The 70070-nt window shown below is 53.2% G+C and overlaps 1 protein-coding gene across 1 annotated transcript; it reads left to right on the top strand.

Moving 5' to 3' along the window:
- The first annotated feature begins 27290 nt into the window (after positions 1-27290).
- On the top strand, positions 27291-45380 carry VEGFA (vascular endothelial growth factor A). The gene is made up of 10 exons (XM_053668296.1): positions 27291-27339; positions 27423-27500; positions 30396-31033; positions 34082-34130; positions 37196-37392; positions 38121-38197; positions 38528-38557; positions 40363-40434; positions 41531-41662; positions 43461-45380. The coding sequence occupies exons 1-10, from the start codon at positions 27291-27293 to the stop codon at positions 43480-43482; spliced, it is 1344 nt and encodes a 447-aa protein (XP_053524271.1). The 3' UTR covers positions 43483-45380.
- The last annotated feature ends 24690 nt before the right edge of the window (positions 45381-70070 follow it).

The following is a 70070-nucleotide window of genomic DNA, read 5'->3' as shown; positions in this document are numbered from 1 at the left end:
TATTTCATCAAAAGCGAGACACACAATTCAATTACGAACCACCAAGAAGAAAGAACACTGCTAATTAAACTATGACACAGTGCCTTCTTGTTAGTGATTACAAGGCACACTCTGATTTCAGAGATGTTCAAATGTGAAAAATGTGTGTCAGGGAACCAAGATAAAGTTAAAAACATTTCTCTTGGACACATTTTTTTCCCTGCATCTAATAGTGTTTACTTAGAAGGGGTGTTCTGAGATTTACAAGATTAGACACGCCACGTAATCAGCACAGCGACTGGCAAATAGTAAACAATCACTAAATGTTAGCTATTATTGCCATTGCTATTACATGTACATGAGTTTAATGTGCACAGAAAAGTGCTTCTCACTAAGTTTGTATTGTCCTGGAGGCCAAGGTCTCTGAGAACACAAGTGGCCAGAGGCAGAGGAGCCAGGAGAGCTGAGGAGGCAGCTGGGAGGGCACTGTCATGGGTGAAATCTGCAGGGTACCCACAGTCCCCAGAGGGCCCTTGGAAGGGGACAGACCCTAAAGACTGTGGGTACCACTCTCATGAAAGCGCTGTTCCCGATTCATAACCCCTATCACGCGATCAATCAATATTCAATCAGCTAATTTGCTAAGACAGGTATCCAGCACTTGTGCCTTGGCAGTCACCGGGCTGAGTCTCCTCCTCCAGCCTTCCCCACCGCCCACCCCGTTAGGAGCATCCAGGCTTCAGCTACTTGAGTTGGCACATCAGAGGTGGATTGGCCCTGACCTCTCTTCAGGGGCTTTTTGCCCTGGACCGGCTGGAGAGGTATCAGCTCCTCCCCCTTTCTCTTCATCCTCCATCTCACCCACAACAGGGGAAGAGGTCTTCATTTCCTAGATGCTCCTAGGCCTTCGTAGCGGCTGTTCTCTCTACCAGGACACCCTCAGCCCTATACTGTGCAAGCCTTCACTGCTTCCCCTTTGTTACAAAGAGGTTTCAAGCCCCTTCTCCAGGACGCCTTCTCCGAGATGCCTGTCCCCGCCCCTCCCACGCCCCCAGCTCCCGTGCTCTGTTTCTTGGTGCACTCCAGACATAGTCTGTGCCCTGCGAACTAGGCCTGGGCTTCTCTCTTGTCTCTGTCCCAGCTCAGGGGGCCAGATGCCAGCTGTGCAAGAGTAAGTCACCCGGGAAGTGTATCTCTAGGATACTACTGCCCCTGAGTTTTAATTCTGAGTTTTTACAACTCATATGGTGTGCTCATGGGAACCAGGCACTGGGGTGGCCCTGTCCTCACAGTCCCCTCCCAGCCTAAAGAGTGACAGAATCTTCCCCTGCCACACCACATCCCTTGTGCCTCAAATCCTTGAATCCCACTCCCCTCTGGTGAGGACAGACCCCTGCGCCCCATCAGAGGGGGGTATACCCCTTGAGTGAGGGAGGCTGTGCGGATGCTCTTTGGGAGACCCTTATTCCCCCTCAGAGAACTGGCTAAACTCCGTCCCCAACCCTCACCTACCCCAGCAGGCCCTCAGTTGTTTATTGTTCACGGGCAGACCTCAGGGGCCCAGGCCTTTCCCACACCCAGGACTGAGCTGTCCCGTCCCCAGCTTTCCAAGAACAGGCTCCATCCAGTGCACAGTGCACACAGTTGTGAAACGATCCTGCTGGGCTCTCCAAGAGATGAGGCCATTTGTGGACTGAGTGGGCTGCTGCTGGCTGCCAAGGGTCAAGCTGGGGACATACATGCGTCAGGAGCCAGGGCTCAGGCCGCAGCTTCAGGGAGGGCCCATCTCTCGCCTCCACAGCCTCTAGGAGCGGGGAGCACCTGGGCAGTGGGGAGCCAAGCCCCTTCAGGCTGCCCTCCTGTTTTCCTTCCCAGCAGGGCTTGCTCAGAAGAGAAGACACAGGGAAGAAAATAGCCCTCGCAAGCTGGGAGACAAGGCTGCCCTACACTCTGTGGGCCCAGTGCAGAATGAACATGCAGGTCCTTTGTTTGACGGCAGAGCATTCAGCCAGGCACAGGGGCCGTCACACACCCTCTGGAGGTGCCCCAGGCGTCCTATGGTCAAACGCCGCACACTCCACATTGTACCTGAGAGCGGCAGGACCTCGGCCACTATTAACCCTGGAACAGAGCCTGTCCTGCACTCATTCCCAGCCCCACTGCCCTAGGAAAGCCTTTTTTCTCTCCTGTGCCTTCCCACCCACTTTGTCCTCCCTGCACGCTCCTGAGCCTCCAGAAAGGTTTTCTGTTTCCCAAGCGCTCCTCTTCCAGGAAGCCTTCCTTTCCGGTTTAGTTAGACCAGTTTAACTGGCTGATTATTCTTGGGCTTCTTATCCCTTCCAGGCTCAGTCACATTGCTTTGCCCTTGAACTTCTGAGTCTTTGTTTATTTTTACACCAGTATATGTTCGTGAGAGGGAAGAGCCTCCTGACTTTGCCCACCAGTTTTCTAGGGTCTCTCTTGTCAGACTAGGTGCTTCCTGAGGACAGGGCAAACTGGGGGCTTCCTGGGGGAGAAGATCTTTCCCGGGACCTCTCTGTAGGCTTGCCTCTGCGCACTGGGGGCTCCCCCGACAACACTGCACCAAAGGGGTGGCTCTGCCCCTGTGTGGTACCTGATTGGCTCTGTGCGTTGAGGGGGGGGTGCCTGCTCCTGGTTTCCGACCACCTTTGCCCTCCTTTCCTGACCACTACCCGCAGATCCGGGGAGTGGTTGCGGGAGACGGAGCCCGAGTGAGGGAGGGGCGGCAGGAGGCACTGTGGCCCCCCACCCCTCCTCCCAGCAGTGCCCCAAAGGAAAGTGGGCTGCATGACCTCCTTCCTGTATGGCCTCCCCTCAGGGTGCGAGGGAGGAGGGCTGGTCTTGGGCTAGGGTCAGGGTGGGGAGAGCTGCCACTTAGCTGAGGTTGGTCACTCAGAGGCAGGGTTTGTGGCATTTGGGCCGGCAGGGGAGAAGGGAGGGAATGTGAGGAATATCCTGACTCAGCAGTCACCCCCCTCCTCGGCCCCCACCCTCAGCTTGAGAGGCGCTGGAGGAGGACTGATTGCTGAGAAGATACAGATGGTGGAGGCCCGTCTATCCCTCCCTCTTCCTCCCTCTCCCTCCATTCTGAGCACCCCTGCCCTCCCCCCCCCACGCTGTGTTTGGGGAGGAGGTTGAGGTAGATGGAAGTCAGAGACACCGGAGCCCCCCCCCCAAAGATACTGGGGAGGCAATAAAGGAAGCTAAGGGAGGAGGACAGGGCGGTGGGTGCTTTTGACATTGTCATAGCTAAGAATATCAGTGACGTGCAAAGGAATGTCCCAAACATGAAGAGGATTACTCCTTTGTGGGGACAAGCTGGGGGACAGTATGAGGAGAGAACTTGGCTAGAGACTAGTGCGGGGGAGGGGAGGGGTATTAAGTGAACAGCGGCCTGAACCCCCCAGCCCAGCCAAGTGTGAAGCAGATGGAAGCCAGCTTTAGCGGAATCTAGAGCTCTGGTACACAGCTTGATTATAAGCTTCATTGAGGTAGGGACCATCTCATAACATCTCTTAATTATCTGACAGCCCCTCCACAGGGCTGGGCTCATGGAAGACATCCTGCCCAAGCTTGATTTTGAGTAGGCTTAAATTATTTTTAAAGCATGCTCGCAGTATCAGTTACCCCAAATTAAACTCACACCCATTACTCCTGGCTATTTACATTTGTCCTTGTACCTGCCACCTCTTTATAGGTGTACACTTCCGTAAGGCGGACTTACGTAACCCGCGTGAGTCAAGGTTTTCCCGCAGCCTTGGGGAGAGGGTGTAAGCAGGTGTTCGCCTGGCAAGGAGAGCGGGCGGCACCCTCATAGGAAGGTTCCCCTCCTCTCTCCGAGTTTGCCCTGCCGCCCAGCAGACACCTGCTTCGTTTATCTCCAGATGTGAAACGATTCTGACTTCTGTAAAAATGGATTTATGTAAGAGTTGCCAGAACATAATACTCGCCTGATTTGGGAAACAGTCGTGTATGGCAGCGGTTGGTTGTCTTCATGCACAGATACCCATCCATTTTGAGCTGGAGAACCTTATTTTAACATTAAAAACTTCAAAGCCTCACAGAGTTCCAGAAGATGGTTGTTCTGTGATAGGTGTCCATCATCTGAGAAAACCTATGAAGGCAACAGCTACGGTGAAGTTAGGGGCACAGCTGCTCCTCTGGGTCTGTGGGTTCCTGGCGGGATCCGCCCACCTGCGGACGGAAAACTTTCACAAAAGAGTTGCGTTGCTGTTGAAACGCACTCTGTATTAGGCCTCTGCTGGTTGCGTCTGTACTGAGCATGTGCGGGCTTCTTTTGCCATTATTCCCTAAACGATACAATGTAATAACTATTTACGTAACATTTCACACAGTATTGAGTATTATAAGTAATGTAGCCATGATTTGAAGGAGACAGGGAGCTCTGCATGGGTCATGGGCGGAGTCTACGCTGTGTTACATAAGGGAGTCGAGCATCTGTGGGTTGTGGTCCTGGAACCAATCCCCCTGCAGATACCGAGGGGCCATAATTTGAAGTGAAATCAATTACCATTAATCTCCATAGTATCTAAATAAGTTTGAAAGAATAATAGCAAATGTATTCAGGAATAATATTCTCTGGACTATGTGAGCAAAGATTCCAAGGCGGTGTTATTTAAAGTGGAAGAGCTAGGTTTCCTTGGGAGAAGTCATCCATAATCTGGGTACATGGTGCCACCATTTAACTGTACCGTGTAGAACCATGGGGGGCGGGATGCATGTGGCAAACGGGAAGGGGAGGCATCAGAACACAGTATTTTGCTTGTGAAAATTCAGTGGTCCTTGGGGGAAGAGGGGGGAGGGAGGGGGCGGAGAGGAGCTTCCCTGATGGGCTCCAATCGGTAGGTGCTGGGAAGCTGGGTCTGAGAGCAATTAAGTCAGTGTTAGGCCTTGAATTCTGGGTGGGGATGAGGAGAGGGGGCGGGCAGGGGCCAGGTCACCCAGACTCCTGTGGGCGGTGCTGAGCCGAGGCTCCTCATCCTAGAGAAGGGACGCCTTCCCTGTGCTAACGGAGATCCTTCTAGCTGTGGGGTTGACCCGTCCCTTTTTTGTCCCTCTTGATTGTACATGACTGCTCGCTGTACAAGGCAGCTGAGTGTTTATCTTCAATCTACAGTTCCAGAGACCCTATTTCCCAGACTCTACATCTTGGCCTGAGTTCTGACAAGTCCCAGAAGAGCTGTGGGGACTATGAAGCAGGATATATAAAATAATTAGGGCTGTCCAGAAAACCAGAGCAGGAGCAGAGAAGCTGGGGCCCCCTCTCCCCGCCCCTCCCTGCTACAGCTCCCTGCCTGCCCCTTTAAGGGGTTGGGGGCAGTCGGCCCAGGCACTCGGTGTGTTCACAGCATCCCTCTGGGTGCTTCTCCAAGAGCAACGTGCTGAGGGAGCACTTGTGAGCCAGGGGGGCAGGGGTGGGGGTAGGGGTCAGAGTGGTTTTTAATTTCTCATTAGCGATGACAGCTGTAGAACTCAAGCAATTAAGGAGGAAGACTCCCCCAGGATGCCAGAGGGCCAGTCCCCCCACCCAGCTGCGCAATCTTCCTCCCTTCCTCCTGTTCCATCGCCACCCCCCACTGTCCCCTATACCCCTGTGTGTGTGTACACAAAGGGTGCACATACACACATGTGGGGGCTTCCCCTCTCTGGGCCCAGGAAGTTGTGGGCTGCAATTACAGGAAGAAAGGGTTGCAAAGGGGTCCCCTCCTCTGGGCTTCAGTAGGGAGAACAGGACGGACAGAAAAGGGAGAGGCTGCTGAATCCAGAAGATGCCTTCTTCCTCATCTGCTCCTGGGAGTGGGCTGGACTTATGCAAAAGGGGTCCACTCTCTTTGCAGTTGGTGTTGAGGATGAGGGCATAAAAGTGACCAAGGCCATAAAAGATTTCTCTGTGCTTCTAGACTAAGTGGTCCCCTGCAATCAGCCTGACCTTCAGGGGTGCAGGAGAAGGGCTTCAGAAGAGGAGAATGGGGGGAAGCCTTTCTTTGATTTTGTTCAGATCTCCACATTTCACATCTAACAAATTTCCTCTCCATCCTCTCACTGGGGACTCCTTCCAGCGGTGCACTCTGAACCTTGCACACTTTGTGGATTCTCGTCCTGTCCCCAGCTGTGGGGGGAGGGTACATGTGTTTGATGCCATTCTTTTATTAGCATTAGTCCTGCCGCACCACCCCCGTTTTTGGATACAGGAGCAAAGCTTTATATCCCCACTCAAACATCTCACTCCACCCACCAATTGATACTTGAAACCCCACCATTAACTTTCGCTTCTTTAAGGCTGTCTGCTTATTAGATTGCAAATACCCCTGGGAAGGGAACCCCTTTATCACGAACAAACGTTCTAACGGCTGATATTGATAAAGCAGTAACTGGGGTAGGGGCATGCTGACCAGGATTCCCAGTATGGGCAGGGGTTGAGGCAGCAGGTTGACGGAGAAGGGTAGATTCGCTCCACAGCTTTCCCCTGCTTTTCATTAAGTCTTTAGAGTGTGGGAGAATGACAGCCCAGGCTGATCTTCTCTGACCTGCATGGAAAGAGGCCTCCAAATTCTCATGGTCATGACCATTATCATTAATAGCCTTATACAGACATGGGACACCAACAATGCTGCAAAGATGTTCAACACATGACCCTTGCTCTCAAGATGCTTACCGACTGGTTTGGGGCCCCGGGCTCACCTCAGTGAGCAGTGAAGGGCCTCCGAGGTTTTAGAGGAAGGGTTTCTGTGTGCCAGTTGCTGTCTTAGGGATTAGTCAGGTGGTGGTGACCAAAGAAGGTCTGGGGCGGGGAGAGGGAGAGACGGTGAAGCTTTTTGTGAGCACTTGCCATCATGCAGGTGAGAGCTAAAGAGGCTTCAGGCAGCCTGATAGTGGCGGGAACGGAGAGGCTGGGATTGACGGGGAGGCATTTTGGAAAATCCATCCTTTAGGGCTCCAACTAGGGGGAGGATGGAAGAGGGAGGAACCGAGTGTGTGTCTAAGGTTCAGAGCTTGCACTTGGGCACGCCGGTGTTATTGGCAGTGGGGGGGAAAGCCTGGGAGCGGTGTTTGGATGAAAGGCGAATCCTGTCCTCATGTTGCATTTAAAGAGAGGCCATTCCTCCCAGAAGAGGGCAAGCCTTGCAGGCAAGCCACGCACACACAGTGCAACTTTTTCTTAAAGAACGTAAGCAGGCATCAGCAGTCCTTCAAAGTGGTCAGTACAGGAGGCTGGAAAGTTTTCCCAAACAGCTTGCCTTTGATCTAAACATCTCACCCATTCGTGGAACAGTTCCTGGGTGTCCACTCGTCTTACGTAAGGACACGTGAACTGTGGGTTTATGCCTTCCAGGAGCTTATTATCTAATCGGGGTGACATTAAAGTAAGGCTCCTAAAAAAGCTTATATAAATCTATGACTTCTCATCACACTGGGTATAGTGGTTGTCTATTGCTATATAATAAATTACCACAAACTTAGCACCTCAAAAATATTTTTTATTAGCCCACCGTTCTGTGGGTCAGAAGTGCGGCACGGCGTGGCCAGGTTCTCTGCTCAGAGGGTCAGAGGTCTGAGATCCAGGTGTTGGCGGGACCGAGTTTTTGTCTGGAGGCTCTGGAGGAAAAACCCACTTCCAAGCTCATTCTTATTGTTGGCAGAACTCAGCTCTTTGTGACCGTAGCACCGAGCTGCTGTTTCCTTGCTGGCCGCCGGCCAGGGCTGCTCGCAGACTCTGAAGGCCACCTGTGCTGCTCGCCACGGGGCCCCTCCGTGGTGAAGGCAGCAGCGGCCCGTCAACGCCTCCTCATGCTTTAAATCTCTAACTTCCCCTTCTTTGACCAGCCAAAGGAAACTCTTTGCTTTTTCTCTTTTTCAATATTGTTTTACTGTGGTAAAATGCACGTAACATAAAATTTACCATCCGAACCATTTTGAGTGTACAGTTCGGCTGTATTAAATACACTCAGAACATCGTACAGCCACCCACCTCCAGAACTCTCTCCACCCTGTACAACTGGAGCGCAGCGCCCGCTGAACACTGGCTCCATTCTTTCCCGCTCCCAGCCCCGGCACCCACCATGACACTCCGTCTGTGACTTTGACTACGCTAAGTGCTTTATGTAAGCGGAGTTGTGCAGCATTCCTCTTTTTGTATTGGTTTATTTTACTTAGTATAACATCCTCAAGGTTCATCCACATTGTAACATATTGCAGAATTTCCTTCCACTTTAAGCCTGAATGATATTCCTTTGTATGACTATACCACAGTTTGCTTATCCATTCATTGTCAATGGACACTTGAGTTGCTTCCTTAATTTAATTTAATTTTTATTTTAGATTCTAGAGAGAAAGGAAGGGGTGGTGTGGGGAGAGAGATATCAGCTGCCTCCTCTGTATTTCCCAACAGAGAACATTGGCATGTGCTCCACAACCTGGGCATATGCCCTGACTGGGAATCGAACCTGTGACCTTTTGGTTTACGGAATGATGCTCCAGCCAAATGAGCCACACTGGTCAGGGATGCTTCCATATTTTAGCTACTGTGAATAATGCTTCAATGAATACAATTTGTACAAATATCTCTTCAAGACCCTGCTTTCAATTCTTTCAGGTAAATGTCCAGAGGTAAAATTATTGGATCATATGATAATTCTATTTTTAAGGTTTTGAGGAACCTACATACTGTAAAGTGACTGTACCATTGGACATTTCCAGCAAGAGTGCACAAGGGTTCCAATTTCTCCCCATCCTTGTCAACACTTGTTATTTTCTGTTGTTTTTAATAGCAGTCATTCTACTGGATGTGAGGTGGCATCTCATCTTGGTTTTGAGTTGCATCTGCCTAATGATTAGCGATGCTGAGCACCTTTTCACGTGCTTGTTGGCCATTGTGTGTCTTCTTTGAAGAAATATTTCTTCAATTCTTTTGAATTGGTTGTTTTTTGTTGCTGAGAAAACTCTCTACTTTTAAAGGGTGCATGTGATTAGGTCAAGCCCATTGGGACGATCTCTCATTTCCACAGCCCACGGTGCCGTAGAACGTAACCTGATCACAGTGGGAGCTGTCGTGTTCACAGTCCCGGGATTACAAGAGTCACACCTAATCTGAGGGGGATACATTCTAAGACCCCCAGAGGATGCCTGAAATTGCAGATAGGACCGAATTCTATAAATTATGTGAATGTGGATCTCTCTGTCTCTGATAACTGAGACACTAAGTGACTAACGGGAGGGTAGTGTACACAGGGCAGATACTCTCAACAAAGGGCGATTCACGTTCCTGGTGGGGTGGAGCTGGATGGTGCAAGATTTCATCACACTCCTCAGCACAGCATGCACTTTAAAACTTATGAATTTTTTATTTCTGGAATTTTCCACTTAATATCTTAGGACCATAGTGAACTGCAGGTAACTGAAACCATGGAAAGCAAAATCACAGATAAGGGAGTACGACTGTATACAGAATGTGTATGGAGAGGCGGAGGAGGGAAGCAGGGATCCTTGGAGGCCATCTTGGAATTCTCCCCACCATATTCAATTAAATGTGAAGTTTCTACAACAGCCTATCAAATTTTACATGTTCTGACCCCTAGCGACCTCTCTCCCCAGCCATTTAAACATTCTTGCCTTTCCTCCGAAAGACAATCATATCCCAGCTCCAGGAACGTGGTGTTTGCTCCTCTCTCAGCCCAGAGCACCCTTCTCCAGACATGTGCACGGCCTTCCTTCCTTATTTCCTCCAGGTCTCTGTTCAGAGAGAGCCCTTTGCTGACCCCAACTACAATAGAAATAGTCCCACCCAGCCTGCTCAGTCTCTATCTCCCCCACCTTGCTTTGTTTTTCTTCATAGTGTTTATTGCCACCTGACGTATTATATATATATATCTGTCTATTTATTTATTGCCCGTGTTCTGCAACTAGAAGTAAGCAAAGTGAAGACATTAACTTTGTTTACCTACTCTTCTATTTCCAGTGCCTACAATAGTGCCTAATGCATAGTAGGTGCTCAATAAATATTTGATGAATGAATTATTGGATGTGTTTTCATACCTACTGGGAACTTCTGAAGTAGAAAGGTTATTCTAGAGCACAAAATAATTGAAAAATTGTTCCTGTACTACTTTTGTCTTATAGACTAAATTTTAATGAATTAAAAAACCTTTAACCATAGCAAATTAAACACAAAGTAAGCAGAAGAAAGGAACTAATAAATATCATAGAAATTAATAAAATAGAAAACAGAACAACATTAGAGAAGATCAATAAAACCAAAAGCTGTTTTTTCAAGATCAGTACAATTGATCTACCTCTAGCCAGACTAACAGGAAAAAAAGAGAGGACACAAATTACCAATATCAAGAATGGAATATCAATTATATTTCTATGCATTAGTAATGAATAACTGGAAATTGAAATTTAAAGATGCTACTTAAAGTGATTATATAGATATTAAATGGATAATAAGAGAACATTATGAACATTTTTACTGTAATAATTTTCATAACTTAGATGAAATAAACAAATTTCTTAAAGATGCAAGCTACAGAAGTTTACTCAAGCAGAAACAGGTAATCTGAGTAGACCTATATCTATTTTAAACGGTTTTTAAACAACTTTAAACAGTTGAATTTATAGTTAAAAGAGTTTCCACAAAGAAAACTCCGGGCCTAGATAACTTTACTGATAAAATTTGCCAAACATTTATGGAAGAAATAATACTAATTCTACACAAACTTTTCTAGAATGTTATAGGGGAGGGAATACTTCTCAACATGTTCTATGAGGCCTGATACCAAAACCAGACCAAAATATTACAAGAAAACTCTAGACCAATATCTGTCATGAGCACTGATGCAAAAATTTTTAAGTTTTCATAAGTTGAATCTAATCTATATCTCTATCTCCATTTCTATTTATATGATAATGCATCATGATTCAAGTGGGATTTAGCCTAGGAATGCAAAGTTGGTAACATTAAAAAATCTATGAACATAGTTCATATTACCAAATTAGAAGATAAAATTATCTTGAGAGATGAACAAAAAAGCATTCGACAAAATCCAATATCCATTTTAGATAAAAGAATTTCAGCAAACCAGGAATAGAAAGAAGCTTCTACAACCTGATAATGAACCTCCATGTAAAGCATGTGATGGTGGAAGACTGAATGTTTTTCCTTTAAAATCAAGACTAAGACAATGATGTTCATTCTTACTGTTTCTATCCAGCACTGTACTAGAGGTTCTAACCAGTGTAATGAGGCAAGAAAAATAAATACAAGATATTAAATGGGAAAGGAAGAAGTAAAATTGTCATTATTTGATGACTACATGATGATTCATATAGAAAATGTGATGGAATATACTAGAACTAATAAATGGATTTAGTAAGGTTGCAAGATATAAGATAGATATACAAATATCAATTATATTTGTATGTATTAGTAAAGAATAACTGGAAATTGAAATTTAAAGATGTCACTTAAAAGTGATTATCCGTTGCACTGGGCTATGAGTCTTCAGTTCTAGGAAGTTTTCTTAGGTTATGTCATTGATGATGTCCCTCCTTTAGTTTCTCTGTTTCTCCTATTATTTGGATGTTTTCACATTATTTGAATATTATTGCCTAAACTAATTTTCTAATTTTATGGTATAGTCATTCATATTTTTCCATCTTCTTGTTAACTTCCTTCTACTTTATGGACATTTCCTCAGCTTTATCTTCCAAACTTCTATTGATTTATTTTTATTTATGCTAGTACATGTTTGATTTTCAAAACCTCTCTCTTGTTCCCTTTTTAGAAAATACTATTCTGTTTATGTTCTGTTTTTATAATATTTTTCCTTATCGTTCGCAGCGTATAATAATAATGTGTCGTTATTTTTAAGCTTTCTTCTTGCTACACAGTCTTGGCTTCCTCCAAGTCCATGTCTTTTGTGTTAGAAGCTTTCTCAAGATACCTTATAATCCTTAGTTGTTGCTTATTATGAAGTGTGGAGATCTCAAAAGCTGGTTGGAAGCTCTGAGTGTGTGTGCATGTACGTGTGAGCATGTGTGGTTTGTCATCTATGAGCCTCAAAGGAGGGCGATCTGGTGGGATATTTCTCTGTGAAGTCTCTGGTGTTAGTATCTTTGGGTCTTCCTTTCAGGTTGGTTAGATTCCACGAAGATGCCTCCTCCAGTTTCAAGCCTGGAAAACAAAAACCAGCATTCTGGGATTTCGGTAGGTAAGAGGACCCAGGTTTTAGCATCCCCCACGTGGGATGCTAAACATTTTCAGTAGGATACTCCCAACTTCAGTGTCCTGGGGTTCCTCTGTCAGAGACTCTGTTACCCACTGACCAAGGAATAAGCCTCTAGTCTTTCACCTGGCTGCGTTGGGTAGGGGAAGAGTCCAAGGATTTGACTCCTTTTTAAAACCGCGTTCTACTAGTCTTTGCTTGCTCAGTCTCGCTCAGCCTCACTTCCAGAGGTGACTAGTGTCATTAACTCCTGAGCCTATCTAGGATTCTGGGGTGCGGATTAGATGGTTATGGCTTTCCCCATCTCCAGCTCCATGTTCTTTAGTGCTCTTCCACCTGCTTTCTAGCTCCCAATAGTGCGCTGATGTTATCTCCTCTCCTATTCTTCCTGCCTCTGTGGCTGTATAGCTTGAGAAGTCAAAATGAGAGAAAAACTTAGATAGCCTTTAACTTTGCTTTAGCGGAGTCTCAGGAAAGAGCAAAAGTGGATGCAGGTGTTCAGGCTGCCATTTTGTCCTGGGAGTCACTTAGCCCATTATAAGAAGCTTTTATTATGATTAATTCCCTGTATCATGTAAGTTCTGCTCAGGAGCTAACTTGTACATTCCATGAGACAGGAATTGTGGCCATCTGGTTTACTGTGGTATTTCATTCCCCAGCACAGGGTTTGGGAACAGCGCATGATGTGGGGCAAATCATATGTGTTGCAGAAGAAAGTGTCAATAAGTATTTACTAAATTTATGAATCAACAAATGAGCTGCCTTTAGAGCTTTTATTACATTAAAATTTTTCCTCAAGGCATACAGATGACCAAGTAGACATATGAAAAAGTGCTCAATGTCACTAATCACCAGAGAATCACAAATCAAAACCACAATGAGATTTCATCTCACACCTGTCAATGGCCATCATCAGTAAATCAATAAACACAAGTGTTGTCAAGGATGTGGAGAAAAGGGAACCTTTGTGAACTGTTGGTGGGAATGCAGATTGGTGCAACCACTATGGTAAACAGTATGAAGGTTCCTTGAGCAATGAAAAATAAAACTATCTTATGACCTAGCAATCCCATGTCTGACTATTTATTCAAAGAAATCCAAAACACTAATTTGAAGAGATGTATGCCTCCCTGTGCTCATTATTTATAGTAGCAAAGGCATAGAAGCAACTTAACTGTCCATTGATAAATAATTGGAGAAAGAAGATATGGTAAATATATCCATGGAATGAGATGGCAGAGTTTCAACAGTGTGGATGGACTGTGCTAAGTGAAATAAATCAGACAGAGAAAGACAAATACCATATGATTTCACTTATGTGTGGAATCTAAAAAACAAAATACAAACAAAAAAGAAACAAACTCATACACAGAGAACAAGCTGATGGTTGGCAGATGGGGATGGGGTGGGGGACTGGGTGAAAAAGGTGAAGGTTAAGAAGTACAAATTGGCAGTTACAGCCTAGTCATGGGGATGTGAAGTGCAGCGTGGGGAATGTGGTCAATAATAACATAACAGCTACTATGGTGCCAGGTGGGCACTGGACTTCGTAAATGACATAAATATAAATAAATCTATTTTTATATTTGTATAAATATATTTTTATATTTACATAAATAAATATATTTATTAATTAAATGTAAATAAATTAACTGTATCAATAAATATAGCCCAACTGCTATGCTGTACACATGAAACAATATAATACTGAACAGTAACTGTAATGAAAAAAGGTTTTTTAAAGAAAAAAAATTTCCTCAATGATGTCAAGACTTCATCCTTGGAAACTGAATAGTATGTGGAAAGAGCCAAAAGTTGTTTAATGCCAAGACATGTGACCCAGAGGAGTGAATGAACTGAGCAGGTAACAACAACACTTTTTTTTTTGGTCCAAATAAGGCGTGGCATCATATTATGAGACTGATTTCCTTGTTTGGTGCATGACAAAGTCTGATATCAATTCACAAAAAGAAGTAAAGTACAAAATGGCTTTGAGCAAACTTGGTTTTGTTAGTCTAGGTGTGTAGGGCCCAGTTTTTGGATTATAAGATTTTGCAGGTACTTTGGAAGCGAATAGCACGTGATGTGGGGCAAATCCTATGTGTTGCAGAAGCCATTGTCTTCCCAATCAGAACAAATAAAGTTGAACTGGATGAACTCCCACTACCTTTCAGCCATGAAGTTTGATGAGTCTAAGTCTTGGTGGAGTGTGAGGTGTGACTGCAGGGGCAAGAGCATGCGGAAGGAGATTCTAGGGGGCCTGCGTCCAAGTAGGCAGGTGGGAAGGGCTGCTGGAAAGAGCAGCTTCCTTACAGCCGGATGGACGGGTTCAGGTGTCTGGGCACCTCTCCCTGGCTGGAAGTGACAACACGAACAGCCACAAACATTTATTATGCACTCACTCCACACCGGCACCATGCTTTGCACACATTTCCTCATTAGGTCCTTGCAATAGCCTTGTGGAGTCAGTAGTGTTATTATCCCCATTTTCCAGGTAAGAAAACTGAGTCGTAGGGAGAGGAATGTAGTGTAGATATTCAAAGTCAGTTTAGTCACAGAATGACAATAGGAAGGGCAGAAGGGAATACATCCCCAATGGCCAGATTTCATTATAACAGCTGAGGATTGTTGATGGTATATGTGAAAATCAGTCAGCGAGTGGTTTTCTCATGGTTACTCCATGTACTACGTACTTATGTACTATTTGCTGACTGACCCAAGTTGTCCATTTCATTATTAAAAAGTTGCTGAATTGAACTTCCAACTAAGATGGAGGTGTAGGTGGAAATATTGCACCTCCTCGCATAATCAAATTTAAGGACAACAAAGATTTAGAAACAAAAACACAACCAAAACAGAAAATTGAACTGTACGGAAGTCCAACAACAGCAAACCATTTATCCAGACTGGTAAGAGGGGAGGAGTCCATGGCTGGTGGGGAGGGGTTGAGGCAGGGAAAAGCAGTGGCTGCCAGACCAACCCAGGCGCGCAGGTGGCAACGGGCAGACCCAGTGAGGGTGCAAGGCAGCTGGCTGACTGAGGCCACACATTCATGAGCAGATAAACCAGGTTAAAAAACAGACAGTGAGACAGACCACTCAGGCTAGGGCCCCAGCAACAGGAATTAAAGCCTAAAAGCACCAATTGGAAAAACGTGCCGGGGTTGAGGTGCTGGGAGAGGCTCCCCACAGGGTCCTAGAACGTACACAAGACACAAGCCCACCCATCTGGGAACCAGCACCAGAAGGGCCCAGTTTGCTTGTGGGAAGTGGCAGAGGGGACTGAAATCCGAGAGAGCTCAGAACAAGCACCATTGCTTCCTCTCTGACCCCGCCCCGAGTCACAACCCAGTGACTGGGTTGACTTGCGCCGGTGAACACCTAAGCTTTTGCCCCTCATATGTAACAGGCGTAACCTGACCAAAACATTATGGCTCAAGCAGAAGAACAAATCAAAGCCCCAGAGCCAATACTTTTAAGCAACCAAGAGATAACCAACCTGTCAGATGCATAGTTCAAAACACTGGTGATCAGGATGCTCACAGAACTGGTTGATTTTGGTTGCAAATTAGATGAAAAAAATAAAGGCTGTCCTAAATGAAATGAAGCAAAATGCCCAGGGAACCAATAGTGATGGAAAGGAAATTGGGACTCAAATCAATGGAGTGGACCAGAAGGAAGAAAGAAACATCGAACCAAAAAAGAATGAAGAAATAAGAATTCAAAAAAATGAGGAGAGGCTTAGGAACCTCCAGGACATCTTTAAATGTTCCAACATCTGAATTATAGGGGCACCAGAGGGGAAGAGGAAGAGCAACAAGTGGAAATTTTATTTGAACAAATAATAAAGGAGAACTTCCCCATTCTGGCAAAGACAATAGACTTCCAGGAAGTTCAGGAAGCTCAGAGAGTCCCAAAGAAGGTGGATCCAAAGAGGAACACACCAAGGCACATCATAATTACATTAGTCAAGATTAAAATGAAGGAGAGAATTCTAGAAGCAGCAAGAGATAAGGGGACTGTCACCTGCAAAGGAGTTCCCATCAGACTGTCAGCTGATTTCTCAAAAGAGACCTTACAGGCAAGAAGGGGCTGGAAAGAAGTATTCCAAGTCATGAAAACCAAAGACCTACATCCAAGATTGCTCTATCCAGCAAAGCTTTCATTTAGAATGGAAGGGCAGATAAAGTGCTTCTCAGATAAGGTCAAGTTCAAGGAGTTCATCATTACCAAGCCCTTATTATATGAAGTGTTAAAGGGACTTATCTAAGAAAAAGAAGATAAAAAATATGAACAGTGAAAGAACAACAAACTCACAGTTATTAACAACCACACCTAAAACAAAAGCAAACCAAGAGGACAGCTATATCAGGAATGGAACCATAGAAATGAAGATCACATGGAGGGTTAGCAACAGGGGAGTGGGAGGAGGAGAGAGGGGGAGAAGGTACAGAGAATAAGTAGCATAGATGGTGGGGAGAAAATAGACAGGGGGAGGGTAAGAATAGTATGGGAAATGTAGGAGCTATAGATCTTATGACTCATGGACATGAACTAAAGGGGGACATGAATGTGGGTGGGAGAGGGTGGGCAGGGTGGAGGGGAATGAAGGGGGGAAATGGGACAACTGCAATGGCATAATCAATAAAATATATATATTTTAAAAGTTGCTGAATTGTTGATCAACAAAGGGAGAGAAAATAAATTTCTCTTATAGACAGTTAAAATAGAGCTAGGACCGACCAGAGCATTCTGGTGATTGAGTGATCAAGGCAAGCAATGTTTTGATTCGCACCAGGGATGAGTATTTTTTCAACCTCATTCACTAAAAGTCACTCTAAAACCCAAGTAAGGGAAGACCACCCACGTGCCTCTTTCTGCAGTGACAGGCACTCTGGCTGCTCTCTGAGCAGGGTGTGATGGGACTCAGCCTCTAATGGACTCTCTGATTTGAAACCCTGAAAGTATTTAACTAAAGTTTTGGTATCACTCTGCTTTATTGTTACTTCCTTCTTTGAGTACAGAAAGGAAATTCTGGGTTTTGGCTTATTCTTTTACTCAAACCAGAGCCCGGGATTTGGAGCCAGCCAGCCAGCCAGCCAGTTTAAATCCCAGCTCTGTTTTTCATTTGCTGCATAACCTTGGGCAAGTTAAAGGCTCCAAGCTGTAGTTTTACAATTATAATGTACGTCACAGGGTTACTGTGGGGATTAATTCAATAATGTTAGTGACACTGTAGGGGTGCCATCCAAGGCAGAATCTACCATTAGTGTCATCGTTTTTCACAAAGAGGACTATATTACTCCTAAGGCTGGGGTGGGGGGCAATGCAAGCCACTGAAAAACACAGTCTCTACTTTGTAAGTGTGCTTGGAGATCTCTCTCCCTCTTTCTCTCTCACACGTGCACACACACACACACACACACACACACACACACACACAGAGTTAAATGCATTGAATAGCAGCAATTCGAGGCTGGCATTAGAGGCAGAGACAAATGCTGTAACAGCTTTGAGGAGACTACTGAGCCCATGAAGTGGGCTCATGAAGTGGCCCATGAAGTCTTCTCGTTTTAAGGATTTGCACCTTCATGGCTGTTGGGGCCTAGACCAGGATAAAGAAATAAGCGATGTGAGTGATTGGGGCTGTCAGAAGACCTGTCTGGCTGGAGTGGGATGCGTGTGTAGGGAGGCAGTGGGCAATAAGGCTTCAGGGTGAGCTGGGGGCACACACAGTGATATTATTAACAATGGAAGCAGCAGTCGCTATTTATTTAGCTTTCCCTGTGTGCAGGCCAGGTGTTATATTAATTGTACTCTCTCCATATATTATCTCATTTAATCCTCATGACAACACTGCAGTGTAGGTCTTATTATTACAGGTTTTCAAGGGTACTGAGACTCAGAGAGGTTGGGTAACCTGCCCAAGGACACAGAGCTAGAAATGGACAGATCCACAATCTGGATGCACAAGTGTACAAACGGACACGGCTGCAGACAGATGCACAGGGGCCCGAGCACAGGCGAGCCCTCTAGCTGAGTTAGGGGCTACTTCTCTCCTTCGAGGGACCCAGTGTGAAAAAGTTAGCCCTCTGCTCATCTATCCCACTTCTTCAGAAAATATTTCTGTGGCTTTGGTCCTCATGATAGGCAAGCCAGAGGGCAGGAGACTGGGACTAAGATGAAGGGAGCGAGGTGACAGGGTGCAGGATTTAAGGAGGCACTCACTGTTAGGGCCCACCCTGATAGTGAAGGTGCGCTTGGGAGTAAGTACCTCCTTAAATTCTGTGCCCTGGCCACTTCATTTGCCTCATCCTAGTTGTGACCCTGCATGGGAGTGGGGGGTCCTGCAGCTTCACTGTGAGGGGCAAGAAGCTTTTCTTATTCCAAAGTCTGGCAGAAATTCCCTGGGCTGGGCCACTGCTCTCCTTTTTGTCCCCAATTTAACTAGGTGGGCAGGGGAGCAGGCAGGATTCAGTCTCAGGTAATCTTTCCACTATTCACCCTCCCTTCTTCTCCCTGCGTCCTCCAAGCCACCCCCTCAGGTCTGACCTACACTCTGTGTGCCTTGAGGGTTGAGTCTGGCTTACCAGCCTCCAGCACGGTGCCCCTCCTCCAGGGGAAAGGGGTGGGGGCAGCTGGTCGGTCCCAGGGGCCTGCCCTGAGAGCCACCTGGTTATGCCCCAGGGGCTGGGAGGTTTAGGCACTGCTCTCCTTCGCCCTCTAGAGGCTTGGGGTGGCACTGGGTGAGGCGCCCAGGAGGGGTCCTGATTGAGGTGGGGGCCCTGGGCTTCCAAGAACGTGTCGAAGTTGTCTACAGCCAGACCACAGACTCATCTGGAGTCTGCTGATGGAAAGTGCCTAGCAAGTGGTGCTGCCAGCTCAGGCAGAAGGGTGTTCAAGGTCCCCTACCTCTGTCTGAGTGGGTGTGGAGGGTTCTCCCTCCTGTGGGCCAGAGAAGGAGCTCCCCAGCCTGTGCCCTGCCAGAGCAACTGGACAGTCCCTCTCTATTCTCATCTTCCCCTTGGGCGGCTGCAGGGAGGCTGGAGGTTGCCCCTGCCTGGCCTGGGGCATGTGGGGACACCTACAATCTACCTTTTCACAGCCAGGCATCTCCAGAGGGGCGTTAGGTCAGAAGGGGAGGATGGTGAGGAGTGTGTCCCAGGTGGCTTTGTGAGGACAGAGCCCGGCACACAGCAGGAGAAGTCTCCAGCCCCTAGTCAGGTAGGATGGACAGAGAAGGGGGAGGACGAGGATGCGGAGAGAGCCCGGGAGGATGGACAGAGGTGCGGAATCACTGAATAAACCTTTCTAGGCTGGAAGATTGGGTGCTGGGGACCTGGGCTCCTACAGGAGACAGGGTGGCCCACCCAGCTTCCTTGTAATACGTACATCATTTGCATGGCAGCATATCTGCTTACCTGGCCCCTTCAAGGTTCCCTGGCCTTGCCTCAAATTGTTCATTATTTGGCTGTGGCATTTGGGGGCGCTCGTTGCTCATTCTTCTACTTACTTGGTCCTCACTGCGGCAAAAATGAAGGTGGATAATGGGGGAAAGGGACTTCCTTCCTGAGTGGATTTTCAGTCTTGGTTCCCCTAGGAGACCAGAGATTCTTGGGTTTTGGACAGTGGAGGAGGAGGGACTTTGGAACGAGTTACGGATTTGCCCCACCTGCTCACGTGCCAGGCCAGGAGTAGAGCAAGGACCGGCTCTCTCCTAGAGCCTTACCAGCTGCCTCCACGTGAGGGATGGTGGGAGAACACCCAGGGGAAAAGCAGGACCAGCCTGAGTGGCCTGGCAGTCCTGGCGGAAGGAAGGCCCCTGGTCCTCACACCCTGCCTTGTGGCTATCCCAGCCTTACCCTCACAGTGCCCAGTGGGTGTCATTTCTACTTCTCAGACAGTGGCTCTGGGCTCCCCTGCCCAAGCCGCTGTCACGGCGGAGGTGTAGGTTCTGCCCCAGTGCGGTCCTGCTAAGCCTGGAGGCTCGGAGTGTCTGCGACAGGGAGCCCAGGGCTGAGGTGCCCTCTCACCCCCTCCCACCGGGGAACTTTCCCTCCATTTCCCACAAACACTTGCTTCGCCACTTGACAGCCTTCTCATTCCATTCCCCCGCTGCCCTGTTCTCAGCCCCACCACACCCCGGACAAATATCTTCCCGCACTTCAGCTCCCAGATCAGAGGCACACGTACCCCACCCACCTCTGCTCCCGAGGGGGGGCCTGGGAGCTGACACCCTTTTTGCTCTTTCCTCCTTTCTCTCTCCTTCCTCTCCCTTTCTCTCCTACTCCCTGACATTTCATCCGGGCCAGGAACGGGCCTGGAAGTCTCTAGATAAACATCCTGCTGCTATCATCCCATAAATCCCCCAAAGATGATGAGTTTGGTAGGCCTCTGCTTATCTAACTTAAATCCTTGCTATAGCCCCAGCTGTTCTGGTTGATGGCAACAGGGAAACTCAGGTTGTTTACCAGACAATGGACGGAAGAGTATGCTCTTCTCCCCCTCCCCACCCACCTGCACTCCAGCAATCTTTAAGCACCTAAAAGGGGCCCCAAGCGGGGCTCTCCGGTCCTCCCTCCATCTCTTTCGGTCAGCCAGGCCATGGGTCAGAGTGTCTACCACTCGCATCCTTACAGCTTCCTCCCACCCCCTGCAGCCATGGACTGGGAGCCTTAACAGGGTTTTAGAAACCAGTGTACCCTTTCACTCTATGGAGGGGACAGTCAGGCCAGAGATGGGCAGAGTCTTGTTCCAGGTCACACAGCAAGACAGCGACAGTTCTGGGCTTTGGACTTAAGTGTCCTGACTTCCTGCCATGGCCCTGCATGCAGACATCTGAGGAGCTGCTCAGGAAGCAGCAGCATTTCATGCCAAGGCTTTAGAGACTTTAAAGCCTTGTGTGAGGGGCTTTCGGGGTGACTCCTCTGGCAGTATTGGGGGGTGCTCATGAGATGTCCAGGCTCTCAACAGCCCTGGTCAGCTTGCCTGAATCAGCGTGAGTTCTGGGAACACACGCCTCTCCTCTGTGGGGCCCCATCTGTGGTGGTGGTGGTGGTGGTGGTGGTGGTGGTGTGTGTGTGTGTTTGTGTATTAGTTCCTGGGGCCTTCAGCCTGCTGGAGACCGGAGGGGTGCTGGAGAGGAGATTGGTGCCTGAGTGGTGGGGAGAGGAGCAGCCGCCCAGGTCAACGGCGAATCTGGGGAAGGCAGACTCCTGGGCCCGCCTCCGTCCACTTTAGGGCCTCAGCTCAGGCAGGGATTTGGGGGCAAGGGTTGATGCCCCTCACTGCACTCATTGCCCGCTCTGGAGTTGCCCCCCCAACTCCCCTAGCACCTAGATGGATAGAAGTGTGTCCCATCTCCTGAGAAATCTCTTTTCTGCAGTTCTCCTTTAGTCTCTGGAAGGCCAGTGGGAATTGGGGGGATGTGAAGACGATCTTTTCCCCTAGCTTGTCCCCCACTTCCCAGCCTGGCCCCCAACAGTGAGCGGGAGTGGAGAGCAGTCACCTCCCGGGGGCTCTGAGAAGCTCAGGCTTCTGACAGGCACAGAGGAACACACAGTCAACGGGACTGGGGGGAGTTCTCCTGGGACAGTGGGGGCCGGCGGAGATCAGGGAGAGAGAAGGAAGAAAGGAGGGGTGGACATATCCAAGGAGAGAGAGAGGAGTGAAAGGGAAATGCGGTGGTTACTGATAACTGCCTGTGGTCTGGGCAGCTGGGGGTGGAATTCCAGCCCAGGGCTGGGCTTGGCCACCCCCATCACTTTTTCACCAGTGGCTGGCACCTGTGAGGTCCCGCTGTGGTGGGTGTGGGCCACACTTTGTATGGAGAGTCGGGGGAGTCCTGGCCTCGTCTTCTCAGGAGCAGAGGAGATATGAAGCCATGTAGATCAGGGCCCCAGGTAGGCCGCATTCCCAGCTGGGGACTGCACATTCCAGTCTCAGTCGAGAGTGGACTGGGGCAGGGCAGACATTGAGCTGGTGCAGCCTGGCACGGTCACCTGATTGGTAAATAGCTGCTGTTCCAGCTCCTGAGTCCCCTGTATGCCTCTCAGACCACCCCTCTCCCTGGCTGGGTCCCCAGGACCTTCCCGCAACCCAGAAATGGAGGGCAGCGCAGCACAGGCCCCTGGCTGTATGTGAACCGTGCCAGGGCCTCAGTGGGTGTTAAATACTATTTTAGCTGTCACCCTCAGCTGGTGGGGGTGAGGGGCAGGTGTCTCAGAGCTGGAGCTGCCCAGGGACAGGTCTTGGGACTTGGGGAAGCGGGCAGCAGGCACAGCAGCCTGCAGCGCGCCCTGCCTTACCTTTCCTGATGCTTCCAGCTGTGTTCCGGAGGGAGATGGGTCTGAGTAGGCTGGCATGAGGGATGACGTAGGCAGGAGGACCCCCTCTCCAGGGGGTGCCGGGCGGCCAGGTTCACACCAGCTGCACCCTGTGCAGAGCATGCTGAGCCCCCCACAGGGGAAGGAGGAGCAAGCGCTGGAGCCCTGGGCCCAACGGCGGACCTGCTCCAGAGGCACATGGCACCTGGTGCCTGTGCCCTTTCCTGGCACTGCCTGGCTCCCCAGCTAGCTAGTCAGCTCTTGGAGGTAGAAGCCCTATGTATCCAAAGGTGCTTGGTTCAGTGTGGACCCCGGATAACTGTCAGAAATGGTACCAGGCTATGATCAAGAGATCTACGTTCAGGCATTGTCTTTGTATAGCTGTTTAGCTTTGGACAGCTCTGGGTCTCATTCTGTTCATCTGGCCAGTGAAGGGATTTTCAAACTTCTTCAGTCATGGAGCCCTTTCTTTAAATGAAAGTCCAGTGAACCTCTAATCAGCAAGGCAGATAAAACTGGGTGTGCTTTGCCTGTCCACTCCCACCTGTCCCACCTCTGAGACCCCCAGCCCTGCAAGATCATGGTCTGATGTACTCTGGTGGATATCCCTTAACTAATTATCTGCCTCACGGATCACCTTGAGGACATTAGGCCAGGCTGCTCCTGGAAGCTGAGGGGGAGTCTTCCCCACCACTCTCCACCGCCCATCCTGCTCTTCTGGGTCTAGGAAGGCAGGCAGGATGGTGGGGGCGGCTCTTCCCAAGGGGTCGATCATTAACTGGCTTTGTCTTTGTGAACTGTCCCGGGGGGGCTTGGGTCATGGGCCAGGCTTCCGGGGGCCAAGGTGCAGGGGGTCACTAGGAGGAGGGGAAGGGCTCTTCTTGCTGAGAGCTGGGGGGCACTTTGGGTCCCTGTCTCTTTTATTTTTCCTAGAATTTCCCTGAAGGAATCTATGTTGTGGCCAATGCAGTGACAACTTGGTGACAACTGACCTGAAGAAAGGTGAAAGCAGGCACCCAGCTGTCGACATGCCCCCGCCCCCGTCATCTTTGGCATGCATGGTAGGATTTCTTTTTCTCCTTCTTCCTCTTCCTCTCCTCCTCTTTCTTCTTCTACAGGGGGATGGGATAAATCCATTTCCCTATTTCTTTCTGTTTTACTTTAAGGTGGTGGGTTTTCATTCTCTGAAAACGTGCTCTCACGTCGGGGCAGGGACAGGAGAAAGGGAAGGGAGGTAACGTGATGAGACACCTACTCTCGCTAGGCCAGGAGCTTTGCTTGTATTCCCTGTCACTCGGTATCCATAAGGGGATCAGTTCCAGGAAACCCCTCTACAAGATACCAAAATCCTCTACGCCAAGCCCCTGTGGGGATGGAAGGCAGACTGTGTCTCCCTACAACCTTGAGAGGTAGGCACTACGACTTCCATTTTATCGATGAGAAGAGAAGACTGAGGCTCAGCAAACCACAGCTCGGACAGGGCGAACCAAGGCTGAGCCCAGCCCGTCTGGCTTTTTCTATTGCAGGCTGTGCAGGCGCAGGGTGGTGCAGTAGAGCAGCGGGAGCTTCCCACAGTGAGGGTTCACCAAGCCAGTGTTTTTGTTTTGTTTTGTTTTAAGACAGAGGTTCTGGCCTCCCAAGTAAGAGGAACCAGTTCCCTACCTGCTGGAATTTGAGGGGTTCCTTGGAACCACATCTCCTCCATCCCCACTTGGTGCTGTGCCTCAGATTTCAGTATTTGTGCTGGATTTCTTTGAGCACTGTCCTCTCTCGGAGCCTTTAAGAATACACAACCCCTGGAAGAGGTGACACTTGGAGTGGTGATCTCAGCTGGAGTGTTTGAACTGGTACGGAGACTTAACCTTCAGGGATGTGACCCCATGCTTTCACCTAGGAAGGGCCTGAGGTCCAGAAGTGGGTACTGACTTGGCCAAGGTCACACCACGGGCAGCAGACTTGACTTTTCTGCTCAGTGCCGTTTCCAGGTGTTTACGTATCCGTGGCAGGCAGACAGGAAAGCTCTGAGCACCTGCTGGGGTAGGGAGGAGGCAAAGCCGGTGAAAAGATGTTTCTGCTTTCTGCCTCCGCCCAGCTGAGTGGCCCTGTGCTTGTCACAGGCTGGTGTCCTCCTCCTTTGGCCCCCAAGCAGACAGCAGCAGTGCTGGACCTACCTCTAGTGTCTGCTTGTTTGTTTAAATTCTCTGGCAGAGACATGCTGTCCCAGGGGGCGGGGAAACCTGCGTGGGGCTCACCTCGAGGGAGTGTCATTGTCCCTGTGGGCTTTGGCTGGCAAGGTTTCCGAAGGAGCCCCAATCCCCTTTCCTGCCTGGCCTCCAAGTCTCTATCAACCAGAGGAGCAGGGGGAGAACGTTGTGGGCCATTAGCATCCCCCAGACCTCCTTCCCCTGCCCGTTCTCCATCCCTGCTCCACTTGGCTGGCTAACTCTTACTCTCCCATCAAGACTCAAGTGCCACTTCTTCCAGGAAGTCTTCCTCTACTCCCAGCAATTACGTGCCCCCTTTGGAGCGCTTCTATTTTCAGTTTATTCTTTCACTTGTCTCCACATAGGAAGCCTCTTTCACACTGCTGCAGTCCCAGGGCCCAGCCCAGAACAGAGCCCATGGGCTGAGGTCAATGCTTGCTCATGGAAGAGAAGTTCCATGCTGCCTCCTGCAAAAAGCTCTTCCTTACGTCCATTCCAACCAGCTTGACTGCTCTCTCAGAACCTTCACAGCATCCGACCCTCTCTCGGGGCCTCTCTCCCATCTCACCTTCTGGGGTAACTGTGCACAACTGTGTGCAGCAACTCTGTCGGGCAGGTATTTTAACTCCTGTTTTACAGATGAGGGGAACTGCTGATCAGAGAGGTTGAGTAACTTGCCTATGGTCACACAGTTATAAAGTGACAGAGCCAGGCCCTAGCTGGTGTGGCTCAGTTGATTGGAGCATCATCCTGTGTACCGAAAGGTCACAGGTTTGATCCCCAGTCAGGGCAGATGCCAAAATTGAGGGTTCGGTCTCCTCTTGGGGAGCATATAAGAGGAAACTGATCGATGTTTCTCTCCCTCCCCCTCCCTCTTTCCCCCTCTCTAAAATCAATAAACATGTCTTCCAGTGAGGGTAAGAAAAAAGTGGCAAGCCAGGAGAGCCACTTGGGTCCTTTTAGATGCAAAGCCCTTGCGCTTTCCACTGCCCCACTTAGGTGTCCCTGCAACTCCTATAACATCAGCGCGACGCCTGGGCCCTGGGAGACCTTGGAAAAGATCCACCCATGGGAATGAAGCTTGGCTCCCGGCAGCGCTTGGTGGGGGGAGGGAATGTATCTTTAGGACCCCAGCCACCACCTGGTGCCATCACCTTCTTCCCAGAAGAGACTTCCTCCCAGACTGGGCAGGGGTGCGAACATGGGCAGCCGTGGGTAGGACGGCGGTCTGACTTTGAGGGTTCGTAAAGAGAGACGCAATGTCAGGAAGTGGACATGTGTGGGGCTGGCTGGCAGGAAGAAGCCATCTAAGGAGACAGCCTGGTGTTACAGGGTTAGACCGAGGCCCAGGAAGGAGAGGCAGAGACTTGGCTGCCGGGGCAGCGGGTATTGTGGGTAGGTGTGCTCTCCCGGATAGTGCCCCTGCCCCCTCCGCCCCCTCTTCTGACCGCTCCTCACCCCACTCTTTTCCCTTTTCCTGATTGGATTCTCAAGGGAGTTAACTTCTCTGGCTTCCTCTGCTCCTGGTTTGTTACCAGTTGGCACCATTACCTATCATTACCTGAGTCAAACCTCCAGGTCCAGTGAAAAAGAGACCCCTTTTCCTGACTTTCGCTTTGTCTCTCTGTTGCTTTGTTGCAAAGACCTAGTGAGAGACAGACACAGAGAGAGAGAGACTGACTGACCCACAGTCAGACAGGGAATTAAGAGGAACCAACCCAATTCTCTTTCCTTCAGTTCAACTGGTTCATATTTCTGCCCTTGCTGCGGATCGAATCTGTGTCCTGCCCTGTGCCGGGGGGTGGAGGAATGGAGTGAGGGAGCTTTCCCTCCATCACACAGAAACCACTTGGAGAAATGTTTAGACAACAGCAAGACTCAGAGACCCTCTCCTTACTCCAGAGGGGATCTGTCCCTTTATTCATAGGCTTGGAGGTTGACTGCCAGTGCCCACACAGGCACAGGCCGGAGCTTCCCTGAGCATCAGAGGTGACAGCACCTCAGGACAAAGTACAACTATTGTGCCTTGGGCTGATCACTACTTTCTTTGTTTGGGGCCACAGCTGGCTGCTGGCCACCTTTTATGTTCTTCTCCACCCCACTCCTGCCCCTCTCTCCCCTCCCCCCCTGGAACACCTACCCCTACCTCCTAGGCTCCTTTTGAACTGTGCAGAGCCTTATGCTGAGGCCTCCCCAGCCCCGAGTGCGGCTGAGGTTGTCTCTAGAGGGGACCAAGCGTGAGCTCTGTTTGAGCTGCTCTCTGCTCCATGCCCCATCCCACACCATGTTGTTGGGTGATCTCGGATCCCTCTGTGCCCTTGGGATTCTCTGGAGGGACAGTCTGCCCTGACATTTGCTGCCCTGAAGCCACCTACGGAGGAAGGATAAGTGAAGTTAAGTCTGTGGATTAAGCTGATGGGAAAAGAAGGTGCCACGGAGACATGATGTGGTCTTATGACTATTGATTTGTGTTTCTTGTTCTGTGTTTCTTGTCCCCATTTTTGAAGACCCAGGTGCATGGGTTTTCAGTTCGATGATAATGTGGGCATTGGCCGGGTCCGTGATGGTGTGTTATTGGGAAAGCTGGTGATAACACATGGGGGCATGGGGTCCAGAGTCAACCCCCTGCTCGGGTTGTGTCTCTACCAGGTCGTGTCTCTGAAATCAATGGTGGAGATAGGAGACTCCCCCACCCCTTCCTGGGCGTGGATACTCGGAACCCCTCAGGTCAGGCTGCAGTCCTGCTCTCCTCTTCCCTTTGGTTCCCTGGGTATAGCTCACAGAGGGAACTTCACATCGGCCATTTGTCACACACACTGCTGAATGCCACCAAGGAGGGTGGTTGGCTCAGCTTGGGGAGAGTCCTGGGGCTGTTAAGTGACGATCGATGGCCACATCTCCTTGGAGCTCCTTCATCTTTCTCCCAGCTTCAGGTCCGTCATTAAGACCTCCTCTTCAGGCCTCTCCAGGGGCCGAGGGAGGATGAGATGAGCGGGAATATGGAAGTCATGCCACCGGGAGCCTCTGTCCTGGTCTCTGCCGCTCTCAGGGTAGGGTTGAGGGAGGGAGACGCTGCCAAGTGCCCACGTCTTGTGCTCTGGGGGTGTGAGTAATGGACCAGTTTGGGCAGGGAGGAAGTCTAGCAGCCTGCCTTCCATATCCCTGGCAGGAGCTTGGAGCACAAAGCCTAGGTGAGGAGGTCAGCCTGGCAGGGGAGCCTTGAGCCAGCAAATAAATGTTTACTAAAAAGTAAACTGTAGAAATATCTTGTCCCTGCTGCTGGGAAGCCATGCCAGGTCGTGCAGACAGGACCAGAGGCATGGATGATGAAAAGTGTAGGATAGGGTTGGGGCAGGGAGCCTGCTCCTCTGCTCAGAAGGGCCTCAGGACACCAATCCTGTGGAAATGGGGTAGTAAAGGGGTAGCCTAGCACTCCCACCAAAACATTGTGCCATGTGCTGAGGTGGCGGGCTGCCTAAGTAACCTCTTTGGATCATTTTGGTCGACTTGGGGGAAGTTGCTACATTCCCATCCTCACTCAGTCCAGCTTTCATTCTCAGCCTAGGTCTCCACAGAGGCTACATCAGCCTCAGGACAGGCCCTGGCCAGATTTACATAAATAATAAGACTGCTTGGTACCTCTCTTCCCACAGGTATCAGAGTCCCCCTTTGCTCCCTGGGGGAGCCCTGGGAGCTGCTGGGTCAAAGCCCAACCAGGAATTTTTCCAGGCTGGTTCCGATATGCAAGGGTGGGGTGGGGGGGCCTTGGAAAACAGAGAAGATATGGGAGTTGGAAGAGTGCAGAGCCTTGAAGGAAGGGAGGGGAGAAGAGTGGAAGAGAGAGAAGAGAGGCAGCCAACTGGGAGAAGGCAAGGGATCCTGGGGGGTCTTGGGGTGCTGAGGACAACTTCCCAATTCTGTTCAGAAGAGAAGCTGTGAGCCTGGGTTGGAGCTGATGGAAGCCTTGGCCCTCAGCCTGGTGGGAGCTCTGGGCAGCTGGCCTACAGACGTTCCTTAGTGCTGGAGAGTAGGTTTGAATCATCACTTAGGCCCTGGCCTCCATCCGCCCCACCAGCGCCCCTGGCCTCAGTTCCCTGGCAACATCTGGGTGGGGGGAGCAGAAACAAGGGCCTCTGTCTGACCAGCTGCCTCTCCCTTTGGGCCCTGCCAGACTCCACCATGCATACGTGGTCTCCAACAGGTCCTCTTCCATCTGGGCTACTGACTAACCCCAGGACCACATGCCCTTCGTTCTCAGCCCCACAAACTTGGTGCCAGATAATTCTCCCCAGGGAAGCCTAACTGAATACTTCCCAAAGGACTCTGGTCACCCCAACCTGTTGGTAACTCTGGTACAGGCTCCAGATGGGCACATTGTCTAGGTGGATACACCAGGCCGTCTGTGCCTATCACTGGGCTCTCTGCACATGGGGATCATTCGAGTCTAAAAAAATGCCACTCTTTGAGAGGTCAGAAATGGGGGCGGTCCGGGGTAATTTTTCATCCTCATCCTGAGGCCCATTCCCTCTTGAGCCAGAGCTGGGGTGTGCAGACTGTAGTCACTAGGGGGCGCTCGGTCACCACTGGGAAGCTGGGTGAACTTGGTCGAGCAGCGTCTGCGTGAGAACGCGTGAGAGTGAGAGTGTGAGTGTGTACGTGTAGGGAGAGGAAGCTGAGAGTGTTGGAGGTGGGGTGAAGGCCAGGGGTTACCCCAGGATTCCAGTAGATCTGTGTTTCTCTATCTCTACTATTTCCTGTCCGATCCCCACGCCCCCTCCAATATTCCCAGCAAATGAGAACAGCTTTCTAGTCCTTTCCGCACATAAACCTCGCTTTCGTGTTCCCGCTCCGCAAAGCCTCGAGTGAGACTCCGGGCAAAGGGCGGGGTGGGGGGGCGGATGGGTAGTTTTCAGGCTGCGAAGCTTGGTGGGGCCTGAGCTTTCCCTTTACTGGGGTGGATGGGGGAGGGGAGGGGGCATAGGTTTCACTAGGTATCCCCAGGGTAAGGAAGCGCCTGGGGGTCGAGCCTAACTTCGAGCTGCTGGAGGCAAAGGGCTATGGCTCCGCCTCGGGGCGTGTCGGAGGCGGGGTCAGGCGGGCGGGGAGGAGCCAGACCTTTTTTTTTGGGGCGGCTGGTAGCGGTGAGGAGCGCAGAGGCTTGGGGCAGCCAGGCTGCGGGGAGGCCGCAGCGCCGGGGGCGAGTAGACCGGCAGCAGCGGCGCTTGGTCTGAAGACGCGGCGGCGAGGCAGACGCATCCGCGGAGTCACCAGTCAGGGGGTCTCCGCACTGGAATATGATTTTCATTTATCCAGGGTTTATCCTCCTTTTTTCTACAACATTTTAAAAGACCGTATTCTTTTCCGTTTTAATTTATTTTTGCTTCCTATTCCCTGCTTAAATCGGGCCGACCGTTTGGGGAGATTGCTTCTGTACTCTCCCAGTTACTCCGGATTTTGGAAAGCAGCAGAGAGAAGAAAGAGATAGCAAGAGCTCCGGAGAGAAGTCGAGGAAGAGAGAGAGAGACCGGGTCAGAGAGCGCGCGCGGGAGAGCGAGTGACGAGAGGGACAGGGGTAAAGTGAGTGACCTGCTTTTGGGGGTGACCGCCAGAGCGTGGCGTGAGCCCTCTCAGGATCCCACATCAGAGCAGCAGCGCTGACGGACAGACAGACAGACACCGCCCCCCGCCCCAGCACCCACCTCCTCCGCGGCCAGCGGCCGACGGTGGACGCGGCGGCGAGCCGCGGGCAGGAGCCGGAGGCCGCGCTCGGAGGCGAGGTGGAGGGGGTCGGGGCTCGCGGCGTTGCACTGAAACTTTTGGTCCAACTTCTGGGCTGTTCTCGCTCCGGAGGAGCCGTGGTCCGCACCGGGGCAGCCGAGCCGAGCGGAACCGGGAGAAGTACTAACGCGAGCCGGGAGGAGCCCCAGTCTGAGGAGGGGGAGGAGGAAGAGGAGAAGGAAGAGGAGAGGGGGCCGCGGTGGCGACTAGGCTCTCGGAAGCCGGGCTCATGGACGGGTGAGGCGGCTGTGTGCGCAGACAGTGCTCCAGCCGCGCGCGCGCCCCAGGCCCTGGCCCGGGCCTCGGATCCGGGAGGAAGAGGAGCTCGCCCAGGCGACGAAGAGAGCGGGCCGCCCCGCAGCCCGAGCCGGAGAGGGAGCTCGAGCCGCGCCGGCCCCGGCCGGGCCTCCGAAACCATGAACTTTCTGCTCTCTTGGGTGCATTGGAGCCTTGCCTTGCTGCTCTACCTCCATCATGCCAAGGTAAGCGGCCGTACCCGCCTAGCGCCTCGGGCAGCTGCGAGCGCCTCTCCCGGCTGGGGGCGTGCGTGCGAGCGCGCGCGTGGGGGTTCCGTGCCCCACGCGGGTCCTTGGGCACTGGGCGCGCGGCTTCCCACTCTATCCTCGTACGTGTAGGGGGAGGGGGCGCGCACTAGGTGGGAGGGCACCAGGATAGAGTCTCACCGCCCACGCGGGCCCTGCCCACCCACCAGAGTCACCGCACGTACGATCTGGGCCGACCAGCGGAGGGCGGGAGCCGCTGGAGGAGGCCGAGGGGGCTGGGCTTGCGCTGTCGCCGGCTGCTGAAGTTTGCTCCCCGCCGCTTGTCCCCGACGAACTGGAAGTCCGGGCAGCGGGGGCGGGAGCCGGAGCCCAGCGGGCAGGAGTGTGCTCGGACCTTGGACCGAAAGAGGGCTGAGAGCGTGAAGGGGGCAGGGCGCAGGCGCAAGAGGGGGCTTGCTGTCACTGCCGCCCCATCTCTTTGGCTCTCTCCACGAGTTTAGGAAAAGTTTTAGGGTGGATTGCTGCGGAGACCACCCCCCAACCTCCGCCGGGCCACCTGTGCGCCACCACCCCGGTCGGTCCCCGCTCGCGTCCCGCTCGGTGCCCGCCCTCCCCCGCCCGGCCGGGCGCGCGCGGCGCGGAGCCGATTACATCAGCCCGGGCCTGGCCGGCCGCGTGTTCTCGGAGCCGCCGCGGCCCGAGCGGGGAGTCCCGGGCTGCGAGAGGCGCCCCTCCCCCCGCCATCTCTCCGCGGGAAGGTGACCTCTCGAGGTAGCCCCAGCGGGAGGACCCGGAGAACCACCCCGTCCATTCCAGCCGTCCCGAGTCCTAACTCCCAGTGCTAGGAGGAATCTCCTGACGCCCCTTCCCCATTTCCTCCCTAGCGTGAAGACAAGCCCCGGCCCACCTCTCTCTTTATTTATTTATTTATTTATTTATTTATTTATTTATTTATTTATTTATATTTTTGCTCCTCTCTGCTGAGAAGACCCACCTAACCTCTCTCCAGCCCCAGAGTCCGGGGAAAGGATGATTTCTGTCCGAGATGCCAGTTCAGGGTGCCAGAGCCCACCAGGTGCATTGTCGAGACTCTACCTAAAGTCCCAGCTTAGTGACAGCCAGCTTCCCTCCCTTCCCCCACACTTTCGAGTGAGTTGCGCTTAAGCTTTTATGCGAGTGGGCCAAGAGAGGGTTTAAAGAGTGTCATTACCCCACTTTACACAGTTTGGAGAAACGATTTCAAATTTGCTGCTACATAATGTGGAACTAACCCTCCCTGAACCTTTGGAAGGGGCTCCTGCCAGTCTTGCAAACACATTTTGTCCTAGTGAAATTAGACGTTGGAGCAGGAGCAGGTGGTTTTTTGCAACTTTGTACTTGCCCACCCACCTTAATTTTCAAAGCCACCCCAAGGGGTCATTTTTCCACTTCTGCTGTAGACCTTCCCTCAGCCTGAGTCCGTGTGGGGAGAGGCAGAAGGAGGGAAATGGGCTGGGGTCCTTGCTGCCACCTGAGTTCCTCAGACCCTGGCACAAGGCTTCCGCTGCAGGCCTCCAGGTGGGGGTGGGCGGGGGGAGGAGTGGCCGACTGGCCACAGTGTGACCTTCAGAGGCCCCCAGAGAAGGGCACCTGGCCCCTCCCTGCACAGAACCGCACCTCCTTGTGCCCCCTGGCCTTGGAGGGGGTATGAAGTTTCTGTTCGCTTTGCTGGTTGGGGCCCAGGAGGAGTGCAGGGTATACCTTATTGGTAGAGGGAAGCCAGGGGGTGTCCTGGGATGGGTGAGGGGCTGAGGTGGAGACTCCGGGTAGCCCCCTGAGGAAGCTGCAGTTGGAGGCTATCCAGCTGGGAGTCTGGAAACTGTTATCTGACCTTGACCCTGGGGGCAAGGTTGGGGGAACTGGGGTGCATTGGGGGTGTGTGGGAAGGAAAGGGAGCCAGACAGACTGTGAGACTTCCTCTCAGTGGGTCTGCAGTTCTGTGGGTTAGCGGGCAGCTCTGCTTTTCAGGATCTCCTGGAAAGAGGGGCAGGTGGGGTGAGCAGTTGGTGAGAAATGAAGACCCCCTGGAAGGGCTGGGAGAAGCCTTTACCCAATGCTGTCAACCCCACGTGGTTGGGCTTGTTGACCTTCACAGCTCCAGGGGAGAGGAGGAATCAACTGGTGGGGGTGGGGAGGGATGGGGGAGGCTTCAGGCCTTGGTAGTGCAGGGGGCCCCCTAGGGGCTGGGCAATGTTAAGGCATAGAAGTCTTCCCGGGTTGCATCTGAGGAAGGTGCCCAGGTGAGAGGGACTTGGGGACCCCCCCAGTCTGGGAGGGTAGAGGTACCAGGGAACAAGATCAGAGTGTGGGGTTAGAGGTGTCTGAGCTGTACTCAGGCCCCAGCAAGCTTTGTGCATGGGGAGACGTGGGGCTCTACCCTCCCCCAGGGCTTCCTCCCAGGTTTTACCCTCCAGGCAACCTGTGAGTTTGTTGAATATTCCTGCAGCCTGAAGAGTTTGGATGGGGGAGGGTGGTTGGTGCCCTTCAGTCCTCTGCACCCCCTCCCTTCCCAGCAACAGCTCACCCTGGTATTTGTCACGTCAGCAGGAGAAGGTCACCATGTTGTTTTTCTGGCCCCCAGTCCTTCCTTCTTGCCCCAGTCCAAATGTGTCCTTTTTGACCTTAATACTTACCTGTGGCTTTGGACCAGGGAGTCAGGGGGGTTGAGAGGATTCACTTCTTTTAGCTCAGCTGTGGGGCAGAGGGAACCGTGGGGAAGGGGTGAGGACCTGGACATTCTGGTGTTTTCCTACTGCATTTTGAGTACCCCCCCCACACACACAATGTCTAGTCAGTATTTATCTTTTTTGGCTTTGCAATTGGAGCAGTACAGGTGGGGTGGGCAGGCTCTGTGCTTTGGGGGGCCTTGGAGAAGCCAGAGGCTTTGGGGTGGAAGGGCCGGGGGCTGGGAGGAGGAAGCAGGGTCAGGGCGGCTAGGCCTGGGTCCCCTGCACGTGCCCATGTCTCACTCTTCTGTTTTGTCCTCAGTGGTCCCAGGCTGCGCCCATGGCAGAAGGAGAGCAGAAAGCCCACCAAGGTGAGTCCCCTTGCCTCTCTGATGGGGTTCCTCGACTCCTCCTGGGGTTGGGCAGTGAGGCTCAGCTCCTTCTTTTATGGTCTGTGACAGGGATCAGGAAAGGATGAAATTAACCCTTCCTTCTGGAGGACTCTCTTTCCTGTTCAGGCCTTTACTAGGAATAGGACTTTTTCTGCTGTTCTTTCCAGTAAAGTTTTCTTTGGAGAGGGAGCTGCGAGCACAGACCAGGAAGACGAACAATGTTCAAGGGTCCCAGGTGTCCAACTGTCTCCCAGGGAGGATGGATCCTCCATGTCGCTTCCAACCCAGCCTGTCTCACCTGGGGGGGCCTTCGTGGAGGGGCTGTGGTCCTTGCTGTCCAGAGAGCTGCCTGTGCATGAGCTGGAGGTGCTGAGGGCCCAGCCCCATGGGACCCCGTCCTCCAGTTTGCGTTCCTTTGTGGGTAGAGAGAGAAAGCCCTAAGGCCTCCCTCTGTCCTCCTAGTGGAGGAGGTTTGGGTGATGCGAACTTCCTTCCTGGGCCAGCAGAGGGCCGACTGTAGCTCCAAGGCGCCCCGCCCCATCCCCCCTGCCCAAGCCCAGTCAGCCTGCCCGGCCTGCCTTTTGTTTGCCTCGTGTGGTGTAGGGAGCCTCCCATCGCTCTAGGGATGTCCAGGCTCTGTCCACTACTGAATGTAGCCTCCGCTCCGGCCTCGGAGAGAGGTGCCCGGTGCTGCTCCCCCAGCTGCCCACCTCTGAGGAGGGAAGGGCCTGGGGTCTTCCTCCAGGAGAGGTTCCCTGACCTAAATCCCTTAGGCCCAGGGTCGTGGCCAAGGGCTTGTGGTGATGATGCCCAGCCGGTTCATCCTCCTTCCTGGCCCGGGAACCCTTTTCTTGGCTCAGGGCCTGGCTTTCTGGCCACTCCAAGGCCTGTGCCACTGACAGGCCACCCGCTCCCAGTGTTCCCACCCCCTCAGCCTCCCAGTGGTCCCTGTGGCCTGGGAGAGGCAAGACAAGTGGCCTTTGTTTGTTGGGGAAAAGTTGTCTCTGAGAAATAAGGAAAACCACGGCAGGCTGACATTGGAACGTACTGCGTCCGCGCCCTGTGCAGCGGCCGGGCGGCTTCCTGTGGAGGCAGAGGCTAGGGTGCCTAGGGTGCTGGTGAAGCTGCCCCTTTCGCCTCCCCACAGGCCTTGGGGCTTCTAGGGAGCTCTTCCAGGGAATTCTCATTCAGGGTCTTTTTACCCTTCCCTGTCAGCCATCCTGTCCTGGATGGGACCTGTGGCCCTGAAGCCTGGGCTGCCTCTGTCCCCAGCCACGACAAAGTATCATGTCACAACTTCTTGATTTAGCCATCTTCTGCAATGTAGACTTGGCCTAAGAAAGGACTTCTTCAGATCCCTGGTCTTGCTTATACTCTTTTTGATGATGTTCTACCCTAGCCCTTTCCAGGGGTGGGGAAGAATTCTGTGCCCATTGCCCGGATTGGGGAAATAGAGACCTCAGGCACGGCCTGGGGCCGGCTTGGGGGCCCTCACTGTTCTTTCTGTGTTCGCACCCGTGGCCTCCCCAACCCACTTCCCCTCAGCTCTCAAACCCCTCTCCAGCCCCCTGTGGTGCACACAGCTCCCTTCTTTTGCGCCCCTGGAGTGGGGAGGGAGTGGAGGGGAGGCTCCGGCCCCTGGGGAGAGGTAGCCTTGGTGAGGCTGCAAACCTTGTGTTACCTGGGCTGAGGAATGTTGGAAATGGAAGACAAATCCCCACATTTCTGCTTCTGTTTCAGTATCTTTAGAGATCAGCCCCGCCGACTTACATAGATGTGCAGAGTCGGAGGCACAGAGAGGGAGGTACTGGCCCACGGCCACACCAAGTCATGGCTGGAGCCTGCCTCTCGCTGACTGGGTGCTGCTCTTTCCTTCTGTCTAAGGGAAACTCATTTCAGGGACAGGGTTGCTGTGTGTGTGTTGCGGGGGGGGGGGGGGGGGTGGCGGTGATAGGGAGTGGCAGGCTGGGCCACAATTTGGAGTAGTCATTCCAGAGTCCTGAGTTTATTTATTCTCAAGGGCCCGCCCCTGTGGCCCAGAATTACCCCTTCATGCTTCGATGCACCTCAGGCTCCAGCGCCAGCCTGGGAAGCTGTCTTTGCCCTGGTCTCCCTCCAGATCAGCTTCTAGATGTGCTCCGTGGCTGCAGTGGCAGCACCGTTTTTTCCATGATGCAAGCAGTTTGCCCTCTTGGGCGGGGTTATCGGCAGCTGGCAGCGCCTGCACCGAATGCCCGCCCACTGCCACCTGCTGATTCCAGGCAGCCCTGGACCTGTGCTGCTGGCCCCTGGCCCCCAGCCCGTGTCTGGGGAGGGGTCTGGCAGGTGACAAGGTGCCCTAAAGACTCCCCTCTGTTTTCACATGGCAACCACTACAGAAGGCTTTGATGTCGGAGCTGATTTTAACTCTACCACTTACTAGCCTCAAGGCCTGGGGGCAAGTTACTCAGCCTCTCAGAGCCTCTCATTGCACATTTGTAAGATGGAGGTCCCACTAGGACCTCACAGTAGAGAATCATCTGAGATGACGGCTATGGTCTTCTGGACACCATGCCCAGCTGCTTGTTCATGAAATGGTTGCTGGTAGGCTGGTCGGGTGTGGCAGTGGCTGTGGAGAGGTCGTACGGAAATGGGGAGTAGGTCGACCAAGCTGGCTGCCCCCCTTTTTAAGGGCGGCTTAGAGCTCCCGCACAGGCATACTGCTACTCAGACCACCCTCTGGCAGCAAGGTAGGCCCAGGAACTGGCGTGGCCGTCACGGCGAGGCAGGGGGATCAGATATGGCGGGCCAGCTCCTGTGGAGCCCAACAGCATCCTGCGATCTTCGGCCTAAAAACGGGCCTCCCGCAGTGTGGGTAGAACGCTTAGGGGAGGACTGCAGCCTCAGCTGGAGGGACTTTAGTTCGAATTGTGAAAGGACCTGCCCAGTAGTGGGTACCTGTCACGGAAACCCTGAGGAGTGGCCTTACAAAGCCCAGTGGAGCTAGGGGCTGGCCATCTTTTTGAGTGACATGCTGGTCTGATGTTTCATCCCCTCCCACACAGTGGTGAAGTTCATGGATGTCTACCAGCGAAGCTACTGCCGTCCAATCGAGACCCTGGTGGACATCTTCCAGGAGTACCCCGATGAGATCGAGTACATCTTCAAGCCGTCCTGTGTGCCCCTGATGCGGTGCGGGGGCTGCTGCAACGATGAGGCCCTGGAGTGTGTGCCCACAGAGGAGTTCAACATCACCATGCAGGTGGGCACCTGTGAGGAGCAGGGGCAGGAGGACACTTGAGAGGAAGAGCCAGACTTGCCTTTTCAGCTCCTGACCCTGAGTCAGCCAGGGGAGGTGTGAGGGCTCTTGTCACTTTGGGAGAAGAGATGCCTCCATTTCCCAGTCCAGGTTCCCAGCAAGCCCCAACCACCTCCTCCTCCCTGACCTTTGCCCCCTGGGTTCAAGAGGAGGGGACATCTGTGATGGGAGCCTGTCTTGCCCTCCATCCCTCTTTGGGGCTCTGTTTGGGAAACTGGGTGAGCATGGTTTGTGGGGAGTTTCAAAGCCAGGTTTTTGGTGCTGCCTGGCGACAGGGTCCTTATCAGCCTGGACAGGGTGGTGGGAGGGAGCTCTGAGACCCCAGGGTGAGGGTCTCTTGGGTTGCTACTAGGGTCAGGCCTAGGCCTAGATGGGATGAAAGGAGGGGAGGGATGGGGAATGGCATGAACCTAGGACCTGAATTCCCAGCCTGGCCAACCCTTGCAGCTGGGTCTGCCCTCGAGAGGAGCAGGGGCTCCTCGAGGTCAGCAGGGTTGGGGGAGTTGGGACGGGCCCGAGGCTCTTGTGGTAGAGCCCCTGGTCCGCCTGACTCCACCCCCCATCCCTGCTCTGCAGAACCCCTGGGTGCTGAGTGGCAGGAGCCACAGGGGTGTCCCACCTGGGTATGGCTGGCTGGGTTACTAACCTCTGTGGTACACTTTCTCTTCTAGATTATGCGGATCAGAATTCACAAAGTCCAGCACATAGGAGAGATGAGCTTTCTACAGCACAGCAAATGTGAATGCAGGTGAGGATGGGGTCTGGGTTGATTCCGTCAGCAAATGGCTGTCCGTGCTGTGCTAGGGCTCCGTGCGTCCAGTGCGTGAACCCATTTCCACTTTCCAAGTGCCTTGGGCATTTCAATTTTCCTTCAGCGTGCCTCAGTTTCCAGACCTGTAAAGCGGGTACAATAATAGTACATACCTCATACCATTGTTATGAGGATTGAGTTATATGTAAGGAGATTAAAACCGTGTACCTATCACAGATACAATGTTGTTTTTATTAATGTTAGTATTGTCACTGCCATTGCCATCTGAACCCCTCTCTGTTTTGTTCTTTTCTCTACCCACTGCAGACCAAAGAAAGACAGAGCAAGGCAAGAAAAGTAAGTGGCCACGACTTCAGTTCTTCTTCTCCTTGCCTGTTTTTCTTGGTTTGGGCTCTCGGCTTCCTCTGTCGGGGTCTGACCGCTCCGCTGGGTCAGGAAGCTGGCCTCACGAGGACCTGTGGTGGCAGCAGTGGGATGGGGCAACCCTAGTACTGTGGCTCCAGACTTAGTGACAAAACCTGGCCCGGAGCCTGGCGCTTTCTTTGGGAGAGGCGGTGCGTTCCAGGTCTCCGGGTCATCCCTGGCCGGGACTTGCGGTTTTGGTGTGTCGGGGGGGGCAGCATGAACACCGGCTCCCTGGCTTGCTGCGGCCTCCTGTCGCCCACCCACGGTGGGGAGAGGGAGTGGGTGGCAGAGAGGCCAGCTTTTGCGCGTCAGGGGAGATGGCCTCTGGCGGCTGCTGTGGTGGTGCAATTGGCTTTGGGGGCGGCTGGGGTGTTCTCCTGGTACGAGCCCTCCTGTGAGAGTGAGGCAGGCCGGAGACACTCGACCCCCTTGGCTGGGAGAAAGAACTGATTGAATTTGTTCACGGTCATTTTCGAGGTTTCCGTTGCTCAGCGTGGTGGGTCGGGTCGAGACAGGATGGGGCAGGGGCGGGGGGCAAGGTCTGGGGCAGCGAGCCTTCAGGGCAGGTGAGTAGCTCACTGGGGATGAGTCTGCAGGAAGAGACTGAGAGAAAGCATCTGTGCCCTCCCCCCACTACTCCCCCCCACCCTGTCTGCCCTGTATTCTGAGGACCTGGAAACCCCTCGGCCTCAGCCCCTTTCCTCTTCTCTGAGTCCCCAACTTCCAGGATTTGTCTGGCTACTAGAGAGAGAAGAGGGAAAGTGGGCATGTGTGTGTCAAGATCATCCTCCTTCCAGCGTTTTCTCTCAACAACAGGGAATAGCCTTGCCCCTCTTCTCAGCCCCTCCCCCCTCTTTCTTGTCACTGTGGCAGACATTCCGAGGGGCATCCTCCCGGGCCTGGCTGGTGAGGGGAGTGCTGTTTCCCTTGACAGCGCCAGGCTTCAGCCTGACGCCCCTTGGGGAGTGCGCCTGCCCACTCCCCAAGCTCCTGCTTTTCCCACGGGGGGAGTGGGGGGCTTGCCTGGGCTCAGAAGGGAGTCTGGTGAGGTGGAGTAGCAGGCTTTGACAGGCTGGGGAGAGAGCTCTCTGCCACGTGGGCCCAGGCTCCTCCTCCCCAGGCCTCCCTAACTCCCACTCCACCCTCCTGCCAGTGCGCCTGGGGCTCTGAGGACACCCAGCCCCATCTCTCAGCCCAGGTTATGGCGCAGGCGGGCCGATGCCTTTTATGTGCCAGCCCCCAGTGCAGCTGTCCCCCATCAGGACCCCTGGAGGGACCTTTTTGCTATTGCATTTGGAAATGAAGACAGAAAGCCCCCGAAGCACAGCCAGCAAACCCCCTCCCTGTCCCCATCGAATCAGGTCTCTGACCTCACCAGACTCTGGCCTACCTTTTATAACACCCCCCGACCTTCAGGGTCGCACTTATACAGGGTGGCTCGGCAAAGAGCCTGGGACCCGGCGCCACCGTGAGCATGGAGGCCTCGGGGCCTGTGCACTCCAGCCAGCTTCTGCTCCCCACCCAAAGCCTTGCCCAGGGCTGCGTTGGCCACCTCAGGGTGGCCAAAGAGAGCGGAAGGAGGCATCCGATGCTTGCAGCCCCAACCCGTGAGTGCGTGCAAGCGCCTCCCTGGAGCCTCCCCGCCTCCCCAGCATGTCCTGTGCCCTGCCTGCCCCACGGCTGCTTTTCTTCTCCCCTGCCCCCCACCCCTCTGGCTCTGTTTTTTTATTTTCCAGAAAATCAGTTCGAGGAAAGGGAAAGGGGCAAAAGAGAAAGCGCAAGAAATCCCGGTATAAATCCTGGAACTTGTACGTGGTGCCTCTGCTGTCTCGTTCCCTGGAGCCTCCCCAGAGCCCCCTGTCTCACTCCTGCTCACAGGACCTCTTAATCCTCCACGCCTCCTCGCTCCCCCTGGCTCTTCTCCTTCCCTCTGCCCCAGTGTCTCTCCCTCTCTCTCTCACTCCACTAATTGGCACCAGTGGGTAGATGTGGTGGTGGCGTTGCTGGTCCCAGGCTGGGGGCGGGTGGGTGGGCAGAGTGGGCCTGCAGGAATCAGGGAGGGGGCTCTGGCTCAGCTGGGCACTGCCTTTCTCTCACCCACTAGCCATTGGTGGTGGGCCCATGTCGGCGTGGGTGCCCGGCACTGGCGCCTGCCTACCCGCTGACCGCCACTGCTCTAGGCTTCTGTGCATGTCTGGGGGCCGAGGGTGGTGAGGAGGGCAGACGTGGTGTGAGGAATGGGCTTGAATGACATGGGGCAGCTTGTTGCTGGCTGAAGGAGCAGGTTGGGTGGGGTCGAGCACCATCTGGTGCCTCCTCTCATGGACTTGGAGCTTCTGGAGGGGATCCCCCTGTTCCGGACCAGCCCACGGGGCCCAAAAGGGGCCTCCCTGTGGGGCGGCAGCTTCCTCTGGGTTGGAGGCTGGGCCTGTGGACACTGCCTCTGCACCCAGCCTGTCGTCACACCCTATGCCAGCCCACCTGTGGTGGAGGGGCCTGGGGGAGAGCCCTCGCACAGAGGGAAGGTGGCCCCCGATTGCCGCCCCCGGCAGGTGAAGGGTCAGGTGTGCTCTCACTGGGGCAGCAGCTGCTGGGGCCCTGTGGCCGGAGCCTTGCACACGTCCCCGTGGGATGGCACCACCCTCCGGCAGCCCTCTCCTTGCACTCTCTGCCCCTCTGTGTCCGCCTCTCCCGCGGGCAGGCTTCCTCGCCAGCGCTGCCTCTTTCCGCCGAGCTCTCTGTCTTCCACTGCAGCGCTCGCCCCTTCCAGGGTGTGGAAGGGCGTGGGGCCCCACAAGCCAGGTGGGGGCCCTGCTGCGCATATGTTAGAGGGTGTTGCATGGTTTTTTTCTCTCTCTCTGCTGACGCTCTAGCTTAGATGTCTTTCCTTTTGCCTTTTTGCAGTCCCTGTGGGCCTTGCTCAGAGCGGAGAAAGCATTTGTTTGTACAAGATCCGCAGACGTGTAAATGTTCCTGCAAAAACACAGACTCACGTTGCAAGGCGAGGCAGCTTGAGTTAAACGAACGTACTTGCAGGTTGGTTCTCAGAGGGCAAGTGAGTCAGAGAGGGGCTTCACACAGAGGTGGAGAGAGAGAGAGAAAGAGAGAGAGAGAGCGAGAGCGAGCGAGCGAGAGAGAGCGGGTTCCTGAGAAGGGCCAGCTGCTTGCTTGGCTTCTAGCTGCCTGCCTGGTGACTACTACCTTCTTGGCTCTCGCAGTGGGTGGCAGGTGCTGGCCTGGCCTGACAGGGCCCCTTCAGAGGTTGCCCTTGTTGACTGAGTGGGTAGACTGGTGTGGCTTAATGTGGTGGTGTGGACGCAAGCTGAGTGTTGTGTCCCATGGTCCTGCTCATGGTGGCTGTTTGTCTTGATATTGTGATTGCTACCTTCGCTACTGTCATTGAGGACCCTTCCTGATGTGGGGGACATTGCCGACTACAAAGCACAAACACTCTGGCGGGGCCTCGCCCTCTGAAGTCTGCCTCACTAGGATTCTCACCCCTCAGTGCCTCTCCACAGGGGGCAGGGGTTGAGTCCCTCCTCATACGGGCCTCTGGAGGGCATGGGCCCTGGCTGTTGCTTTAGGGCGGGTAGGAGACTTAACATCTGGGGACAAAAGATTTCTTTAATACTCCAGTAGCTCTGGCAACAGCCCCTAAGAGCCCAGGTGTTTCAAACGCCCCAGGATGAATGGAGGGAAGGTCGATGCCTTCTTTCCTGACATTAGACTGTGAACCAGCCCCTCACACACGGGCTTGGTTTTTATGCACCTGTGTGACCCCTGCCAAGGCATCTGTTCCTCGTCCACAGTGGGGATCATGGAAGTGTCAAGTGTGTGAATGAATACATGGGCAAGTTCAGAGAGTGAAGGTCAGGAGCACAGGACTGTGACAGGTGGCTGGCCGTCTTTTGATGCCTCAACTGGCGTTTATACCAGTCTGGCCTGGGCTCAAAGGCAGGGAGCCCTCTGGGCCAGTGTAAGGGCCACCGAGGGAGATACCCCAGGCCGGGCCAGGGTGTCCCCTGGTTAGTCCTGATGCTTCATTAACAAAGTCCCTGGAGTGTGGCTACCTCTTCCCACCTGCCACGTACCTGTGGCTCGTGGGTGTTCAGGGGATGCTGGGACCGGGCCTCGGGGTCTTGCTGTGGAGCTCTGTCTGTCTTGGCGGTGTGTGAAGACGGAAGCGTGGACCGGTGTTGGTGCGGGGTCTCAGCCTAACTCCAGGAGTGGATGCGGGGCCTCCACACCCCCTGGGAGCCTGGCGGGAGATGAGGGACTCGCCGTTTGAGGGTTCTGTAGGGATTATTCTGCAGAGAGACTGTCTGGGATGGGCTGTCTGAAGTGACCTGGGAGCTCACGGAAGTGACCCCAGCTTCCCGAGACCTCCCCCAGACCCTGACTTGGCCGTATGGGGAAACTCAGTACCCCAGCTACAGGCCAGGGACCCCCATTCTCAGACTCAGAAGGGCAGGGCCTGCTCCGGCCCCCCCTCCCAGTGGGGAGGGTAAAAGAGGGTCAGCCCAGGGACAGGGACAAGACGAGAAACTTCTTGGCGTCTGCTCTGCTTCAGTGTGAGTAGCGGCGCAGCCACCAGCTGCCTTTCCCGCTCCGTGAAATAGCATATGGGAGAGAAGAGGCAGCCTGGTACCCAGGGTCTGCTGCTGCCAGTGAGCTCCAGAAAGACGAGGCCTGTAGCTGAGGCTGGGTGGGGGGTCGTGGAGAAGGGCGTAGTGTCCCCCGCCTTCCCGGGCTGCCAGGATGGGGAGGCTGCCTCCCCACCCGCAGACCCGGTCTCCCGGCCCTAACCCCCCGCCTCCGTCTCCACTCCCTGCAGATGTGACAAGCCACGGCGGTGAGCCCGGCTGGAGGAAGGAACCTCCCTCAGGGTTTCGGGAACCAGACCTCTCACCAGGAAAGATGGGTACAGAATGACTGATACAGAAACCACGCCGCTGCCACCACACCACCGTCACCACTGACAGAACAATCCTTAATCCAGAAACCTGAAATGAAGGAAGAGGAGACTGCGCAGAGCACTTTGGGTCCGGAGGGCGAGACTCCGGCGGAAGCATTCCCGGGCCGGTGACCAAGCACGGTCCCTCTTGGAACTGGATGGCCATTTCAGTTTTCTTGCTGCTAAATCACCGAGCCCGGTAGAGAGTTTTATTTCTGGGATTCCTGTAGACACGCCCACATACATATGTTTATATATATATATATATTATATATATAAATAAATATATATATTTTATATATATAAAATATATATATTCTTTTTTTTAAATTAACATTGCTAATGTTATTGGTGTCTTCACTGGATGTATTTGACTGCTGTGGACTTGAGTTGGGAGGAGAATGTTCCCATCCGGATTCCGACGAGGAAGAAGACGGGAGGACAGACTCTGGCGTGATCTTTTCATCCCTCTTAGGGAAGCCAGTGTCCCCTCCCTTGCCTGGGAACGTGCAAGGCCAGGGCATGGGGGCAAATTTGGCCTGCTTTTGGGAACATCGACAAACCCAGCCCTGGTTCTGAGCCTCTACCCCAAGTCAAACGGACAGAAAGACAGACGACAGGTACGGGGACGAGGACGCTGGCTCTGACCGGGAGTTTGGAGAGCCTCAGGACCCTGCTGAGCTTCGGGGGTCCCTTTCATGTGCTGCACGGGCAACTTACCCCAGGGGCACTGCCTGGAAGACTCAGGAGCCTGGGCGGCCTTCACCGACTCTCCCCGGCCTCTGAGATGCCCGGGCGGCCGCTGACGGATGCCCTGGTGGAGAGCAGAGAGACACTGGTGGAAGAAGAGCAGCCCGATGAGGCTCGCCGTCTGTGGGAGGGGCCTCTCGCCTTGGCCGTTTCCCTGCTCCCCTTGCTGGGTGCAGCCCAGGGGGCCTGAAGTCCTCAGACCATTGAAACCACTAGTTCTGTCCCCCAGGAGGCCTGGCTCTCTGTGTGTGTGAGTGGTGAACCCTCCTCTGTCCCCCCATCCGACCCTTCCGCGGCCAGAGAGACAGGGCGGGATCCATGTGCCCACCATGGAGGCAGAGAAAAGAGAAAGTGTTTTATATACGGTACTTATTTAATATCTCTTTTTAATTAGAAATTAAAACAGTTAATTTAATTAAAGAGTAGGGTTTTTTCAGTATTCTTGGTTAATATTTAATTTGAACTATTTATGAGATATATCTCTCTCGCTCTCTTGCTCTCTCTTATTTGTACTGGTCTTTGTGTAGGAAATTGATGTTTCCAGTCTCTCGTCCCTGATCGGTGACAGTCACTAGCTTGTCCTGAACAGATATTTAATTTTGCTAACGCTCAGCTCCGCCCTCCCCTTTCTTGCCCCCTGGCTCCCCACCACACATTCCTTTGAAATAAGGTTTCAATATACATCTACATACTATATATATATTTGGCGACTTGTGTTTGTATATATATATATGTTTATGTATATATGTGATTCTGATAAAATAGACATTGCTATTCTGTTTTTTATATGTAAAAACAAAACAAGGAAAAAATAGAGAATTCTACATACTAAATCTCTCTCCTTTTTTAATTTTAATATTTGTTATCATTTATTTATTGGTGCTACTGTTTATCCATAATAATTGTGGGGGAAAAGATATTAACATCACATCTTTGTCCCTAGTGCAGTTTTTCGAGATATTCCGTAGTACATATTTATTTTTAAACAGCAACAAAGAAATACAGATATATCTTTAAAAAAGCATTTTGTATTAAAGAATTTAATTCTGATCTCAAAGCTCCTCCTGGTTTCTCCTTCTCCATTGAATCTTTGTTCCAGACTTCCTCCTGCCCCCTGTCCCTCCTTCCTTGGGGGACATGGCATTTATTTTAGGCCCTGGGGAAGGGATCCCAGGTGTGTGTATAACGTACGGCATAACCTACCTCACTGTGCGGGGGGCCACAGTCCTTCCGTGTGGCTGGGCCGTTCCTGGGGAACCTGTCCATCCTCTGCCGTGGTACAGGGGGGCGTGGGGCACTCTGGGAACAGGGGCGGTGGGGGATCCGTAGACTGGAGCCTGGGGCTCCGCAGTGTGTCGTGCTGCCTCAGGAATCACGCGGTCCTGGCCCTGTACCTTGGTCGATGAAGGAACTGGCGAAGTGTCTGAGCCAGGAAAGGGGAGGGGCTGGGTTTGGCAGTGGGGCCTTGTCGGCTGCAACGGGCTGGGATTGAGAAGGGGGCACTCGTGGGGGCCCGGACTCCAATATGTACTTCAGTTTTATTCAGTGAGCGCTGGAGTTCCTCGAGCCCCTGGAAGGCAGACCCACAGCTCTGGTTGCCCCTGAGGGGTCTTTTCTCCTGTGGTCCCGGGAGAGGGAGGAGCCGTCTGGGTCTTGGGAATTTCTGAGCAGTGCTTCCAAACCCATTTCTTTTCTGTTGGGCCAGCCATCATGCTAGGGCAAGGGATGCTGTGAGGACTAAGTTCCAACTCTCACTGACCTGGTGAGGGGACACAGAGCTGTAAATCCATGAATAGAAAAATACATAAAATGTGACTGGGGCATCAGGTCCAGCTTGGGGGTGGGGGATGTATGAGGGGTGGCAGAGTCTGTGGATCTTCTCATGACATTACCTCTAGGCTGGCACTTAAAGAAGTCAAAGAAGACAGGACAGGGAGGGGAGGGTGAAAGGGTTGAAGCGGACCTACTGGGTGCAAGGGATGGCGTGAGCAAAGGCTTGGCAGAGAGCGGGCGAGGGGTAGAGGCCGGATTGGTGGGGAGCCTGCAGTGCTGCCGCCATGCCGCAGCCTACAGCCTGAGCAGCAGCGGAGTGGTTCTGAGCAGGGGACACCCCAGGAGGGCGGCAGGCCGGGAGGCCAGAGATTGTTGCAGTCCTTGGGGAGATGCCGAGGGTGGCAGCGGCAGTGATGACTTCCGGGACTGCTGGGGAGGGCGCCCTCCGCCTCTCCTGACTAGGGGGTGAGGAAGGCTGGAGGCAAGGTCCCTGCCTGCACTGGAGCTTTTGGTCAAGTAAGTGCTCCTTTCCCAGCTCTCTCCACCTGCTGGTTCTTGCACTGGGTAACGCTGAGTCCACACACCTGCCCTCTGAGGTGGCGCTGTCATCATCCTGAGGAGATATTTGCCTGGGCCTCTCAACGAGCTACCCAATTGTCCCCTTGCCTCCCTTCAGTTGGTTGATTCTCACACAACAGCCAAAGCCAACCTGTGAATAGCGGCTCAGGCGGGTCGCTGTTTGGCTCAAAACCCTGCAGAGACTCTGTTTTACTCAGAGAAAAAGCCCAAGTCTGTACAGTGGCCTTCAAAGGCCTTGCTCCATCCAGACTACCTTTACCTCCCTGACGCAGGGACTTCTGACCCCCCCAGGTCCCTCGGCTGCAGCCACACAGGCTTCCCAGTGCCTCACACCGCAGGCAGGCCCCTGCCTCAGGGCCTTTGCACTGGCCACTCCCTTTTCCTGGAGCTCTCTTCTCCTAGATGTGACATGCGTACCTTCGAGTCTTGTCACCTCAGTGAGGGCACCTTAACTGCTGCATTCACAGTTGACACCCTTTCTTCACTCTGATCCTCCTCTTTACCACCCCTTTGTTCCCACAGCATACGAAACCTTGTAACATGTTCTAGAACAGAGTTGTCCAATAGAACTGTAACATGAGCTGTGCATGAAACCTCACATTTTCTAGGAACCAGATTTTAAAAGGTAAAAAGATAGAATTGATCAGAATAATATGTTTTACCTGTTATTCTAACATTATCTCCAGAATATCTAAAGTGTCACTCCAATATCTAATCAATATAAACACCTTCGAATCTGTTGTGCATTTTGCTCTGATCACACACCTCAGCTGGGAGCAGCCACATTTCTGGTGCTCAGTGTACGCACGTGACCCTGGCCCCGATTTTGGGTGCCGCAGCTGCACGACTTAGTCACCGTGGGGTCTTCGCCCTTCCACCTCACCACTAGGATGCAATCAACTCGAGGGCAGAGATTGGTGTCTCTGCTGTTCATTGTTTCGTCTTCAGCTCCTAGAACAGTGCCTGGAACCTAGTACACACTCAATAAACACTTTTTAAAACTGAGCCCTGATAACTGAGGGTTTCGCCCCAAGACTGTGGACGTGGATGAGGACTGGCACTGGATAGAGTGGCTGGTGGGGGCGGGGTTGTGACAGAAGAGATTCTGGGGCTTTCAGAAAGGTGGGGATTCGAGTGGGCCTGAGGAAGGGGAAGGGGACTCGGCATTGGTGGTATGAGGGACAGAGGCCTCTTCATCAGTCCAGGCACTGTCTCCTCTTTCAGCAACCCTGGAGTTGGGGCTCATTATTTCGCTTGGCAGAGGTGAAGCGGGAGGCTCCGAGAGGGTAAATAACCTGCCTGAACGTTTACGTACAGCCAGTCAATGGCCAAACCAGAATTTAAACCAGCTTTCCTGACTCCGATTCTAGTGCTCTTTCCACCACACCACAGCTGCCCCAGGCGAGGGCAGAGCATCAACAAATAAAAATGAGTCGTCTAGACTCAGTACAAACAGGCAGAAGGGGAGCAGGGGGAGGATGTGGTGGTGGCCAAACCCAGGGCTGAAATCCAGACTTCCTCAAGTGTGGTAAGGCAAGGCAAGGGAAGGCAAGAGATGTCTCCAGGGGCTGGGGCTTGTCAGTGGAAAATCCGAAACCCAAGTACGAAAGAGAGATTGCAACATGCAGCCTCGGAAGAGAGAAATAATCTTTAAATAGATTGTGGAGAAAAGAAGGATGAAATGAACAGGCCACTTCCCCCGATTGTATAAGACCTGCTCACATACCCCCTGCAGCTTGGAAAAGACCCGCTCAAGGCCCAGTGCATCTGCTCCCTGTAGTAGGTCCTGCGGAGTTGTCCCGGTTCATTCATCTCCCCGCTGTGGGACTCGCATCCTCCCCTCTGGTCTGATCACCGTTTTCCCTGGAGATCCACAGTGCTCCTTCTCAGCTCCACACTGCCCACCCTGAGTCCCTTCCCGTCTTCCTAAGGAGTGATCTGCTCTGGTCATAGCCCCTAAGGTCTTTGGGGCACTTGCTTCCCCAAAGAAGCTGCCAGTCTTCTCTTCTCCTTCCTGCAAGGGGGTTGGCTGGATCCACACAGACCCAGGTGACTGGGGGTCTGTTCCGGTGTTAGGACCATTGCGGTGGCCTGCGTGCAAACAGGGCTGCCAACAGTCCTCTGCGCCCCTGCGCCTGCATGCCATTCATCCCATCAGACAGAGTCTACTTTTTGTCCTTTGACTCTGAGCTGGCCTTATGACTCCCTTTGACTAAGAGGATGTGGCAGAAGAGATTCTGGAGCTTTCAGGTATAGACTTTAAGGGACCTGGCAGTTTCCATGTTCGCCCTCTTGGAAGGCAGCTGCCATGCCTTAAGGAAGTCCAACTACCCTGCTGGAGAAAGAGGCCAGGTAGAGACAGAGAGAGAGGCTCCTGCAGAAAGAGCCCCCAGCTGCTCCACCCAGCCCAAGCCGAGTCACCAGACACGTGAGTGAGGTCATTTTGGATTCTCCAGACCCAGGTGAGCCGCTCCAGCCAAACACACAGAGAGAAGCCATCCCCTGCCCAAGCGTAGAGAGTTGTGAGCACATATATGGGCTGTTGTTGTTTCAAGCTATAAGTTTTGGGCTGGTTGTAACACAACAATCATAACTGAGCCATCAAACTAAGCAGTCACTTTCTTGGGGTTAGGACCTTTGGCCCTTCCCATTCATAAGGTTTTACTGGTCTACATGATGCTTTTACTGGGTAAAGGAAGGTTCAAGGATGGCAGAACATATTTATAAAAGAGCCAGAGTCCAGGGATCTGCCCCGATGGGAAGACGCAGGGCAAGGACCAAGGCAGGACAAAATATTGTCCAAATTTCTAGAGTAAGAAGAGTAATTCAGTTTTATTGAAGTCTCACCAAGAGAAAGTAAGCCTTACATGAGAGAGAGAGGCTAGATGGTGAGAAGAACTGGCGGAGAAGCACAAAGGATTTGGAGGGAAAGACTATAGACTCTTTTTCACCTGTTCCCTCTCTTCCTCCCTCCCTCCCTCCCTCCGATCCTGCAGCATTTATGGGAGATCAGCCATATGTGCCATGTCCTAGTACAGAACGCTCTCTGTACAGAATGTGACGGGGGGGTGGCTTTAGCCTGTTCCAGCTGAGAGGCCAGGCATGGCCCAGCCGACCCTTGTGAGGCCCCCCCAGGTTGGCTTCAGAGTGTTTGGAAGGGAGATTTCAGCTACATCCACAGAATGTCATCCATCAGGACACAGGGAAGGGGGAAGGGCGGGGAGGAATTAGTAAATATTTACAATCTGCCTGGAAAGGGAAAAATGCAAGGCAAACATAAAGCCTGGATGGGACGAAGGTGATACAGAAAGAGAAAGAGCGAGTCAGAGGAAAAGAGCCCACTGGGCAATGGTGCCCTCGGAAACGAGGCTGGGCCTGGATCTCCTCAGGACGGGAGGTCTCCACAGGCTGAGATTTGAAACTAATTTTATAAGATTGCATTTGCCTTTGGGGATGCTGGTCTGTTCCTGAAGGGAGTATAGGTGCTAGCCTCCGGGAGCTCCGAGTCTGAGGGGCTGACCTGGTCTTTGCCCTCACAGAGTTTCCAGTCTGTGGGAGGAGACAGACACCTGCCATCAGAAGTTTGCTTGATTCAGATGAAACCTGATCATTTGGCTATAGTAGATGTTGGAATCACTGGACATTGGTCGTGATGAGCCCTTTCGGGACCTGCAACCCCACACTTCCCTCTTTTCTCATCATGCATTTATAGTCCCCGCAGGGCTGCTCTTTCCGTTTGTTGGAGCTGAGCTTGGCTCATCGATCTGCACCCTGATGTTTCCCCAAATGTCTCCTGCTGGTCTCCAGGTTGGGCCCCAAGTGGGGCAGGTGCCAACACATGCTCCCCCTCCAGGGACCCAACCACCTGCCTGTTCTCACCTGCAGAGGAGGTCTCAGAACCCCATTTTGGTACTTCCTCAGGCTCCCTGCAGGAAAGACCACGTCCCTCTCCCCCACTCTTTTTGCAGGTGATCCAGCCTACAAGTACCTGCCTGTAGATACCTCTCCTCAAATGCCCTGCTTTATGCCTCTGCTGAGCCCAATCTGGGCTGCCCGAAGCCTCACCAAGACTTCTGGCCGATCTAGGTTGGAATCCTGGGTCTGCCACTAGCCAGAAAACTTCTCTGGGCCTCGGTGTTCTCCTGTCTAAGAACCCGCACTGTGAGCTTGAGGAAGGGATGACACGGAGGTACGGAGTACAGTGGCTGGTACACGGGGTGTGCTCAGAATGATCACCACCATCGTGCTGGCATTTCCGGTCTTCACATCAAGACTTTCTTCTGCGCGTCCACGTCAGTACAATTCGGCCGGGTTTTTTTCTTCTCACTTCTTTATTTTTAAATGGAAACACCATGACTGGGTTTTACACCCATCTTTGCAAGTCCACTTTCTTACTCCCCCCCTGAGGAGTGAGACAAGCCAGGGCAACTTGAGCCCTGGAGCCAGGAGCGGGGAGGAGGGTTTGCACAGAAGGGAAGAAGAAGGCTGTGGACAGAGCGCCCCGCCCCCCAGTCAGGGATGACACCGGGGACTCCGGGCTTGCTACGAATATTTGTGGAAGGAGTGGACAAATGAACAGGACCAGAACACAGGACCAATCTTCTGTCCCTGGGAGTCTCCAGGGACAGCACACGGGGAGTCTCCATGTGAAAGGGGGAACTCGTGTCCATCCTCGTTCACGGACCTGGGCTCCGGGCAGAAAAGCTTGCGGCCCGGGGCAGGGCTGCCGAGGCCAGCTTACACCTGAGGCCCTACAGGAGAGACCCTCAGAAGTGTCCATCTCAGAAGCCCCTGCAAGACTCAGCTCCTGCGGTTCAGATCTGTCCTGGGAGGAGTTTGTGGTACAGGCGTGGAGAGGGACCTCCAGGACTGAGACGTGGGGCAGGAAGGCTTCCCCTGGGCGCGGCCATGTCCTGGGGAGGCAGCAGGAAGATGGCTTCTGGAGAAATCTTCAGGGAGGGTGTTTGCACATCAGTTTGCTTTTGGCTTGCAGGGGAATCTCCCCCTCCCCACCCCAGGTCTCTCTCCTTCACCCCTGGGACTTCCCTCACAGTGGCCCCTCCCTTGCTCCCCTCTATCTAGCTAGAGACAGAGAGAATGGCTGGGCCCGGGGTTTACGACCTGCTGGGTGCCTGGGGCTGGGAACTGTGGGGGAAGACAGACACCCCGGAAGCATCCTCTCACCCGGAGCCAGACGCCAGGCCATAGACCTCCTCCGGCACGGGTGCATCCACGCAGGGTCGCACACACACAAGTGTGACAGGGGTCACCACTCCCAGTCACGGGGCGGCTGCCTGGTTGGGTAAGGGTTCCTGGGGCAAGGCCCCCAGGGGACTGGGGGCTGGGGGGCTGACCTGGCTGTAGTCCCATGACCCCAAGTTGCCCTCCGGGAACTGCTGACTGTTCGGCAATAAACACCTCACAGCTATAAATATAACCCTCTCTCTGGCAGCCACGGTATTGATAATACTGGGTCACTTCTGGCCCAATCCAGCCTGACTGCCCGGGGTTCGAATCCCAGCTGCTAATTGGGAGTCCCTGATGTCTAAAACCCAAACTCGAAACACAGTCCCAACTCAGGCAGCTTCTGAACTGTGGCTCAGGACAAAATTCCCTTTTTGAGCCTCAGTTGTCATCTGAGAAGCAGATGTAATGACACCCGAGGCTCAGGTAAACGAGGCTGTGTTTAGGGTGGTGACTGGTATGCAGTAAGTGCCCCCCACAAAGGTCGGCTGTTGCCTCCGTTGTGGGTGGGCACCGGGTGGTGGGAAGGGGGCTGGGCGTCAGGCAAAACTGCCGAGGTAGTTTTCTGGCTCTGCCATCCTGCCAAAGTTGCTTGCCTACTTTCTTTAAAAAAAATTATTTACTTATTTTAGAGAGAAGGGAAGGGAGAGAGAAAGAGAGGGAGAAAAACATTGCTGCAAGAGAGAAATACCAATTGGTTGCCTTTCATATGGCCTGACTAGGGAAGAAACGCACAACCTCAGGTATATGACCTGACTGGGAATCGAACTGGAGACCTTTTCACTCGTGGGATGATGCCCAGCCAGCTGAATAGCACTGGTCAGGAAGCTTTGCCTACTTTGATCTCATTGTCTGGATCTGTATAATATGGGCAGGGTAACACCCATCTCCCAGGTGTGACTGTGGATTAAATTAGATGATGAATATAAAGTGATTGCCACGTAAGAGGGGCTCGGTAAATGCAGTTCCCGTTGAATGGATGGGCGCATGTCGGTAACATGACCTGGTCAGGGTCTCCAAGGGGCAGGAGCAGAGTCTCCCTTTCATCAGTCATCTGGGTGCTCCCTGAGGATGGGGGTGCAACTCTGGGCTTCCTTCCTTGGGACAGATCCATAGAACCCAAAAAGGGTTCAAAACTTTAGATGGTTTATTCCCTTGGCTGGTATGGAATGTGGAAGGAGCCAGTGCAGAAACCCACAAGGCAAGGCAGAGACAGCTTTGCCTTTTCTCTTAGTAATGAGGTACAGGCAAGGCCTGGCGCCCCGCACTTAGCCCCCCTCCTGAGCCTGGGGACTGGAACGTTTTTGCCCACAAAAGCTGTAAGAGCTTGGGGAATGCCCTCCTGGTGAGGCCAGTGGGATCGCCCACTTTCCTTCTGGCTGCAACCACCCGGCCACACCGCTGGCCCTGCCCGACTCCAGCGGTCACGCTACAAGCCAGAAGTGGGGCCGTGTGTGTTGAGGGGGTACGAGGAGGAAGAAGGAAGGCAGAACAGACAGGAGGGCGGGGGCAGAGCTCAGCTCAGTGCTGGTAAAAGCCTCCCCTGGACCCCATGACTTCAGAGAAACTGTCCCCAGATGCCGGTGGTTTGCCAGGCCCAGCCGTTGGCGTTTGCCTAACAGGAAGTTTCCCCGCAGATTGTCTTATCTTGACTGGCCTGGTGCGGCTGCCGAGAAGCGGCAAAGGAAGCGGCAAAGGAAGCCATTCACTCCCTGCTCATCGCCACCACATGCCCACTCCAAAGGCTATTTATTCCTGGCCTGCCCGGTCCCAGCCACACTTCCTGGGGGGGCAGGGAGGTGGCTGCCCAAGCTCAGGGTGTCTGTGGGAATGAGAACTGCCTTCTGGGGGCAGAGGGGGTCCCAGTGACACTCATTTCTGTGGCTTCCCTCACCCCCCTGATCAGAACCTGGTACCTGGATATCTGAGCTTCTCCTGCTGCTAGCGCTGCATGGGCCTGGGCCTGACCCTTTTGGGTCTCAGGAGGGAATATCCTGGAGGGTTAGAGTTGCCAGGTATAGCAAATAAAAACACAGGGTCACCGCCTTGAATTTTCATTGCTATTTGAAATTCGAATTTACCCGTGCATCTCCTGCTTAATCTGGCAACCCTACCTGGGGAGAGTGGCTGGGCCTTTCTCTCCCATGATTCCTTCAGGGGCTTTGGTGCTTCCCTCCTACCTCCCTGCTTCTTGCCACTTTGATGGTGACATGGTAGTAGGGACCCTGTCCGGATGTACCCCTCGATCTCTGCCTGCAGCAGGGGTGTGAAACGAGTTGGGGCTCTCTGAGGGCAGAAGCAGGGTCTCCCCCCTCAGACTGGGGCCTCCCCGGGGGTAGGGGATTCATCTCTCCCCCCTCAGACTGGAGCCTCCCTCTCCCCTCTCCCCATTGTCGGGACCTTTCCCTTGGACGCTGACCCCCAAGCCTGACCTTTTCCATAGATTTTTAGAGCAGTGGGAGCTGGGCAAGCCTGCGGGTCAGCGAGCATTCATAGCATCTTTTCTGACGTCAGCTGGCGGTCATGTCCCCCAGCCTTGTTTTTGTGGGCAATTATTTCAAAAAGGCCCCCAAGCTCTGGACATCTGCAGTGGCGAGTGTCCCAGAAGAGCCACCTCCCGAGGATGGGCTCCCGGAGCCTCAGAGCTCCCCTTGGGCTGCGACCGTGCGCCCAGCCTGCGGGTCTGGGAACGGTGTGTTCCCCTTGGCAAATTCTGATCTACCAGCGGGTCTTGAAGTCAGCTTTGTGGTTTTTTTTTTCTTAAATGTGAAAGAGAATGGGGTAGAAAATATTCTGAAAGGCTTGAGCAGGTGAGAACCATTTCTTGAAACTTTTGGGGAATGTGTGTGTGCCTGTGTGTTCAGGGGTCACGATGGAAGATATATGTATGTATTATCAGGAGGACAATATCTTAGAAGCTGTGGCAGAAGAGGGGCAGGGGCAGCCAAAGACCCCGAAGTGGGTATCTGCCACTTCTCCGTTGGCAGTCGCCCTCTCTGGGGGCTCTTCTTTGCTCTCCAGGGCCTTATCTTCCTCCTCTGCCTCTGTGGGCCTGGGGCTCTCCCCAGAGGCCAGACCCCTCCTAGCTGAGAGCCTCGGGGGCCAGCCTGGTTCCCCGGCCACTGCGGCGGAAGGCGCAGGGATCCTGGGCCTGGCGGTGCCCAGCCCGCCCGCCCGGCCCGCCCGCCCGGCCGCCTGTCTCTGCCCCACAGTAACAGTGTATTGGGAAACCGAAGCTCTGGCCAAGTGGAGAAATGCTGCTCCCTCCCTGGCTTTCCCAACTGCCCTCCACCCTGCCAGGACCAATGCTCATTAACCCCTTCCTGGGGTGTGGGGGAGGCAGCCCTCTCCAGGAGCTGTGGGGTCTGGGATGTGACAGACAGAGGGGGCGGGCCTGGGGGACCTCTGCCCTGTTACCTGCCACATCTCTGGCTTTCTGAAACTCACCGCCCTGTCTCCTCATAAGGTCCAGGTACGAGCCCCCGGAGTGGGGGCTCCCCAGAGGATTTGGAGATAAAACAGAAGGTGGGAAAGATCTGGTAGACAATGTTCCGACTGTTACATCACTGCTTCCCTCTGTCTCTGTGGGTGCCGTCATCCGGGGTCCATCTCACACGCAGTGAAACAGAAAGGGAAACTGGCCCCGCCCTAGGTCAGGCTCACTCAGAGAGGGGAAGACTTGGCTCTTGGTTTGAAAAATAAAGTTGGAAGTGACAGCTCTTAACCTGAGTGAGGGACTCTCAGTTTGAGATTTGCGGGAGAGAACCACCTGCCCTCAGGGAGCCTGTCTGAGGGGAGACAGGCCCCGTCCTCAGGGAGTGTCACTCTGACAGGGAGACAGCCCGCTTCGGGAAGCTCTAATCCGAGGGGATCCCGGTGGAAATCCACCCGTTTGGCCCCTTTTCGTGGGGGTGGTGGAGCTGCCGTGCGGTCCTGGAGGCCCTGGGCTGGTTCGGAGCAGAGGCGGCCAGGCCAGGCCCACCCCCTTCTCTGCAGGCCTTGCCCGTAGCCCGCGGTGTGGCGTGCTGTGGACGTGCCGGGAAGGAGCCCTTCCCCTCCACCACGTCTACCGCCCCCTCCTGGATCTCCCCTCCGACTGACCACGGGTCTGAAACCACCGTGTCGAAGCCCCTCCTTAGATGAAGGACTAGAAAGGGTCTTTGAGATCGGTGAGTCCCAGATCAGGGCAGGGCACTGAGGCCTGGGACGGGAAGGAGTCCTTCCTGAGGTCGTGGAGACTCTTGGGCCCGCAGGGCCGCCCAGCACGTGTGTGAGCGGGCAGGCCTGGTGAGGTGCGTGTGTGTGAAGGGGCGTGATCTGGGGCAAGACGTTCTGGGTCCTCTGTGAGCAGATTTGTGTTCACACGAGTGTCTGCAAGGTGTCGGGCTATTTCTTTGTCTCAGTGCTGGGTGGATGGGGAGGGACAGGTCTGAACCAGGGATCTTATTCTGTTCCCATTGCCATCCACCCTGCCCAGCCCTCTTAGGACCAAGGGCAGAGGACGATGAATCATGGATGACTCATGTGCTGCAGGCCATGGACACAAGTAGCACATGACAGCCGAGAAATAATCCTGTCCCTGGACAGTGACCCAGGAGACTGACACCGGGAGTCTCTTTCCCTAGGGGTCAGGAGGGCTCCCAGTCACAGCCCTGCAGCCCGGGCCCATGTGGTAGAGCTGACAACGCAGCCTGGCTTCCAGTTTCCCTTTCGTCCTGTGCCTTTGATCCCCTGGCTGGCTGAGCGAACCTCCGTGGGCGAGGACGGGCGGGGCTGAGCCAACCCCACTCCCCCAGGGGTGTGGGTTAGGGTCACTCTCAGTGTAAAAGAGTTTTCGTTGGCCCTTTGGAGCCAACGTTCACCAGCACAATGGCCTGCTCCTGCCCGTGCAGCACAGTGTGGGACGGTGGGCATCCCTGTCTTTGTCGTCTGAGGCAGCGAGGACCAAAGCACTGACCTGCTGCTTAACTCCGAGGCTTGTGCTGCAGGATGAGACAGTTGGCGGTGCAGACAGCGCTCGGGTTAGAGTCTTACTATGTGACCTGGAGCTGCTCTGTTTCTCTTGGGTCCTCAGTCCCACCCTCTGTACTATGAGGGTTTGTGTTGGAAAGCTTGGAGGTTCCTTTTAGTTTATCTCCCATCGAGGCTTGACGGTTGGGCTGAGGGCAAGGTGCAGAAGATGCCCTGTCTCTCCCCTGGGCCTGAGGTTGGGGGACTGGAGAGGGGAAGTCCCGGCCTGGCGGGGCATGCCCCAGGGTCCCCGTCCACCTGAAACACCCTGCTGATTACAGGCTGAGCAGCCAGGGCCAGACACTGTAATCCGCCACCCTCCCTCCTTCCAAGTGCCAGCTGCTGCGTTTCCTTCTGCTTTTTGCAACTGTTTTCTAAGAACCCTGGGAAGGGAGGGTCCCTCATCTCTGTGGGGTCAGGCTAAAGACAAAAAGAGATGAGGGGAAGGAGGGATCTGAGGGCAGAGGGGGTTCAGTAAGGTGGTGGGAGAAGAGAGAGAAGGAGGGAGAGAGGATGAGGGGCAGAGAGGAGACGTGGGGCACGGAAAGAGAGGTGTCCTTAGGCCGCAGAAGGCTTTCCCCTGATTGACAGAATAAGGGAAAGGATGGGAGGAAGGGTGGGCGCCCATCCGCTGCCCCCAGCCCCCGGCTTGGCCACTCCTTCTAAGGAAGACCTCCCTGACCTCATACCCAAAGTAGCAGCCCCCGCCCCATCACTCTCCACCCATGGCACCCTCTAATGGGGGAAGGGCAGGTCAGATGAAGTCACTTCTCTGCTCAGGTCGCTGCGATGGCTCCTCACTTTCCTCAGAGTCAAAAAGCCCAAGTCCTCCCAATGGCTTCCATTTCCCAATCTGGTTGCCCCTGTCCTGCTCACTCCTTTAACCCCACAGACCTCTCTGCCACTTTTAAAACTTATCAGGCTCTTGCCCCAGGGCTTTTGGACCTTCTCCTCTGCCTGGAATGTTATCGAGAAATCCGCAGGACTCACTCCCTCACCTTCAAGCTTCTGCTCAGACGTCACCGTCGCCGTCTTAAAGAGGCCCGCCTTGAGCACCCTTCTTCGAGTGGCAATATTCTCCCCACACCCTCATCTCTCTTACCCGCCCGGCTTTTTTCTACACTGATCACTTTCTGATGTTCTCACATTAGTAAATGCATTGGCTCATTGCATGCATTGCATATGGTCTGTCTCTCATCACTGGGATTTAAGACCCACGAGGGCAGGTCTCTCAGTTCCGTTCACTGATGTATCTGCAACCCTGGCGCAGCACCCGCGCACTGTCAGCACTCAGTTGGTTGAGGGAGTGAGTAGCGCCTATTGCCGTTGGAGAGATATGTTCCCCTGTCTCTGCCTCTGCTACTTACCCACGTCCCACTCACGCTCCCGCCTCCCCCGTTACCCTCTGACGGCAGAACCCAGAGCAGAATGACAGTTCCGTGAGGGCCGGAGCGCTGTCCGTCTGCCCACTGGTGTGCTCCCAGCACCCGCCTGGCAGAGTGGGCAATCCGTAAATATTTGTCAGCTGGGTGGAAGGGAACTGAGGCAGAGACCAGGGAGAGTAGGGAGGCAGGACCGCAACAAGGAACAGACTATCAAGAGGGGATTCATGAGGAAGAGGATGGAAGGGTGTCCACTTGTCGCTCCAAGATCCCTTACAATTCCCCAGTCTGGGTGAGAGCTGTGCTAGTCCAGGCCTGTTACACCCCTCCAAACATGTAACACACACAAACACATCACACACACGAACACGCACACGCACCACACGTGCGTGCACACATACGAATATGCACGCAGCATGCACGTGTACACACACACACACTCCAATGTACACACGTCAGTGTACAGAGCAGAGAGGGAGGGCAGCCTGGACAGCACTGCCGGGCCGATGGTGGCCTCGGGCTCCGCCGCGGAGGGCTTCTGGGGGAGGCTGTCTAGTGCTAGATCGGCACCGGAGGAAAAACTCCTGACGTTTTCTACCAGAGGTCGAAAAGGACCACGTGGAGGGACTGGAATGGGGGAGAAAGAGGAAGGATCAAAGGTCAGCAGAGGCTCAGGAGGGAGGCAGGACTGAGACAGAACCCAGAGGGGGTGGTCGAGGCCCCAGGGGCTGGGCTTAGGGTCAAGGGCGACCTCACGGGGCACACAGTAGAAGGAAGAGGCTGGGCTACCCGGTCAGAATCTCTAGAGGAAGGGCTTTGCCGGGCCTCCCTCGGGCGAAGGCACAGAGGAGAGGGTCAGCGTTGCCCCGTAGCCCCGGAGTCTCCCAGTCTAATGCTGGCTTCCCTCAGAACGTGGCACCGAGGGGGTGGGTTTGTGTGTGATCCCACCTGATACCCTTTTCCAGCAAAAAGAAACTCTTGACTTTTAAATAAAGAACATGCCACAATCGATGACCACTTCGCACAACATGGAAATGGAAAGAGAGAGTGAGCAGAACCGCCACCACGGGGCATGAGGCCTCCCTGCCGGCTCGGAGGCCCTGCCCGGACACTCTCGCCTTTACCCAGAGGGAGGGTTCTGGCCGCCTGCCGCGAGGTGTGGAAAACCCAGAAGGAAAGCAGTTTTGAAATTCTACTCATGATTGAGACACCGCTGAGCATTCTGGCCATTTTTCAGAGCCCGGCCTCTGCCCTCCCCACCCTGTGTCACAACCCCCTTTGAGTTTTTCAGGGGCTCCATCTTTCGTTGTGATATGGACGCACCGTTATACAGCATGTTCATGGGGAACAGCTTCTGTGGGCGAGGGCCGTTGAGCTTTTCCCCTGGTACACAGCTTGTAAACTTTGGCTTCCCTTGTAACCCATTACTTTCCTGTCTCTACACAGGGTACCACCCGTGGGTGGCTCAGGCCTGAAGCCTGGCATTGGTGCTGGATCGGCACTTTGGCTTTATCCCCCGACCCATATCTACCAGCAACTCCGGGGCCTGTCGAACTTTAAAAAACTATTTCCATCCTTTGCTCCCACCTTCTGGCCTGGCCTTTGTGGCTCCCTTGCTTCCTCTCCAGCCCACTCTTGCCCCTGTGCTACCTCTGCTGACACCTGTGCCACGTGCAGCACAAAGCCTGCCCCCCTCACCTGCCCCCAGTGGCCTCTTCTGCCTCCTCGGGGGCCCCTCTCACCCCCTGCACACACTGCTCTTTTCTCTCCTGAACGTATCGGTTTCATGTCTGCCTTGGGGACTTCGCCACTGCCATTTCTTTCTTCTGAAATATTCTGGCTCCTTTGCACAGGTGCTTCCTCTTTACCTTTTGGGACTCAGCTCAAATGTTCCCTCCTGCAAGGGGCCTTCCTTGAGTGCCCCACTCCCCACAATATCAGTGATATCACCAAGCTGTTCAAATATCACCCTATTTATTTTCTTCATAGTATTTCTCTTCAGCTGAATTAACTTTGTTTATTTACTTGTTTATTGTCTTCCTCTCTCTCTAGGATTCCAGGAGAGCAGGAACCTTGTCTAATTATCACTGTATGCCCAGGTCTAATGCTTGGGCACCGATAAATACTTGCTGAATGAATAAATGAATGAATGAATTCTCCAACTTTGCCTTTGCTGAACTTCAAGAGATTTTGCAACCTCTCTTACACAATCAGGAGCTTGGTAACCTGTTCGGACTCCCGCCGAGGGTTTTAGGCTTACTTGGTCAATCAAGTGACAGCTCATCTATCCTTGGAGGCCCGCCCCTGCCAGAGGGCATGGGACACACACTCAGGACCTGGGACTGAGTTGGTTAAGGCAGCCTAGCTCCCGTCCTGGTTATCGGGTGACTTTCGCAGTTGATATTCCTCATCTGTAAAGAGGAGTGTACAGAGAGTCTCTAAGATTTGTTTGACTTTCCAGGACCTGCATGGAATGAATCGGGTCAGGGGCGTCAGTGGATTGAGAAGGAAAGGGTCGGGGCAAGGGAGAGGGTGGAAAACTGCTTTTGGAGGGGGCTTTCTCTTCAGGATCTTGAAGATTGGCATGGGGGCGGTCCTTGGGGTGAGATTTGCCTTTCAAAGTCCTGCATTTGCTCCCTGTCATTTTCTGCTTCCCTGGGACTGTGACCTGAGAACTGGGACTCAGCTGAGAACTGAGCTGATAGCCCTCCTCTCTTTCTCCGCTCTGTCATAGAGCAAGGGTCTCCAACCTGGGGCAAAGGAACCCCCTGAAATTGCCCACACAGATCTGGCGTATGCCCATGAATGTATTTTTGGGGAGAGAATGTCCTTGCTTTCACTGCTTTCTCCAAGGAACCTGTGCCCCCTGAAGTTCAGGAAGCCGTGTTTAGGAGACCGAGCCGAACTAGGATAATGAGGAGAAGGAGGAAGAGGAAAGAGTACCCAACCCTCTCCTTTTTTTCATGTCTTTTTTCGACCTCAGTTTCTTATCAGTAAAATTACAAATCTGGGTGATCTCTACCCAGCAACATCCAGCATTTAGAGTAATGGTGCCTACGGTTATTTCATGTGCATGATCTCATTTCATTCACCCTTTCCAAAAGTCCTGTGATCGTGTCTCCTGTCAGTACCTCCTTTTTGTAGATGTGAGGCGAGGAGGTTTGGCGACTTGCCCAAGGTCACACATCCTGCGAGTGGCAGAGTGGGCTCCAAACCCAGCAGCTGCCTATGAAATTTCAGGGCTTCCCTTGTACCGCCCAGCAGGGTCGCGCACAGGGAGGCCACAGAGTTCTTCCACCAGCCAGTCTGGGTGGAGGCAAGTGAAGAGAGGGGAGAAGAGGAAGAGGTGGGGGAGGAAGATGTCACGTCCACGTGGAAATCCTCAGCTCCTTCCAGAGAATCCAGAAGGGGGCATTTGGGGGCTGTGGAGTGGGGGAGGGGGGGAATCCCCGAGCTGCCAAAAACATCCTTTCTGGTGGGTTCTCAGGCATTTACAGCCTCTTGGGATGGCTGGAATGCAGGTGTACGTTCCCTAGGGATTTTTGGCTCTACTGCAGGCCCGGGTCTGGGGAGACTTTTCGGAATGTGCCCCTTGCCTTCCAGGGCCACCTTTGGCCTCACCTGCTATTTGCCCTCCTCTTCCTCCCCTCTCCCCCGCCTTGACAGCTTGAGCCAATGCCAGGAAATTGTTGGTCAAAGGTGAGGTCACCAAGAACGTGGAGAAACAACAGGTCCTCATTAACCTTGTTTACCTGCCAAGTACTTGCGGCCTCCTGTGGTTCCTCCTCGGGCCCTTTCCATTCCCTGCATCTCCCACCCCCTGAGAAGCTCAGATCCACTGGGCAGATATGGGCGGGGATTTTTTTCAAGATGACCCTCCCAAGAGGATCCCCACTTCTCCAGATTCTAGTGCATGGTTCATATACCCGTTAGGTCACCTCTCAGACTGCACGGTCACCTAAGTTTAGATGCTGTAAGGTCCTCAAGGGGAGGACTGTGTTTATTTACTATTGTATTCTCAGGGCCCGGCATTTAACGACGTGCATTTTGATAGATGGATGAATGGATGAATGAGACCAATGTGCTGCGTGTGTAGTTCAGAACGCCTCTTCTAGGAAGCCCCCAGGATTATCTCCACCTGTTCTTCCCATCTTCCCATCACTGCCTTTGGTCCGTCAGTCCTCCCCTGGTTTCTCCTTGTCGTAGCTCTCCGATTATTCCAGACGGGTGTGCTCAACCACAAGTGAGCTCCGCAGAGTCAGACACCGTGTCTTCTAAGTCTCCCACGTGGCCCTCGGACGCCCACCACAGCGCCCTGTACACAGCAGGCCCCCGACTGGTGCTCACCCACCGACTGGCCTGTGGGACCTGGGCCGAAGGGGGGCCGGAAGATCAGATTATTTCTCAAGTTCACCTGGCTTTTTGGTGAAAGAGCGTGGGCCCACCCTGGCCCAACCTGCACGTCATCACTCAGACCTGAGGCTCCCTCTGTGTGCACTGCTGCTATTTTCAAACCATCGTCATTCACTCGGTTGTTCAGTCAGAAGCTGCTTGCCCAGGCCTTTGATGTGCCAGGCCCGGTGTCTGCTTTGGCTCTCAGAGTCGGAGGTGATACAGTTCCTGGGCTCCAGGAGGTGCGAGCCATTAGGGAGGTGGGATAGCTTCTAGAGCAGTCCTCCGTTCTGGAGCCAAAAGTTGGGACAGTCAGCAAAAGCTTCCCAGAGGAGCCGCCACCTGAGGCCCTGGAAAGATCTGTACTCAGCCATTCATTTGGTGTAAGCTGTTTAAGAAAGCTTTGCCTGTCTCTGTCAGCCCAAGGTCTCCCGTGGCCTCCTGTGGTCCATCATCGCCTCCAAGGGCCGCGGAGCCAGACATCTGCTGGCAACGAGAGGGCCCATGACCCGCAGGCAGACATGCTGAGCTCAGAAAAGGGCAGAGGCACTCCCGAGGACCCAGAGTGACTCCAGGCAGCGCTGGGTCCACGACTCAAATGTCCAGACTCCCAGCCCTGTGCTCTCCCACAGACCCCCCACCTCCCCTTGCCTCTACCAGGCCCGTGCCTTTGCTTGGTCAGCACCTCGGACTCTGGGTCGGGTGCAGGCACAGAGGGATTGTCCTTACCAGGGCTCTCCTTCTTTCACAGTGACAGATAGTCACCGAAAGGGGGGCCCAGTTGGAAGGAGGTGGGGTGTGAAAGAAGCCTTGCAATTCGGACAGAAGGATGCCCGTCTGAGAGAGTGCGGCTCCCAGAGACCCGTGTGCACGGCAGAGCTCATTATCACGGGCAGGGCCAGCCTATCAGAGGCAGAGAGTGGGGAAGGGGCCAGGAGCCGGCTGTCCCCAGGCTGGACTTCCCGGCCGATGGACCTGCCTGGGCAGGCTCCCACAGAGTCCCAGGCGGTGTTGTCCCCAGCAGCTTTAGGGCACAAAGTCCAGTGGGGTGATTTTGTCATCTCTTCCCAGGGCAGCCTTAAAGGGCTAGCATCTCCTCCTCGGATTAATGATAACCCATCGGGTTGCCCGTAGACCCAGATGTCATTCATTGTGTGTGAGGACTGGTGGGAGATGGTGACAGAGGGACGGGACTGGAGAGAGACCTGGGGAAGAGAGTGGCTTCTTTGAATCTATCCTCTCAGGGGCTGTCTCCTCTCCTGGCTGGCCGTGGGCCTCGAGGAGGGACCTGTGTCTTTAAGGGCAAACAGTCCAGGGAACTTGTGAGCCCAAAAGGGAGGATAAAGTCCAGGGTGCTGCCCCCAGCTCTGACAGGAACGCAGTTTGGGAGATGAAAAAACATGCCAGGCTTACGTTAGGATTCCCGAGCAGTAGGTGTGTGTGTGTGGGGAGGGGGGTCTCCTAGCCAAATGAGAGGGAGGGTCATGTCTAGGAGTTTAGGAGGTCAGGCCTTGGCAAGGCAAGTCCCTGGGGCCTTGCCCCCAACCTCCTGACACACTCATGTCCCACAGACCTGGAAGGTGCCCCAGTGTCGCCCCGTCCCAGTCCCGCGAGCCCCCAGTTTTTCTTCTGTTCTCCATCTCTGTTTCACTCACCCCAGCTTTGGGGAGCAGAGTCATAAATAGCAATAAGTATAACAAGAGCCACTTTTTGTTGGGCCCTGAGGAGAGTAAATAGAGTCACTTGTACTCCTTACAATTGCCCTGGAGAAGGACACAGACTTCACCCCTATTTGTGCCAGAGTGGAAACGGAAACCCTGAGAGCTTATGTAACCAAATCATACACAGAGCAAGGGGCAGAGCCGGACTCAACCTCTAGCCTGTGTTGCGTCAAAGTTCTGCGCTTTTTTGCTACTGTGGGTGATGGGCTGCGGCGCTGCTATTTCCCAAGCGGATCGGCTCAGCCAGGCCTCCAGAAAGCGTCTGAGATTTACCCATCCAGCCTGTGACGCCTCTTCTTTTTCTTGCCCCTCATTTCACGAGAAAATAGTCCTCCAGAGCTCAGCCAGGCTGGGTTGTCTGTCACTGATTTGGGCTCTGTGGCTGCTGTGGCTGCAAGTGTCTGCAGCCTTCTTGCAGCCTGGTGGGCTCCCAGGAGATGGGGGCAGGGGCCCCGAGGGGCTTGCTGACTAGGGTGGGCTCGGAGGAGGCAGAGAGGTGGACTAGATGACCCTCACAGGACCTGCTGTGGGAAGGGTTGTCTCGGCTTCTGGGATGGATTTATTTCAAGCTCACTCTCCTTTCCTGCTTCTGATTCACAGAGCTCTTTTCTTTAAAAAAAGATTTTATTTGTTTATTTTTAGAGAGAGGGGAAGGGAAGGGAGAGAAACATCAATGTGTGGTTGCCCCTCACTGGGGAGGTGGCCTGCAACCCAGCCATGTGCCCTAGACTGGGAATCGAACCAGTAAACCTTCGGTTTGCAGGCCGGCACTTAATCCACTGAGTTATGCCAGCCAGGGCTGACTCATAGAACTCTTCATGAACACTTTTCTTCCCCCAGGGCTTTAAATCCTTCCACCAGATTCCTAACCGTGGTTGTTAACTGTTATCATCTGTCTCAAATACCACAAGCTCACAGTTTATCCTTCCCCAAGCCCTGTGCACACATGACATGATTTCCTATGGAGTTGGCAGGTGTTATTAATTCCACTAGACAGATGAGGAGACTGAGCCCTCAAACAAGGAAGTAACACGTCCAGAACGCAGCGAGCCTTGGAGGCAGAGGCCGCCTCTGCTCTTGCCCACACTCAGTGATCCCCGGGGCTGCCTCCTCTGTTGCCTTTGCCTTGTCCTTGCCCCAGGGAAACGTTTCCGTCTCAGCCTGGCTGGCTTTGGAGATACTTTGTCCCAAGTTCTTTTACCTAATTTTCATTTATGGTGGTAAAGTACATTTACATAAAATCTGCTATTTTGAAGTGTACAGTTCAGTGGTATAAAGCACCTTCACACTGTTGCATAAGTACCATCACCGTCCATCTCTGGAACTTTTTCATCTTGTCGGGCTGAAACTCAGTACCTGTTAAACAACAGCCCTTCATCACTCCTCCCCCCAGCCCTTGGCAACCGCCACTCTCCTTTTTGTGTCTCGGATTTTGACTACTCTAAATGCCTCACATAAGTGGAACCATGTAGTGTTGGTCTTTTTATGACTGCTTTATTTCACTTAGCGTAATGCCTTCGAGGTGCATCCACGTTGTAGCGGACTGCGGGATGTTCTTCCGTTTGAGGCTGAGCGACCTGCTGCTGTGTGACTGGGCCACAGTTGGTTTACCCATTGATTTGTCCGTGGACTCCTGGGCTGCTTCTTCATTTGGCTACTGTGGGTAATGCTGCCATGAACGTGGGTGCACAAATAGCTCTTCAAGACTCTGCTTGCAACTCTGAAGTCAAGAAGTAGACTTGCTGGGTCATATGCTAGTTTGTAATTTTTTGAGGAGCTGCCTTACTGTGTGACGATTCACATGCCTATCAACAGTGCATGAGGGTTCCAGTTTCTCCACACCCCTGCCAACGTGTGCGGCTTCCTGGTTTTTCCTTTTTTTGGACACGAGCCATCCTAATGGGTGTGAAGTTGTATCTTAGAGCAGCTTTGATTTGCTACCCTCATGATTAGTGATGTTATGTACTTTTTCAGGTATTTATTGGCCATTTGTATGTCTTCTTTGGAGAAATGTCTATTCAGGCCTTTTGCCCATTTCTGAATGTTTTTCTTTTGTTTATTGCTGAGTATTAGGATACTCTCTATATATTCTGGATATTAATTCCTTATCAGATATACGACTTGAAAATATTTTCTCTTATTCTGTGGGTTGCCTTTTGATAGTGTGTTTTTACAGCTCACAATTTAAAAAATTTTAAATTACATTTGTTGGGGTGACACTGGTCACTAGGATTACATAGGTTTCCAGTGTACACTTCTGTAACGCATCCTCTGTGCACTGCATCGCATGTTCGCCGCCCAAAGTCTGGTCTCCTCTTGCCACCACGCAGTCAACCCTCTTTACCTTCTTCTACTCGACCCCAACCCTGCTTCCCTCTGGTAGTCACCGGACTGTTATCTGGTCCACGAGTTTTTGTTTGTTCATTTGTCTTATTTGTTCACTTGTTGCTTCTGCTTTCTATCCCACGTGAATGATGTCATGTGGTGCTTGAATTCTTCTGTCTGGTTTCATTTGCTTAGCATGGTGTGCTCAAGATCCATCCCTGTTGTCAAAAGTGACAGTATTTTATCTTTTCTTATGTCTGAGCAGTGTATTCCACTATATACACGTACCACATCTTTACCTGATCATCTGTCAAGGACAGATGGTGTCTTTTGGTGCACAGTGAATTTTAAATTTTTGTGAATGCTTGTAGCTCTCGGTGCTGTCCCCATGGCTTTCTCACCTGGGTTCCAGAGTGTCACATGCCTGCAGTGCCTCTGGACCTGTCTCTAAGCATCGATGGCCTATTTACCTGGCTGACCTCACCCACCAGGCAGAGAGCTCTCTAGGGGCCAGGCCCTGACCTGGTTGAAGTCTGTATTCCCAGCACCAGCACAAGGCCTGTCATGTAGCAGGTGCTTAGTGTGTGTTTGGCGAATGGGTGAAGATGACTTAAGTGGATAACAGATGATTCAGGCTGGGGATGGGGTGGTGAGAAAGATGAGGGGCTCCCGTGCTTGGAGAATGGGTGTGAGATGGCCTGCCGCTGCCATACAGCATGGGGAGAGCAAGATGGCAAGGAGCACAGACGCTGGAGCCAGAGTACCCAGTTCAAATCCTCTCTCTCTGTTTTCTTGTTTGTTTGCTTGTTTGTTTATTGGTTTTAGAGAGAGAAGGCAATGGAGGGAGTGACAGAGAGCAAGAACTTTGATGTGAGACAGAAACATGGATCAGTTGCCCCAACTAGGGATCGAACCTGCAACCTAGGTGTGTGCCCTGCCTGGGGGTCAAACCCTCAACCTTTTTTTGGTCTACGGGACGATGTTCCAAGGGAGCCACCCTGCCAGGGCTCAAATCCTCTCTTATTGGCTGCGCAGTCTTGGGCAAGTTACTTAACCCTTCTATGCCTCACTTTCTTTGCCATCGTTGAAATGGGAGTAACAATGGCATCTGGCTTAGAAGGTTGGTTATGGGTATCAAATGACTCATTGAACCCCGAGAACATGGCTTAGCCTATAAAAACATTATTGAGGTGCTGGCTGTTACCACTTCATTATCATCTCAGCTCTTTGAGGACAGAGAATAAATACATTCCCTACATCTTTGTGGCCCCAGCACCTAGATACATAGCTGGCACTTAGTGGGTGCTTGTTTGTGGAATTAAGTAGTTGTTTCTCAACCAGGCAGCCCTTCCTTACTCTGCGTTTTCTTGTTTTGGTGGAAACCCACCCTCCCACCTTTCCCCAGCAAAGGGGGTGGGGGGTAAACTGCTGGTTCTCAGAGGATCCCAGGGCTGGGCTGGGACAGGGGCTGGCGGGCCGGAGTGGCGGGTTGGGAGCGTAGGAGCCAGGCGAAGGCTGCTACTCTTCATTTTCTTTCTCCTCTGTATCTCTCTGCCTCAAATCTCAGAATCATGGGATCTCAGGGCTATTATTCTACTGCCACCGAAGGGCCTGGGTTATTCCCTGCCTGTTTTCCAAACAGCTTGCTGGTGGCCGGGTTCTCCCTTGGAACCAGGGGCTCACAGAGAAGAGAAAACCCTTAGGCATTCTGAAAGGGTGCTGGCCAAGTTTCCTTCCCGAGACTCTCTGACAGACTCTTCATTATCTCTTTGGCACCCAGAAGTGCCCAGAGGCACGCCGAAGCCAAAGCCGGAGCGAGGAGGAAGGACATCCCTGACCCTTCCCTGGGCTCAGTGGCAGTGGACAGGCTCCTCTGAGGGCTGCCCCACTGCCCTCCACTCGCGGGGCCACGGCCAGCTGTGTTCCAGGGGTGGCAGGCTGACGTGGACCTGGGCAGTCAACTGTGCCCTCTGCCCGGGGGTCAGTCTCCCCTGGATTCCTGGTGTCCTGAGTCCCCTGACATCACCTCAGATCCTGTGACTTGTCCCGCCCCACTCAGAAGGACCTTGTCCCCAAAGACTTTGGCCTTTCCTTGGATGCTCATGTACAGTGTGGTAGATGGCTCAGGTGACAGTGGGTGATGGGGAGGCTGGCTTGGGGCCAGGGGTGGGGGTACCACTTTGGCCCGCGTGGCTGGCTCTGGGCGTGAAAGCAGTGAGTCATGCCACCTTTCAGACAGTGGTGAGGAGAGAGGACAGACATGGGAACTGGATATGTGGGGTGTGGAGGGGTGTGGAGCTTAGGTCCACACCCCAGATGTTCCCGTCTCCTGAGAAGCCTGGTAGCTGTTCTGCATCTCCATGCATGTGGGATGGGCTTAGGTAGGAGTGTGCAGCTTGAATGTGAGTGTGAATTCAGGGACGTGGGGATGGAGACTACCTGAATTGCGGGTGGAGTGTGAGCTCGTGTGTGTCGATGTGCAGTGAGTGGGGGGTCTGTGTCGGTGATGGGGCAAGCACTGAGGGCGACACTGGGCTTGGGGGCTGAGGAGAGGTCAGAGGGGAGTGACCACAAAATTATAAGGCACTATTACCTCTATTTCAATTTGCCTCGGCCTCTGTCAGGGGTCCGTCACATGGCTGGGTAAGGCCCCTTGTCGCCACCCCAGCTGCTGATTATCATCTGAATGATGGCGGAGGAGAAAGACTTGCCATCCTTGGCGACCATACAGCAGGCAGGAGGCTGGGGGTAGGGAGGGCTCTGTGCCTGGCCCTGGTCGCTGTGTGTTTATGGCTGAGTGTGTATGTGTGTGTGTGTGAGATGCTCTGAGTCTGGTGTGTCTTTGTGTACATGGGTGAGCCTGTGATCTGTGATGGGCTCTGCTCGTCCTTTTTAAGGTTATGTGTGTTCATGTGTGTATATCCAGAAGAAGTGCCTTTGCGTTTTATTTTATTTTTTGATTAGGGGAACATGCCAGAGTCATACTTTCAAAATTATATAACCAAAAGCAATGTTGAAAAACTAAACTTTAACAGTCATTGTTATATGACTATATGCATGTACGTAGACATATCATATTTCATATCATATATTTGACATTTATCAAAATGAATACCTTCGATACATTGTTGAAACTTAATTTTCTTAAACAATTTAAGAATATGTTACTTTTCTAATATTTAGTTCTTCTAATAATAAAATGAATCATGTTTTGATCAGATGCTCTTATTATCATCAGAATGTAATATTTATTTAATTACTTATCATCTTTATTTTCCACTAGAATGTAATTTTTAAGGGAGCGTCTGGTTTTG

This window comes from Artibeus jamaicensis, unplaced genomic scaffold, assembly GCF_021234435.1.
Source record: "Artibeus jamaicensis isolate MK-2021 breed Jamaican fruit bat unplaced genomic scaffold, CSHL_Jam_final contig_484, whole genome shotgun sequence".
NCBI lineage: Eukaryota > Metazoa > Chordata > Mammalia > Chiroptera > Phyllostomidae > Artibeus > Artibeus jamaicensis.
The sequence above is the reverse complement of the archived record's forward strand: the minus strand, read 5'-3'. Positions and strand labels throughout refer to the sequence as shown.

Excerpts from the sequence above, each read along its gene's own strand:
- VEGFA (XM_053668296.1), top strand. The coding sequence starts at position 27,291 with ATGGGTTTTCAGTTCGATGATAATGTGGGCATTGGCCGGGTCCGTGAT. Across the intron at positions 37,393-38,120 it reads AGTTCAACATCACCATGCAG|ATTATGCGGATCAGAATTCA; the intron begins GTGGGCACCTGT and ends TTTCTCTTCTAG. Across the intron at positions 38,198-38,527 it reads CACAGCAAATGTGAATGCAG|ACCAAAGAAAGACAGAGCAA; the intron begins GTGAGGATGGGG and ends TACCCACTGCAG.